A 72,089-nucleotide genomic window follows, 5' to 3' on the forward strand; every position below is an offset into this window, starting at 1 on the left:
CGGTAGTACCCACCAACATTGCTGAAGCCTCTTTGAAATTCATGGAATTTATTATGTAGTTGATCAGGATTTGTAGAATAGAATGTCTACATTCCCAAGTTTGGTTTAGACTCCCTTGTCATTACACCCATTTATCAAGCATCTGCAAAACAACATGCATGGAGAGCTAGTTGTACTAGACCAGGCAAGTGCTGTTGGATCTACACAGAAAGTGCATGGAGAGCCGGTTGTACTAGACCGGGCAAGTGTTGTTAGATCTACATAGAAAGTGCATATAGAAATGAGATGCTGCCAACAACTATGCTAGAGATTCAAAGAATCAATCATTGTATGATAAATTCACATATGAAGGTTATGGTCATTAATGATTTATTATCATTTGACTTTATGGAGACAACCTCCCCACAGTTTTCTCAGGTTTTGATCTCTGTTGTGGAGCAGCTGTATAGCTTAGGAGCGCTTGATGAGGAGGGGCTTCTTGAAAAGTTAGGGAGGAAGATGGAAGAGTTCGGTTTGGAGCCCCCTTTACCGAAAATGCTATTATCTAGTGTGGACCTCAGTTGCAGTGACAAGATATTGACCATTATATCAATGCTCCAAGCACAAAACATATTTCATCGACCTTGTGAGAAGCAGACAACATAGGTTGATAAAAAAAAGAGCAAAGTTCTTTCAACCAGAGGGTGATCACTTAACACTTTTAGCTGTATACGAGCCATGGAGAGGTAAAAACTTTTTTGGTCCATGGTGTTTTGAGAACTTTGTTCAGTCATGCTCTTGACGTAGGGCTCAGGTTGTGTGAAAGCAACTTCCTATAGTAATGGACACGCATATAAAGAATCTCTTAGTGCCTCTTAATCTCTATACTTCTTACAATAATGGACATGTATGTATAGTTACATCAAATGCACAACACCAGTTGTGTATGGTTGGAGTTTAACAAGGCTTTAACAACTATTGAAATGATGCCATCTAGTGATTATCTTCCAGTTGGATGGGTTTTTTGGGTGCTTGATAGAAGTGGAAGAATGTGAGGCTTGGGAGATTGGCTTTTGATTGTATCCTTTAGGACAGATAATACAACTACTTCTGCCTACATCTATATGGCTTATATTTATGCAACAGCTGGGTTGCAAGAGGATGCACGAGAGATTGAAGTCATGTGGTCTCATGGAATGCACCAATTGCAGGGTATGCTACCATGCCAGTAGTGCATATCTATTGGACTGTTTTGAACAAATGCATTGGAAGGGCGTGTCTCCAAACCCATGTAGCTTTTTTTGCATGCTCAATGCATGCAGTCACTCAGATCTATTGGATGCTCATTGAATGAGGGCCAAACGTATATTATGTAGATGAGTGCCAAATTTGGTGTCACACCAGATGCACAATACTACTGTTGTATGGTTGATCGCTTTGGTCGAGCAAGGGAGTTTAACGAGGGTTTGCACTTATTGAAATGATTCCATCTAGTGATTATCTTCTAATGTGGATGGCTTTGTTGGGTGCTTGTTAGAAGTGGAAGAATGTGAGGCTTGGGAGACTGGCTTTTGATTGTCTCCTTCAGATAGATAAAACAGCTACTTCAGCCTACATCTATATGGCTAATATTTATGCAGTAGTTGGGATGTAAGAAGATGCATGGGAGATTGAAGTCTTGTGGTCTCTTGGAATGCTCTAATTGCAGGGTATGCAACCTCATGCCGGTAGTGTAGATGTGTTGGACTATTTTTAACAGATGCAATGTAAGGGCGTGTCTCCAAACCCAAGTGCCTTTCTTTGCATACTCAACGCATGCAGTCACTCAGATTTACAATGATTGGCACATGGACAAAGACAAAGAAAGGACAAGGATAGACACAAAGGCAGAGACAAGGATAGGGACAGGGGGAGGTACAGTGAGAGGGACAAGTGCACGGATAGGGATAGAGATGTAGACAAGAATACCGAATGGAATGATCAAAAACATGACCACCATGATACTTATGATAGGACTACTAAAGATTATCATAGGAACCATGACATAAATAATGAGTATTGGGATGGTGATAGAAGCTAGAAGAATGGAGAGAGTAGAGTTTTTTGTTGTGTATTGTGGCAGGGTTTCTACGGTCATGGATAATGGTTGTTTTGTACATCTCTCTAGCTTTCATGAATGCAAATAGGGTATTGTCCATGTTTCTCAAATTTCTTGGATGTAGACCAGGGCAAGATCTCCTCTCCATGAAAAGGAAAAATTTGGATGAAGAGTCAAGTCCTGTCATCTCCAATCATATATTCTACTTATTGTAGTTATTGTAGACCTACTTACTATAGTTGTTGTGGTATAAGATGTTATCATATAATCTAGTAAATGTATTTTACTTGCTATAGCTGTTGTTGGTCTCCATGCATTTAGCCACCCACAAGATTCCACCTCAAATTTTACCTATTGGCTTTTGCTGAGAGCTAAGCAAGGAATCTAGTAAAGCAAAGAAATAGTAGGTGGTATTGTGATCATGAGACAAATTAGGATGGTGATGGTGATGAGGAGGAGTAAGTTTTGTGAACTTGCTTGCAATAGAAACCAAATGTTTCCAAGTAGTTTTGCCCATCCTTCTATGATAGGTAACCCAAGTTTTCTTTTTAATGCATTGTTGCATGATACATCCTTCAAATTTACCTTGAATAAGCATAAGTTTCCTTGAAGATGTCAGTTTCGTGCTACATCCTTGAAGATTTCTTTAGCATAGAGGACCCTTATTTAATAGTGTAGATGGAAGAACTCCACAAACTTGGTGCCGTCATTCGAGATTCCAACCATTATTATCATTATTAAGACATCCTTTTACACAATCCCACTTCACCAATGTGGCTCACTTATGTTCAGTGGTTTGTTAATAAAAGAAATATGTTTAACAGTTTGTCAGTTGCAAGATACTCCGAATAGGGGTATGCCAAGGAGGTGCTAGACTATTTTAGATGATGTAATTTGTAGGCATGTCTATAGATCCTCCCACATATGTTCTTTGATTAAATCTTGTAGCACCTTAGTAGCTGTCGAAACATGCCATGACAGCAAAGGTAAGGGAAATTCTAGACAATGATTTTTGTGGATACTATGTTGATAGACATGTATAAAAAATATGGCTTGATAGGAAAAGCTTCTGGAGTGTTTGACAAGATGCCTTCCCAAGGTGTGGTGGCATGGACAACAATGATTAAGATCTATGGTGAAAACCAAGATGATGAAATGTTCAGACATTTCTTTGAGCACATGCCACAACAAAGTGTTAAGGTAGATTCCATTACATACTTGTGTGTTTGTTGCATGCGTCCATGCTAGCTTAGTCCCCTTGGATGAAGTACTTCAAGCTAATGCATAAAGGCCACAGCATGGCACCTACTCTAGATCACTTTGCTTGTATGGTTGGCCTTTTGGCAACATCTAGGTAACTTACTGAGGCATGGAAAGCTGTTGTAGCCATGGAGTAATTGTTTAGCCACTAATTTTAGGGTTTATAGTAATCCATGGTTAAGACTTCTTAAAGCAGTCCCAAAAGCACATCTGTGCTATTTTATTATTATTAAATGGCTTGTTTTTGGTAGTAGATTACATCTCAAATACTCTATAAATAGGAGTCTATTTATACAATATTTATTTATTTTAGCTAGCTATCATTCATCCCTCTAATACCCACTACTAGCCTCAGTCCTTTGGGAGTACATTGCCAGTTAGTGGAGTTTTGTTGAAGTACTATCCTATTGTCCACAACTATTACAGTGCCAGGTGACCTCATTACTAGCCTCGTTACCAGCTATCCTACCGATATTCCTAGTATACAATTGTTGCTTGGTTCGTTTGGGACACTCTTGAGCTTTTGCATGCCTATTTAATTGTAGTTAATTCATGGTCTACCTACCACCTCTAGCACTCTCAACGTTTGCAATTACTACATCAGCTTGGAGCTATTGTACGTGCTTGCTATCAAGACACACTGCCCTACTAGTCGCCTGCTTGTTGGAGGACATATGGCTATTCACGTCATCAAACATCCATTCAAAAATTTGTAGGATGAATATATATATCATTCTCAATTGAACAAACACACTATGTAGGGTGAATATTAAACATTGAACTCTCGTGTCTTGAGGACCAAGGCAAAGAGTATGAGTTGAAGAGTGTGTCATACTTTGATGGATCCCAAAACGCAGCAAAAAATCTCCAGAGATGTCATGCAGAAGTAAACACAGCTCAAGAAGGTTAGATAAATGTCTCATGGAACATTTGAGGCTAAAAACAATGAACATAGCAGTGGCTCATGAGTTGATAGCCTGGCAATGATGCAAAGGAGTAAAATGTAGCAGATCAGGTGATGTGGCAGATAGGCGTTGATGCAACTAGTTTGTAATCAATTCTACGATAAAACTAGTATTTTGTATTTACTACATAAGGGTCTCTTAAATTCTTGTATTAAAAAAATAAACTTACAAAAATGGATTCATAAATTATGGTAAAAAACATAGAAGTGTCAAACAAATATCACAAAAAAGGTCACATAGGGATATATAAAACATGCCATGAACGCACGTGATATATAGGATTTGTATAGAGTGACCCTGGAGCCCCAAGATGAACACCAAGGAAATAGGGTTTCTACTGCAAGAAATCTATCTTGTCATCATCAACAAGATTTTTTATTAGGTTTTGTATGATCACAATGAAGAAAAGAACACCAGGCACAACAAATCTTCATGCAGCATCATGTAGATCTCCCACGAATTTTATAAAATCAACCATATTCTTCATAATCTCCATCAAAAGAACAATAAAACACCAAAGAAAGACACCACTTTTGCTTGGAAATACATCACATAGTATTCTTCTTTATTTTCTTCATAGTCCTACTCTCTTCTCTCTCATGTAGATACATTGTTTTCATGCATAAAATTGACTATCTCTCACTTTTCTCTCTCTCAATGATACTCTCTCAAATGTACATATGATTTGTGCCTCTGCATCCTTGTGTGTACAGATGACAGTCTTCTCCCCTCCGACAAACCTTCTACATCGAGATCTTGGTATCCTATTGCCAATTCCTTCTATTTTGGGTCTATCTATAACCAAACACAAGTTTTCTTTTGTGGGTGATTGTAGAAGAGGAAGATTCTTTTCCGTTTTCAAGCTCAAATGACTCAAATGGGGATCATCATTCTCGATACTCCTTTGGGCGGAGGCGTGATGATTATCATGAGTCATAAAAATCATAAAAACCAAAACAAAACCAATTCAATCTTTTATAAACCTCTTCACACAACTTCAATCATCTCTCAAAACATTCATTCAACCATCTCTACTACCAAAACAGAAACAAAACAGAAGAGAACAAAAGAAAATCAGACCTTACAGAACCAAACATCCTCATCAAAAACCATCAAAAACCCTTCAAACTTATCCAAACCTTTCCAAACACTTCAAAATATCTTCAAATTCAAATTATCAGTCATAAAAAACAACCATTTATCATAAAAAACAACAAAAAATCAGCCCAAAAACCAACATATTTCACACTCAACATATCCCCACACTTAGACAAGGAAGCATCCTCGCGACCTCAGGAAAAAATGAATAAAAGCTCTAATCTCTTTGCTAAAAAATCTTCAATCAGCACAGTGTACCAGCTATGATCACGACCCCAACATCAGCTTCATAAAACCTATATAATATGTTTCAGCTTCCAAGTCTTCAACTGCAACTTCATCCAGCTAATAAGCAACATCATCAATCTTCACAGCTCCATCTTCATCAGCTCCTCATCTACAAAGAAAAACAACCATACCCAATACAAAAAATACCATACACAAATATAATCTGAATGGCACAACTCCTCAAAAATGTTGACAAGAAAGAAGTAATTTCCATTAAAAATAAGAGAGTGGATACAATCAAGAAAACCCTCCTACTAAGTAGGATGAAGGTATTTCTTCTTAAACTGTAGACTAATTTTAAGACGGTCCAAGGCTTTGTTTTCATCCAAAAGTACTAAGGTACATTTTGGAGGAATTGTAGGCAACACATCCTTTCCAATAAAATGATGAATCTAGTAGGGAAGGCATGTGCAAAATAATATAAGAGATCCATTTGAGCAACTGCTGCATCCTCATTTGGATTAATCAACATCTGGGGGATACCCTTGCGAGTATTCAAGTGTGACTGATGATGCATGAATGCAAGATACCAACAAAAGTGAGCAGCAAGACAAACTATGGTATCTCTAGAAGTACCATGTACTCTAGCAAAGTAGAGGTAAGAATTGGAACACGTTGCAGAAGTATCCTAGGACCCTGGAATGAGAGGCCAATTAAACACTGGACCTGTCATTCACTGAATCATGTAATGTCCACTGTCTTCTACGAAGGATGTCACCATCATACCCTGGGGTATCCAGCACTGTTTGGGGAAGAAGGTTAATGTAATCTGTCGGAGAGGGTAATGGAATGAAAGGAGAGCATTGTAATGGAAGATAGGACAGATCATAAAAAGAGGGTAATTGAAGGGATAAAGAAGGTGGAAAAGATGGAGAATACATCAAAAATGTATGAAGGGATTCTGTTGGAAAAACTGAAGGAACAAGAGGAACAGTAGGTGGAATGTTAGAAGGAGTAGGAGATAATGTAGGATCAGCAATGAAAGGACATGTAGTGAACACTGGAATGTGAGGAAATCCTGAAGGGGTAAATGATAAGAGAGGAATATTATCAGGACTAGATGAAAGAAGAGAAACATATAAAGGGAAACGATAAGACATTAGGGAATAAGATAAAAGATCAGCAAGATCTAAAGGATAAATAGAACTTCAAAAATTTAAATCCTGAAAGAAAGACTTTGTAAATAATGGGTTATCAGCAAATGAAGCTCAACAACTGAGATTGAAGAGGCTGGATATCTGATTTATAAAAGACACTTCTGAGGCGGCGAGGTTCCAAAGCAACATCCTCCAAAGGTGGATGCCAAGCATATCCCTTGCACCAAGACGTGTGCTCATGATAAGTTCGTAAACTCTCTGCTAACAGAAGCTCAATTGAATGTACATACATCACTGCCTGTAAGATGACATATCCCACATAAACGTTTAAATATTCCTCATCAGGGATTTGTAGATAGCCTGTAAGATACATGAAAGAGAGTAACTCGACCTCATGGGAAATCAAGTCATCCACAAATCTATCAAAAACAGCTCATAAGAGATCCGCAGGCCAGAGATTGGACCATCCATCCTCTGGAGGCTCTAAATCCACATTGCTCAAAGAGATATACAAGCCAAACCTCTGTTGATGATATTTCACCCAAAAGGATGGAGGGGGTGACACCAATTCAGTATAATGGACAAAATCATTCTGCACACAATCCATCCGATGCTGAAGGCGATCAACCTTAGTTGAGAACCAATCACAGAGCTTAGCCTTATGTTGCAACTGGTTAAGCTCCTCTTGGGAAGACACAACAGAAGATACATGAGCAGGAGGGGAAATAGAAAGAACATCCACCTTCTGATTAAGTTCTTCAATGAGTTTTTGTTGGGACTCTACAGTGTCCTGAGATTGCTGGAACTAACCCTCATTAGTAGCAAGCTTACTAGCCAAAAGTGACCATCTCTGCAAGGGCAGAATTCTTCTCAAGCATCAAAGATGCATTCTCCTCATCTAGTTTAACAACCTGAGCTTCTAGCTCTTGAATAGTGACCTTTTGTGAATCCATTAAGGCTGTGGTAGTAGTCATCTGATTTTGGATATCACTAAGGGTAGCCCTTTCTGAAGACAGATCCTCCAGTTCCTTACTCAATTGACTAGTGAGGGAATCCACCTTGTCTTGCATGGAAGTGTAAACACTGGTGTACATTGTCTAAAGACAGGAAGTAAGGGAAGTTTCCAAAGTAGACTGGACATTGGAAACCATCTGTGGAAGCATGGGTCCAGCTAAAATGGTTTGTAATGATGAAGGGATCTGTGAATCTAATTTTTCTTTTTTTTGAGCTACAAATAGATTGGTATAGGAAAGGAATGAAGGAAGGGCACTGCCAGACACAGCAGGAGTGGATGTTTGCACTAGTGGATCTTGGACAGAAGGATTGGAAGGTCCCTTTGTGCGAAGGCGTTTCTTTCTAGAAAAAATAACATGTGACTCCTCATCTTCTGAATTAAGCTACATGGGCCGAGGAGAAGAAGCTGATATTGTAGGCTGCACTGGTAAAGGAACTGGATCTGGCACTGGAACACCACCAGGAGGAGGTGCAAAAGTAAGGATCCTTTGCAGGAAGGCATCATAAGAAACAATACTATTTTGACCCTTCCTGACATGCTGGAAATGCTGATCCATCTTAGATAATAGGAAACTTGCCCAGTTGAATTTAGCTCCCTCTAGAATCTTCACAGAAGCTGTGAATAATTCTTTTGACAGGTATTTGAATGTAGCCTTTCCTGACATGAACTGGTCCTGTAGGGACTGGCATAACTGCTTCCAAGCTAGAGAAGAAATGTGGGCAATAGACACCCCTATGCTATTAATGAGCTGGTTAAGGAGTAAGGGGGTGGAAGTTTCCTTCTTCATCAGTGTGACTATCTCCTCAGCCGTCAGTAGAGTTGATTATCACTGGGCACAAAGGAAGCAGATAAGGGCAAACATAATGCTTCACTGATATTGGCTACTGATAAACAAAATGTCCGATTGTAAGCAAGGCCAGACTGGTTTTTGTAAGAAGCGAGGAAAGAATAACACAGCTTCTCATCCACAGGTGGTAAAGTGAGAGCCACAAATGGGCGAAGGCCAGCTCGTCGAATACAATCTGCCTCTAATAGAAGAGAATAGTTATGGACTGCAAGAGGAACATATTGGACCACAATGGGAGGCATAGAAAGAGGTTCCATTCAGACTATGGTAAAAAAACCCCACACACAAAACCAAGAAAACAAAAAGAAAACCTACAAAACCCAAAAACAAAACCAAGACTAAGACCATCCACATGAAACCGACTAATTGACACAACTGACTGGACCATAACAACCCCCAGGCAAACCACATCCTAGAAAAAAAATTGGCATGACCTCTACACATATGCGACCGAAAAATTCATGCTATGCAGAAATACATGCACCCTGTAACCCTGTATCAGGTAAAAAAATAAAATAAAACTACATTCCGTAGCCCAGACAAAGACTCAAAAAAAAATCATGATGCAATCAAATATTCTGACTAAAAACGAGAATAAATACCATGTTAACCAATGTCAGATTACTACTCCCACTCCCACATAACATTCACGTCCTACAGTGCGGCGGAGTGTGTGAGTGAAACTAACGACTCATTTTTTATTATATAAACAATTAAGTATAGTTCATTATTAAATTAACCCGTTAATGCATGGTGAGTCGACATCGTAACCCAGCCCCACCCAGATTTTGACACAACTAGACTGTCTGACTGGGTCTCTACTAATGCAGTTCCTTGTTATAATTAGATGATGTATGGCACTTGCATGCATGCATGCGTGACTTCGGGGGTTGATTTTAATTACAAGTTAATGTGTCTGAAATGCGTGTGCGTGTGTATTTGTGAATTGATTTTAATTTACAACTTATGTGGGTTAGGGTGCAAAGGTGCACGTGTAACGGCGGGGGTTATTTTTACAATTAACGTCCGATTCATTTTATTTACAATTTATGAGGTGCAGTCTGTTAATTATGTGTGTGCAACGTTCGGTTGATTTTATTTACAATTAATGTGTGTTATTGTGCAAGTGAGAGGGGAAAAAAGGAAGAAACCTGGTAATGTGTGGGTCTGCTTTCAAAGTCTCAAATCACAACCTCCAAAAGTGAAATTCCCAGTCCACAAAAATCCACAAAACGATCAAATAGTCGACTACCAAGAGTCGTCCTGTTGGATAGAAAAACAAAAACGAGCTAACACCGTGACCATGACAAAGAACAATGAAACGGATGACCAAAAGAAAAGAAGAAAAAAAATGTATGTCTTGGATTTATTTGGATGTGTTGATTGGTAGGGTTTTTATGTTTTTAATTTGTGGTGTTTGGTTAAGTTGAAATGTATGTTTTGTTTTTTTGTTTTTTTGTTTCTCGGTTTATGGTGTTGGTTGTTTGTGTATTATTTTAATCAATAATTTAAAAAAAAAAATAAGGGTTTGTTTTGTTTTATTTGGTTAATTTATTATTATTTTTTATTGTGTATGGTTTGATATTTGTTTTTGTTTTTATTTGGGGTTTGTGGTGTTTTTTGTTTGTTTGTGTGTGTGTGTTTGTTTATGTTTTTTTAAAAAAAACCAAGAACCCAATTTTTCCCACTATGAGGACGGAGACCCATATTGTTTCAATGTGATGGAAATGTTCATTTGATGTTGGGGGGTTTCAATTTTTTTTGTTTATAATAAATACATTGTCATGAGATGTTTCCAAAAAGAAATAAGTTCCCAACATTATGTGAATATTTTTTTATTCAAAGAAAATATCCAAGTAAGGAAAGAGGGCAAATGTGATTTTTTGTTTTTTTTTTTGGAATTGTTTTCTAATTTTTTTGTATTTTTTTGGATTTTTTTATCAATTTTCATCAGTTTAGAAAGAATTTCAGCCAATTTGGAATTTTTAGGAATTTTTTTAATAGGATTTTTCCGGGAAGAAAAATGATTAAACTGTGGGAAAAGGTTTCAGCAATTTTCAGCAAATTTTCAGAATTTGTTTTGAATTTTTTATGATTTTGTTCAAATTTTAAATGTGTTTAATGGATTTTGTGATTAAAAAATGATTTTCGAGATTTCAAAAATGAATTCCCGGACATGTGTGAACAACTGCGTGTGAACGAAGGAGCACGCACCACCACACGGATAAGTCCAAATGCGCGTCTCGTGCGTGAACAGTTGCAAAGAGACGCGATTACGCGTTCACGCACGTGAATGGCCGTTGATACAGAGTCGCAATAATAAACAAAAAGTCACAGCACGGGGTTGCTGTGTGGGAACCACGGGGTTGAGGTGGTTTTTTGATTTGTTGTTCTATGCATTTGGCTCGCTGTGGGAGGGGGTGAACAAGGGCTAGGATGGGGGAGGGGGGCTTAGGAAGGGGGTAGGGGAAAGGGGCTTAGGGGCAAGGGTTGGTTGGGGGAACCGGGGGTAGGGTGGGAACCAGGGGGTTAGTTGGAGGGGGGTTGGGGCTGGTTAAGGGGGGAAGGTGGGTGGCCGGCGGTGGGAGGGAGGGGAAGGAGGTGGGAGAGAAGGAGATGGAGAAGGAGGAAGGGGAGATGGAGAAGAAGAAGGCAAAAGAAGGGGCGGCGAGGGCGGAGTCCGCTGGCGTTGGGTAGGCGGGGGGTCGGAGCCAGGCCGGGCAGCGACGCGGCACCAGGGCGGGCGGCGACGCAACAGAATCAGCGGCGGAGGCGACTGCGGCGGGCGGCCTGAACGGAGGCAGGCAGGCGAGCGCTGGGAGGGAGGCACCGAGGGGGGAGAAGGGGGCTGAAAGGAGGAAGGAATGGAGGCAGGAGGGAGCAGGAGGAGACGGGGAAGTAGGGGAGGAGGGAGGTGGCCAAAAGGAGGAGGGGATGGAGGCGGGAGAAGAAGAGAGGGAGGAAGAAGGGAGGGGGAGGAAGGTGGAGGCGCAGGTGGGGGTGATGGGGGGGAAGATGGTTGGGGAGGAGGGTGAAGGGAGAGGGGGAGGAAGGTGTCGGGGAGAGAGAAAGAAGAAAAAGAAGAAGAGAGAGAGAGAGAGAGAGAGGGTGGTTTGGAAGGGGAGGGGTGGATAACGGACGTGGGAGGGGGGGTATATGTTTTTGAATTAATAATTAATTAATTAATTAAGAAATTAAGGGATAAAAGAAAGGCGTGCCCCCTCCCGCGCGCATGCGCGGGGCGGGGTTAAAAAAATTTGCAGTGGCGGGATCAGAACGGCGCCAAGACGTCCGCACGGAGTGCGCTTACGTGACCAGGTGTGGCAAGACGCGTAAAACCGAAAATGCAAGCGTTCACGCGCGAGACGAGTCGCACGAGACACGTCAAAATAAAGAAAAATTAATATCTCACAAGCCGATCGTCGAAACGAAATGGTGTAAAAACAAAAAATGTACAAGACGGCAGGGAGAAGATAGGGGAAAAGGTCAACGGGGGTCTCCGGGGGAATAAAGGGCGTGCACATGCAAAAAAACACGAAAAACGGCCTCGAAAACACATGCGGGGATTAATTTCGGGAAATCCGTGCATCCGAATAAAGTGCGAGAAGAAGGAAAAATGTGCAAAAGAACACGCCCAACAACCCTATCACGTCAAAACACCGTTCCGACTGAGATAAGACACATTCACATGGGAAAAATGTAAAAGGACACACGCAAATATGGTCGGAAATTAAGAACAGAAGATCGGTTCACCGAAACAGAGGGTAGCAAAAACAACAAATGTGCGGGGGAAGGGGTTGCATAGGGCTGTCATGTTAAATCACCGTTCTGAAGTAAGCAAAACGCGTTCACATGGAAAACAGTCCAATTTATGCAAAATACTTCAAAAATTAATAACTTCAGAATCGTCTATCGGAACAAGGGTTGGTAAAAAGGAAAATTGAACAGTTCAAAGGGATGAAAAGGGCTGTAAGGGAAGATAGGGATTCCACTGAATGTAGGGTGCGTGCACATGGAAACACATCAAAATAAAGGAGAAAGAGAAATGGAGGAGGAACAACCCCAAGAGAGGGGTGATAGTGGAGGGCTGGGTGGGGAAGGGACCCCAAGAGGGTAAAAGAATGTCATGGCATACATGCATGATCAAAGTGAGGCATATTCACGGTGGTATGTCACATAGACGTGCAAGGACGCGTTCCCACACGTAAAACATTAATGGCAAGGGAAATGCATCATGATAACCTACGATTCGACAACAACCGACTGGACGTTGACAGACTGAACGCTAACGTTCCCACACTTAACACCTTAACATACACGTGCAATTAGGAGATAGGGTTAGGAAAACTTGGCCCGTGTGGCAGATAGTTGAAATCGATTGTCGGTGTCGCGCACTGTGTCTCAGGCAGCAGCAAGAGGTACCAGAGCTCGCTCTGCAAAACAGACACGTCCAACATGGCAGGGACCAAGTAACAGCACCCAGGGAGGTAGCTAATGGATGAATCTCGTCGAGTCGGTGTCGCTGACGAAGGATAGTCACTCAGCTTACAGCACTCAAATGGGATGAGAGAACAATCACTCGCCCCATTACGGACATCACTCAATGAATAATGATTGAAACCCATATCTCACACCCGGTTTAGGAATTGACAAGGGGGATGGTGCAGAGGAGTACGCTAGCGTGCACAATTGATGGTACATTAGTGCGTCCAACCCGGCTGGCATAGGTGCAGGCAAGAAGGAAGGCCAGGGAGCCTTATAGTGCAGTGTACAAAATAGGGTGACGTGTCCTGTGATGACGGCAGAGACCCACCCCATGGGTGCATAGGGAAAATAGAACATACTTTGCGCCAAGGGTCGTAACGTCCCTCAATCCTCACCTCTCGGTAATTGATTGAAGAAACTCCAGTCACACTCAGCCCACCCTCTGTCTCACACTCTGTTGAAAGATACAGAGGGTAGCCATGTTCTGAAACCCATTGATGTAATCCTCACGATCGCTTGTGCAGAGGTTGTATGTCTTGTGTGTATCTGATGGTGCAACAGTGCATCATGCCCTGTGCCGGCATACCGTGCGAGAAGGAAGGCCAGGGAGCCTTATAGTGCAGTGTAGAAGAACAAATCGTGCTTTGTGCATTGAGAGGCCCTTCCCGTGCGTGCAAACTCCATTCGCATATCGTACCTCTCATTTGATTTGAAGGGAAAAGACTGGTCACTCACCCCACCCTTTGTCTCACACTCGTTTGATAGTTACAGAGGGCAACCCATACTCACTTCCCCATCTGGCTAGGATGAAAGCTTGCGTCACTCGATTGTTTGTCGATGAAGATCGCGTCATCAGTTGTTGAAGAGGCATACCCAGGGAGGTAGCCATCAGATCGAACATTGTGTTAGATAGGAACATGGCATCTGCTAGAGAACTGTCAAATGCTATGTAGAAAGGCACAGGACACAGCATACCAAGGGAGGCAGCTTCGGAACCGGATCCTGGGGATGTCAACTGATGAATCCACTTTCTGGACTGCTAGGTGTTGCCACCTTTTCCACAACCACCTTCCCGCCCAAGGGTGTTGACAACCTTTTCTTGGAATGAGGCCTGCTATGACACGGAATTTCTTCCTTTTCTCCCATAACAGTTTTTTTTCTTTTCTTGTTTTTTTTCTTTTTTCTTGTTTTTTTTTTCCTCCTATTCCTGAGGGTGTCTCCACCTTTTCTCGAAGAATAGGTCGGCATGACAGGGACCTAAGTCCTTTTCTCCCATGACTGATATGTATATTTTTTTTCTTTTTCGAATTAAGCAAGGGAATGGTAGAAATACCATTTGTAAGAACCATCCTCACCACTGCCGCTGGTGGAAAATAGAGGATAAGAGATCAGGGGTGGGAGGTAGGGCTGAGGGGACAGAGGGTTGCGTCCACCTTATCAGGAGTGGCTGAAGAACGGCTATCAGAAGTAGCATCATAAGTGTTACAGTGCCACGCCAATGGGGGAAAGGATCAGGTGACAGTGATTGTCAAGATCCCCAAGGAGGGAAGTACTTCTTCAGGCGATAGCCATTAATCAGGAAGGGATCATCGGAGGCATCAATGGTCTGCACTTGGACAGAGCCATTAGGGTTGACAGAAAGTACCTTATATGGACCCATCCACCGCTGTTGAAGCTTGCCAGAAAACTTGCCAAATCTCGAATCATAGTCTAGAACAAAATCACCTTCTTTGAACTCCTTGTGCTTGATGAAGCTGTCATGGTAGGCCTTACGTCGAGCTTGCGTGGCTTCCATGCACTGTAGAGCCATCCTACGAGTTTCGTCCAAACATTCCAAGTGCAGGAGACGACGTTGCAGTGAATCATCGTCCCCCAAACGCTCTTTGATAGCCACTTGCAAAGAGGGCAATTCCAGTTCAACAGGGAAAAGAGCTTCTGTACCATACACTAGCTGGAAGGGTGTCTGTCCTGTTGCTACTTTATGGGAGGTTCTGTATGCCCAGAGAGCCTCTATAAGTCGATCATCCCAATCACAACGATGCGTGGCAATCGTCCTTGTCACGATCGAGCAGAGGATGCGATTGGTGACTTCGACTTGGCCGTTGGCTCTGGGGTAGTAAGGAATGGACTTGCGATGGTGGATCTTATACAGCTCTGTTAACTCTTCCATGAATTTATTAATGAAATGAGTGCCTCTCTCACTTACGAGCTCTAGGGGACTTCCAAAACGGGTGATGATATTCTCGTACAAGAACAAGGCCATGCTGTTACCATCGTCCCGCTTTAGGGCTTTAGTTTCACATCACTTTGTGACATAATCCGTACATACCAAGATGTATCTGTTCTGTTTTTTTCTAGTGGGAGGACTGATTGGGCCGACAAAGTCGATGCCCCACTTCTCGAACGGCTTCAAAGGAAGGATAGGTTGCAGTGGCATAGCGCTGGTCTTGGTGGGTTTCCCAATCCTCTGACAGGCATCACATCGCTTGCAGTAGTCATAGGCATCCTTATGAATGGTCGGCCCCACCAGTAACCTGCCAGCAAAGCCTTCTTGGCTGTAGCTTCTCTTGCAAAGTGGCCTCCACACGGCTCCTCATGGCAAGCCTTCAAAACAATCCCAATCTCATCTCCTGCAACACATCTTTTGAGCACTTCATCTTTGCCTTTCTTGTACAGTGCACCGCCTAACACGGTGTAGGGGGCTGATTCTAACATAAGCTTCTTCCTTTCCCGACTAGAAATGCCAGGAGGGTACTGTTGGGTTGCCAGCAGATTGGCAATGTCTGCATACTAGGGGGTTACAATTTCCAACAGGAATAAGGAAGCATCAGGGAGGTCTAGATCATCCTGCTCCTCGTCTGCTGTCTGCGGGATACGCGACAGATGATCAGCCAAAACATGGGAACGACCAGGTTTGGTAATTACCTCAAAGTCAAACTCCTGGAATAAAAGGAGCCATCTCATTATTCATCCTTTCACGTCTGCTTTGTTCATCAGGAAGGACATGGCCTCATGATCCACATAAAATTTAAAGTGGGTAGACAATAGGTAATGGAGAAAAACTTCTCTAGGGCAAACACCATTGCCAAGCACTCCAGCTCGGTCACTGTATAGTTCCGCTCTCTATCAATGACTTTTTGGCTTGTGTAATAGATGGGCTGCTCTAGCTTCGAGGATCCTCTCTGGCATAGGACCGCACCTAAGCCTTCAATTGATGCATCAGTGTGTACATGAAACTCCTTCGTCCAATCAAGAGGTTGCAAGATGGGTGCCTCAATCAGACACTGCTTCAGAGTATTGAAGGCTTTGTCACATTCTTCCATCCAAATAAACTCTACATCTTTTCTCAGAAGTCTGTGTAAGGAGGTTGCCTTTGTTGCAAAATGGGCTATGAATCTTCTGTAGTAACCCACATGGCCTAGGAATCCCCTCAACTGTTTGAGGTTGGTGGGTGCTGTCAGAGTTGCGATCTTGTCGATCTTTGCAGGGTCTGTTGATATCCCTTGTGCAGAGACAATGTGGCCCAACAGAAATCCAGAAGAGACTCCAAAGTTGCATTTTTCGGGGTTGAGGGAGATCCCATACTCCCGGCATCGGTCAAAGCATTGTTCCAAATGTCCCCAGTGTTTAAGAATCAGAATGTAAACACAGAAGTCATCCAGATATACCTCAATAAAGTCATGCAGATGATTTCGGAATGCGGCCATCATGGCCCTCTAGAAGGTAGTAGGGGCATTGCAGAGCCCAAACAGCATCACTTGGTAAGTGTAGTTCCCCTATTCTATGGTGAAGGTTGTTTTAGATTGGTCCTCTTCTGCTATTTGGACCTGGTTATATCTGCTGAATCCATCTAAGAGGGAATACAGCTCATGGCCTGCCACTGTGTCCAACAACTAGTCTGTAAAAGGGATAGGAAAGTGATCCTTCTTCGTCTTGGAATTCAACTTGCAGAAATCAACACATATACGAAGCTTGCCATTCTTCTTGGGTACAACCACGATGGGTGAGACCCATTCACTGTTGGCCATTGGATAGATGAACTCCGCTTCCAAAAGCTTCAGCAGCTCTACTTTCACCAGTGTAGAATAATTCGGGTTCATTCACCTCTGTCGTTGCCGTACTGTCTTGGCATCAGGCTCCAAGTCAATATGATGCTGACATATTGTGGGATCAATCCCCTTTAGGTCTTTGTAGGAACATGCAAACACATCCAAATTCTCTTTCAACAAGTTGTACAAGGTTGACAACTCCTCTTCTGATAGGTTGCTACCCACCTTCAAGTGGCGTTCAGTGCCATCTGCATCCACAAAGGTTAACTGCCTTTCACCTTCTACTTCACGGATGAAGGTTCCACGGACTGCTTCTGGGTACAGATCCGACTCCTTCAAGGGGGTGGTGTCCTCTTCTGATGTCCCACTAGACCCAACATCTTCTTTCAGTAAGGACTTAGGTTGCTCCTTGAAATGCTGAAATGGGATCAGCGCTGTCTCGGTTTTGATTTGAATGTTAATTACCTTAGAGTTTGAGGACTCCTCTTCAAAGGATGCATCCAGGAATGTTACATAACAGGGGCTCTGGGAATTCTGTTGTGGCCTTGGGACTGGTATTTGTTGACAAGGAGCATCATCATCATCCTTTCTTGACAAGTGTGGATGGGTGCAATAAGAACCACTGATAAAAGACAGCTTATTTTGCTTGATCCACTTCTTATATAGGATTTTCCCATGGAAAGATCCATTTACCAATCCAAAGGGTACCATTGCCATTCTGTCCCACAGCATGGAGTCTTCTGCTTCTGAAGCTTCTAGAACTCCCCCCCATCTATGCCTTCTGTGGGTGGAGTGATTTCTTCTGTCTTGCTTTCAAAGTCTCCTTCTTCAAATTCATCATCATCCTCTTCAGACTCCGGCTCTGCCTCTGAGGCACTCTGTAAGAGAAGAACAGGTCCTCTGCTTCATCTTCTGCCTCTGTCTCTGGCTCTTCTATGGCCATGTAACAGGGAGAGCAGTACATCCATGCTTCTATCTCACTGTCAGAAGTGATTTCGGAAATCGTTCTTGGTTTAGGCAAGAAGTATTCACCCATTGATAATGGCTTTGCATCTTTTGGGAGTTGGCTTACAGTACCCACTGTTAGGGAATGTGCCTCTATTTTCTTGGGAAGGATTTGTTTGACAGCATCTTCTTCTGTTGATGTTCCATCTATAGCCTCATTGGAGGAGTCAGAAGATAATTCCAAGGAGGTGGATCCATGTCCTTTTTGAGCACCATATAGCTTTAGCACCACTTTATTGGGTCCTCTACCCAAGGTCAAGGTTCCTTTGAACCAATCCATCCTTGATCTGGTTTCAAAAAGCCATGGTCTGCCCAGTAACAGGGGGTAGGATGTACCATAAGGGTTTGGCTTTACCACCAGATAGGTTAGCCAATAATCTTTTCTAGCCATTGTAGTATTCACATATGGGAGAATGCCCAAAGGCTTGATTCTACTTTGATCCGCCAGTCTGATGAGCCATTGAGTTGGTTGCATACCTTGTAGGCCTAGATCCTTCATTGTCACATCCATCATAATGTTCACTAATGAGCCACCATCAATCAATGCATTTGCAATAAAGCAGCCTTCTATCCACACGCCAGTCTCTGGGATACCAGGATCTAGGAAGGCGTTAGCCACATCCACTTCTTTTACAGGATTTGGAGCTTTGTTGGACTTTGTTGCTATTGAGGGAGCAATCCTAAAGCCATGTCTCCTTGTCAGTATACTTTTGAACCTTTTTTAGCAACTGGGAGACAACATCAACAATTGTCGGAATGTGAGGTTTGGTTTAAAGGTATCTAGATCTTTGACCAAATTGTATTCCTTAATAGGATCCACTGGCTTCTCTAACCGATTAGGGAATGGGGCGACACCCATTTTCATTTTCCTTTTTTCTTCCAACAGGGGCATCATGGGGACTTCTTCTGCCACTTGTGGCACTTTCTCCTCTTCTATCTCCTGGACCTCTGGTCCTGTCTCTGGAACTGTCTCTGTGACTCTCTGTGGCACTCTAGTACTCTGTACGGCACTATCAGGCTCTGTTCTATTCTGTTCTTCTGTTGGAAGATTGAACTTCACTGTTCTGGCAGGAGGATTATTTTCTTTCTGGATAGGTGGTTCATTCTTCTTTGCACGCGTGATGGCAGCAACTTCCAATTCCACTAAATTGGAGGTAGGCTCTTGGGCCTTGGACGGATTATCAGTAGCACTGTTTTTCACTGGGCTGGGCTTCTTCTTCTCCTCTCCCTCTCTCTTCCTCTTACCTCAAGAGGGGGTCTCTCTCTCTATCCCATGGTAGAAAAAGGGCTTTCTCTGTAACGTGTCCCCTTGTCCACATGTAGGACACGTCTTAGCAGCCCATCAGGAAGAGAGTCTGAAAAGCGTCGTCCGGCACTCCCAAGGAATGTCATAGGGTTTGCGATCTAGTTCTTCCCGAGTCTGCCATGAAGCGGAAGTATTCCGGTCATTCTCACTTAGGACCGACCTGAATCAGGGTTTTCCTAATGGTCAAGTTCTTAGAAGGTAGCTAGTGTCGAGCCTTAGACGCTACTTTACGCAAAAACGTCAAGGTCGAAGCGCATTTATACTGCACTTGGTTCAAGAAGAATGGGAAACGAGAGGGATGCGAAACTCGACCTCTCTGCCCGTAAGGGATAGTCCCATTTTGTTCCCCTAAAACAGTATAAATTGGGACTCTACCTTTCTAGATTCTAAGTCATTGTTACCTTGCTGTCAATTCCTTTGAGAAAAGTTCCCGGCCAACTGGGACCACCCCTCTGTAGGACGGACCTAGGGTCACATCCACTGCACTTTCCTCAAGTTGCTTTAGTTATCTAATTACATACCACATTTAGTTTGACAAGCAAAAACAACTTCCTTAATTAACCAATTAATCACTGGTTCCTTCACGTAACTTAGACACTGACATAGAAAAACAATGTCAAGCAAGTTCCTTTTCAACATTTGATCTTTATTTATCAGTCTTTGGAATACATCATATAATCCGCCCGAAGGCTATTCTAGCAATCCTCAGGGATCGCTATTCCAAGTTTCGCCCGTTGACTAGTATGCGGGCCTCCAGATCACATCTCGAGTCACATCAGTCTCTTGTGCAGGATCCAGAGACAAGGGATTTACGGGCGGCCAGAGCCTCCCCTGGCACCCAAGTGTCCTCCTCCTCCAAGTAGCACCCACAGAGAGACCTCTCGCGGCGGGTTCAGTCCACGTACCCGGCACGGCTAACAACCCCCTTGGATAGGGTCAGGCAGATAGTCGGAGGTAACTGGTACTGCCTCTCCCTCCAGGCTTTCAACTTGAAGCATTAGTTATTTTTTCGGCATTAGTTCCTTGATCAAAGAAGTACAAACAGTGCTCTTAAGTGTACAAACACAAGCACTCTAGTGGTCGTCTATATGGCCAACTGCTAAGGTGCGATTCCTTCTCCTCGAATGCTTCCAGTATTCGATCCTGGATCAATCACGACATGGAAAGATCCCAAGCGTTTCATAAGTTAAGGTTCTTGTTTACCCTCTTTCCTTGGGTTAGGGTCTATACCCTGTTGACCCAAATTTGTCAGTACCTTAGGTTTCCATATATTATGTCAATAAATCCTGGACAACCCTGTTGTCCTCACTTGATTGGTCAATTGCTTACTAGGCAATTCATAATTACCCTAACTTGCCAAATCAGCCCCAAGGAAGGGTGATGTAGCAAGATGACTATTCATCCTCTTCAAAATTAGACTTGTACTTAGAACTTGCCAAACTTGTTCTAACTAGTGGCAATACTATTTTTTGATTTAGACACAAAACCATGCGACGTTGCAACTTTTTGCACAAGATAGGTGTCACACCTAACTTGTGGGATTATTTCACCCATCACACGGTATTCCTTGGTGAAGAATACCTTTGGTCGAGATGTAGGGCTTGGGAGTCCTCTTGATCCAATCCAACCCCTAACCCTACTGGACTGATAACACTTTGGCCTTAGGGTTCCTAAATTCATACGGAGGTCTAGTATTTGGTCAATTAATCCTTAGGGTGAGAACCCTAGATCATTCTTGCATGGGTGTTTAGATAACCCTAGCATTTTGTGAATGTGGGTAGGACCTTTGCGATTTGGAAGTAATAAGTCGGCAATCCCAAGTGCGATACTAGGCAGAATTTTATCATAACTTAACCCTATCTAGCACATTGAGGTGTTCGTGGTACTAACTATTTACGCCTTTATGAATCCCATGTGAGTTACAAAATTACAAGTGGATTACTTAGTTGATCTAATTGTCTTACGATAAGAGGTGATCTTTCCTTAGAGATGCAAAGACTTTCCCTAAAAGATGTAAATAACTGCAAGATATAACATTCCATGAAATTATGCGATTTCAAGGCCATAGACATTTTCCTTCTATGCAGCTATAAGATATACAATGATCTTTACTTTTCCTTGCCCTAAACTATAATGATTGACAATTCAGAGCTAACTCTTATAAACCTTACGAAATCAAAGCTTTAATATTTTTAATGAAGATGCATTCAAGCTTTGATAAAAGAACTCCATGCATGAGCGAATGCCATGAGTCCTTCGTTAATTTAATCCTTCCTTTTATCACTTAACCCAACCTAAAATGTAGCTTTCTTCACATGTAATTTTCCATGCATTGCGACTATTTAGACATCATTCAATGGGCGTCTAAGATTTTTATACACGAGTCACAACTAGGAAATTATTAGCTAAGTGCATTATGTGTTATATGAGCTTTTCTTTTTGTGGGGCAACAAGGATGCCTTTAGACAAATCCACCTTTTAACTTATGCAATATGCGTTCAAGAATGCAACTACCTTGACCATGCAAGTACTCGTCATGCAACTTAACTTGGTTATTCAATGAGAGTATATAAATTTTCCAATGTATTCAAACTTACCTACGAGAATTAAACACATGCTTAATGTATCCTTTTCATGCGAGACTATTATTGGAACCTGGGCATTAAGAATCGGGGCATTGTCCACTCGCGTACTCGGGGTGGAAGCTCCTGCGTGTGCTCCTCTCGCCTTTTGCTTAGGAGTCATTGGTGTAGTGGACTTGGATTCCGCGAACTCTCCTTGCCTTTTCTCTGATTTCCAAGCCTGCCTATTAGACCGAGATTTCTCCCCCGCAAAGAAACTAGGGGCCTTGCAGTCACGTTCATTATCAACAAGGCCTAAATTAATCATTACAACAACTTGCCATAAGTAGTGAATATGGCATCAATTTGGAGTAGCCAATCCTCTTTAAGAGGAATTGAATTTCCTGGCCAAATGAACATCCATGATGTTGAATGGTCGACAAACAATCAAAGGTTGGAGACTAGAAGGAGGGTCAGGTTTAGTAGAGCTGATTGGGAGGTGAGTCTAAGCAACCTCCTTTGGAGCAACTTCGGGTGCAGCTAGCTCAACTTGGTTGAACTAGTGGTATGGGTTGGAAGGGATGTTAGTAGCTAGCCTTAGGGCTTGGAATTTCAAGCACACTACTTTTAGTCATTATGACAGTGTTAATAGAAGTTTTATGCACATCACTTTGCTTCACATCAAGGGATGAAGAGTCATTCTATGTGGTACTAGAAGCAAAGGAAAGATGAGGTGTTGTGCCATTCAGTCTTGGGTTAAACTAGTCAAAGAAATTGGGATTTTACTATAACCAAGCATGGCCATCAAGAAGTTGTGGGCCATATGTGAAGTAGAAAATATATCTAATGACATCAATCATCATGTTGCTTAGTCCCTCGAAGGGTTCACTATATATATATTCTCTATATAACATGCATTCATGGCTTATTTATAAATATCCTAACCTCTGAATTTTTCTTGAATAAAACACAACCCTTTTCTATTCAATCTGTACCCCTTTATATGATACCCTTCTGTATGTAAAAAATGTATAAAAATGGTGTTTTAAAAACCCCTTATTTTGAACTCATGTTATATATACATATATTCATGAGTGACCGCCCGAGCTTTGTCCCAATCAGCTTGTAATGTGCAGCTCTTCCTCTAAAAGGATTTTGTCACATAAGGGATCTATTTCTACAAGTTTAGAAATGTTGACACCACGGATAGTAGCAAGCACTCTCAAAGATGTAGGTGCTACATATGTCAGATCATGTATGGAAGTCTAGAGCGCCTTTCTTTGCTCGACAATAGTAATTAGATGATTGCCATACCTTGCATCTAAAACTTGACTAGAATACCATTTCCTTTCAAAATCACTTTGTTCTTCTGCTTTCTTGGCTAATGCTTTAATGTCTTCCTTACTTTCCATGCACTGCTTGGGGTGGAACATAGGAATCAAATGATGCTTCTCTTGCTCTACCTTGGCCATTTTCTTCATGACTTCTCCCATGACTATTGGATAACACCAACAAATTTGTTATTTCTGTGACCATGCTAGAGGCCTTTCTAAGAGTGTCTTATCCTCAGCAATTTGAATTCAATGTTTTTTTGTTGCCCCATATTTACTAAAGTCTCCATGAGAGATATCTTAATTGGATTTGAATGCATTGGAGCTTCTGGCCTAGAAGAACAAGATTTGTGAATAATGGGATTCATTGTGCTCTTTAGGCTAGAGTTAGTATTCTCTAGTGAGACTAAAGTATGAGAGGCTTGGTATTTAGTTGAACTTTGATAGGTTTGGTCATACTCAAAGGCTGTGATTATGTGGACTTCATCTCAAAATTCAAAGTAGTAACCTCTAAGGTAGTGGATGGTCAATTGTGTCAATTAAAGATGATGAAAGACTAGGATCCTTAGACTCATGGGATGTAGTCTTGGTCTTCAAATGTTCATATTTGTTCTTGACAACACTCTCAAAGGGAGGTTGTTGATCCTATATGATGCCAGGAGGCATATTCCACAGTGGATTCCGTGAGGTTTTACGGTGGATTCCGTAAACTTAGATGACCGGGGCTCATACACAAAGAGGATTCTTTGTGCGAGAAGTTGATGGGGACGCCTGTCCTTTTCGGGCGTTTCATTAATTTAGTGTGTACATGGGTGATTCCATAGCGGGTGATTCCGCAAAATGCATATTAAATTAATAAACGTTTATGAGTTTAGAGTGCGCACTCGTAATAAATTAAGGTTAGGATTTATTTCTAACTAGTTGATTTATTTATGTAGCTGAAGACTGCTAGGTATTCACTTTTGTCGGTTTAATTGTATTATTTTACTAACGATTGTGAATGCTTCAGTTGATGTGTAGAGATAGCAGCAGTGGCGGAGGAAAGCATTGGAGTTTAGCAAGTATTCGACCTTTGGATTATATTTTGATAGGCGCCACGCCTATATTTTGTTATGTCTATTGAGACATCGATTATTGATTATTATTTTGTATGTGCCTATGTGCACGGATATGTTATTTCTATTTTGGACATTGAGATTGGGCGTGCCAGACTCTATGGGCACCGCCCATTAGCTTTACTTTCCTATTTTTTATAGAAAGCAAACTCAAAAGCTAAAAGCTTGTTATATTTTTGTAAATTGGGCTATTATTGAGCATGAAGATGGAAATATACATAAAATACATGCTTTGTGAAGCGCTCACACAAGGCATGGGGGGAGATTGAACCCAATTGGTCTCTTGCTTCTTGTCGTTCATGCTTTTACATTGTTTTTTGTGCAAAAAGGTAGAGTTCATTGTTCTTGGGGACCTTCCGGGATTCACTACGTGAGCATTCTGTGACCGATCTGCGCACCAGTGGTATCAGAGCGGAGCTGAGATCAAGAGCTTCCAATTGCTACCAATCTCGGGCGAAGGCGGAGCTCCAGGAACGATCGGGCTCTACAGTCAATCTCGTCGTGAACCGTCGATACAGGCAGACTTCTGGTGATCAAGAACCCCTATTTCTACTGTCAGATCGCGAAGGACCAGGCTGTGTAGGCGGAGGACCACGCATCCATCTCTTTCCTCAAGTCGTCAAGAAATAGTGAGCAAACTCCATAATCCATCTTTTTCAAAGCTTAATTGTTAAGATTATAAGCTTAAAAAGAAGCTTATTGCTTCAAATCTTCAATCGTGAGGTCTTTGAGGACCTCCGATTTTTCCGCGTGGCGGAAAAAAACGGCCCCCCCACGAAATCATGCGACGTTTGATCATTAAGCTTTTTAAGCTTAATCTCTTAAGTCTAAGCAAAATCACTCTAGTCACACAGGGCAACAAAGTCACCAAACTCCGGGTCCTGCGCATCAAAAGTCAAGTTCTGCAAGTCAAGTGGAATCAAGTCCTGCAAGTTCATCAAGTCGGCCTTAGTTCTGCAAGTCTGCAACTCTGTAAGTCGGCTAAGTCTGCAACTCTGCAAGTCAGACCAGTCAACTGGAGTCAGAACTGACTAGTGCTTAAAACTCCTAGAAGGGCTGTTCCTACGCAAAAACTCTGAACTGGAAAGTTGTTCGTGGCAAAGTGTTCTACCTATCTACAGGTCCGCTGAAGTATTTTCAGCAAACGAAGACGGAAATATTGCAGATTTTCTAAAAATTGAGAAAGAAATACCCAAAAATACATAGCCTTGTAACCCCGAATTTGAGCTACGCTCATCCCGCTAACCTGATTTTGAGTGAAAAAGGTTTATTGAGTTTTACAGGATGACGACCCCACATATGGATGATCCTATGACTGAAGACGACTTACCTGAGCCTACCATGGAACAAAAGCTGGATCTAATCATGTTACAATTGGAAAAAGAGCGAAGGGCTAGGCAAGCATTGCAAGCGCAATTAACAAAATTACAAAGAGCGTCCACCGACAAAGAAGAATCTCAAGCTGAAGATTTGATTCAACGTACCATCGACGCCACTCTTGAAGCACAAACCATTCGCAAGGAATCCAAGATAAGTAAACGAAGTTTCAAATTTCGCAATTTCAATGGCATACGAGAAGGAAAAACTGTTTTATCATTCATTAGCCAGTTTGATGACTATTTCCATGAGGAAACCTATCCAGAAAAAGATAAAATCAAGTGTGTTACTAATCATCTGATAGATAGAGCATCACTTTGGTGGACTGTAGTACGCAAGAGCATAGAATGTCGTGCTACTTGGGAAGATTTCAAGAAGAAGTTCATGCAGAATTTCCTTCCACCGCAATTTCATGAGAAGGCTATCAAGCAATGGGATTTACTTCAACAACGGGATCGTGAACCTATTCCACAGTATACAGAGCGTTTTTGGAATGCACTCCTACAGCTACGCATGCTTGAAGACGTACCAGAGACGACACATAAGCGGAAGTATATGTCTGGACTTCTTGGATATTACTATGCTGAAGTGAACATGTTCAAGCCTGCTACCCTTGAAGACGCCATCTCACTAGCTCACGACACTGAAGATAAGTTACGCGGAAGAGACAGATGACCACAGCAATTCCAAGCCAATGGTAACTATGGATCTAAACAATTCAATTCCAATTTTAGAAGGTTTAATCCAGGTCGATTCTCATCACCATCTTTCCGCAAGAATTGGGCTAAACCACCTGCATTACCATCCAATGTCAATCCAAATCCTAAGCCTATTCCACAAGCAAATCCAAATGTACCCAGACTTCCAGCCATTGCAAATAATGTAACCAAAGCCAAGCCAATAGTATGCTATAAGTGTCACCAACCAAGGCATCTCGCAGCAAATTGTCATTCAAAGAAGCCACCAGCACATATCAACTATCTTGGAGCCATGGACGAAGACGAGCATGAGGATATGCCTGATTTCACTGAAGATGAGGATGATACTACTACTACTTCCGACACTTTACCAGGTATGCCTACTCCACATTCATTGTTGACTATGAAATGTATGGTGCATGGAAAGGAAAGAACTATCTTGCATGATGACGGTAGTACTCATGACTTTATTTTAGCAAAATTGGTAAAGGAATTGAAATTACAGACTGTACCTACGTATTATCGCATAAAAGCTGCATTTTTAGGCACTAGGTACAATGGCACACAAGAAGTACAAGATTTAGAGATTCAAATTGGTTCATATATTGAAAGAAGAAATTTCTTAGTTGTCCCATTACAGTCAAGCGATATTATTTTAGGAATGCCTTGGAGACACCAGCATAATCCAAATATAGATTATTCCACGCACACAATGAATATTAATTTTCAAGGAAAATCTATTACATTATATGGTATGCATGCATCTAATATTTTTCCACTGCTTTCGCATACTCAAGCAAAACGTGCATTACGCAAGAGTACTAAATCATATCTCATTTGGGTGAATGAATTGCAAGTAAAGGAAAATCATATGCACCCTAGGCATAAGGAATTTCTTGCATATTTTAAGGACGGTTTTGCAGAAGACCTACCACCAGGTTTACCACCTTCACAACCAGAAGACCATAAGATTGATTTAATCCCTGGCACACAACCACCTTGCAAAGCACCCTATAGGCACAATCAAATAGAGCAAAAAGAAATCCAGAGTCAAGTTGAAGAATTACTAAATAGAGGCTTAATTCGACCTAGCAGTTCTCCATTTGGTGCACCTGTACTCTTAGTCAAGAAAAAGAATAATACTTATCGTATGTGTATTGACTACCGAGCATTAAATAAGATCACTGTAAAGAATAGGTATCCTATACCTAGAGTTGATGACCTTATGGACAAACTGCAAGGATCTTCTATATTTAGTAAAATTGACCTTAAGTCTGGATATCATCAGGTGAGGCTAGATAGATCCGACATATTTAAGACTGCATTCAGAACACAGTTTGGCCATTACGAATTCTTAGTCATGCCATTCGGATTGACTAATGCACCTGCTACTTTCAGTAGAATGATGAACCGTATCTTTCTGAAATATCAATATTGTGTGATTGTTTTCTTTGATGATATTTTGGTGTTTAGTCAAAGTGAAAAAGAGCATTATGAGCATTTATCATTAGTTTTTCAATTACTGAAAGAAAATCAATTGTTTGCAAATCCTGAAAAGAGTGAATTCTTTAAGACAGAAATAGAATATTTAGGTCATATTGTATCAAAAGAAGGAATTAAAGTTGATCCTAAGAAAATTGATGCAATATTGCATTGGCCTGTTCCTAAAAATGTGCATGAGTTACGCTCATTCCTTGGTCTTGCTAGTTTCTATAGGAAGTTTGTACGTAATTTTTCATTACTTGCTTTACCATTAACCAAACTTCTTAAGAAAGGAATTGTTTATCAATGGACTGAAACTCAGCAGAAATCCTTTGACTTACTGAAACATGCATTAGCCAATGCCCCTGTTCTACAGTTGCCTGACTTTAATAGACCATTCTTTCTAGTTGTGACCGATGCTAGCGGATCAGGAATAGGAGCCGTACTAATGCAAGATAATCATCCAATAGCATATTCTAGTTCTAAGCTGAAACCCTCTGAGCTGAAATATTCCACTTATGACAAAGAACTATTAGCAGTTGTACAAGCATTAAAACAGTGGAAACACTATTTACTGGGTTCAAAATTCATGATAAAGACCGATCAGCAAAGCATTAGACATCTACTTAGCCAACCCCAAATTTCTGACCGTCGTATCAAATGGGCTTCCTTCATTCAAAGCTTTCATCCTATCATTCAATACCAACCTGGAAAAGAAAATGTAGTTGCTGATGCATTGAGTAGAAGACCTGCAATTCATAATATTTCTGCCATATCTTTTGATTCTTTGATTGCTATGAAAGATACATATCACCAGGATATTACTTTTCATTCTGATTGGCAAAAAATAGTTCAAAATAATTTCATTCTTGTTGATTCATTATCATATAATGATGGATTTATGTTTTTTGAAAAGAGACTGTGTGTTACTATTCCATTCCGATCTTTTGTTTTGAATGAAATTCATTGTCCCCCATATCAAGGTCATAGAGGTATCATATCTACATTATGCATGTTAACTGAAGATTTTTATTGGCCGCATATGGATGCAGATGTATCTAATTTCATTTCTGAATGTTTGATTTATCAAAGAATAAAGAGACATCATAGTAAACAGTATGGATTACTAATGCCTTTGTCTATTCCATCTAAACCTTGGGAACATATATCTATGGATTTCATTACTGGTTTACCAAATACTAAATCTAACCATGACATGATTTGGACAATTGTAGATAGATTTAGTAAGCAAGCATATTTCATTCCATGTAAGAAAACTTTAACAACATCACAAGCAGCACAGTTATTTTTGAAAACAGTTTTTACTAACCATGGATTGCCAAAAGTGATTATTTCAGACCATGATTCTAGATTTTGTAACAATTTTTGGATTATACTGTTTGCAAATCTAGGCACAAAGATTGATTTCTCATCTGCATTTCATCCAGAAACAAATGGACAAACAGAAGCCACAAATAGCACCATCCTAGATCTTTTACGTGCATATACTATCTCTAAACCTCAGACATGGGACACTCATTTGCATTTATTACAGTTTGCATACAACAATACACCGCACACATATACAAAGAAAGCACATTTTGAAGTCATTTATGGATATAGATTATCTACACATGTTGCATCTTTGTCTAATAGAATTCAGAGTGCTGATGATATTGCTACTATGCATAATAGTATTTTTGATGAGGTTAAGGATATGATTACTAAAGCCCAACAATCATATACCAAACAAGCCAACAAGAAAAGACAAGCCATGAATTTCAAAGTTGATGATTATGTTTGGCTTAGAATAGAAAAACGTAGACTGCAAAGTGTAGATAGACATCCAGTTGTCAAATTAGCTCCTAGATTCTATGGACCATTTAGAATCATTCATAAGATTAATGATAATGCATTCAAATTAGAATTACCATCTCATTGGAAAATTCACAATACATTTCACATTAGTTTATTGAGACCATTTAGAGGCCAATTACCTATCCACCCTGTTTATGAAAACCCACCTTTATTAGAGGAAGAGACTGAAATACTTGAACCAGAAGCCATCATAGACACTGACTACATGACCACTAGAACTGGCCGAAGGTATTCTAGATATCTAGTAAAATTTAAGAACCATCCTGTAGAGGAAGCACAATGGATGCACGCTAGAGACTTAAATGCTTTCCCCACTCTGTTAGCTCCACATTGAGCTAATAGCAATTGAGGTCAATTGCTATCCCACCCCGGGGGTATGATGCCAGGAGGCATATTCCACGGTGGATTCCGTAAACTTAGATGACCGGGGCTCATACACAAAGAGGATTCTTTGTGCGAGAAGTTGATGGGGACGCCTGTCCTTTTCGGGCGTTTCATTAATTTAGTGTGTACATGGGTGATTCCATAGCGGGTGATTCCGCAAAATGCATATTAAATTAATAAATGTTTATGAGTTTAGAGTGCGCACTCGTAATAAATTAAGGTTAGGATTTATTTCTAACCAGTTGATTTATTTATGTAGCTGAAGACTGCTAGGTATTCACTTTTGTCGGTTTAATTGTATTATTTTACTAAGGATTGTGAATGCTTCAGTTGATGTGTAGAGATAGCAGCAGTGGCGGAGGAAAGCATTGGAGTTTAGCGAGTATTCGACCTTTGGATTATATTTTGATAAGCGCCACGCCTATATTTTGTTATGTCTATTGAGACATCGATTATTGATTATTATTTTGTACGTGCCTATGTGCGCGGATATGTTATTTCTATTTTGGACATTGAGATTGGGCGTGCTAGACTCTATGGGCACCGTATGATGCCAGGAGGCATATTCCACGGTGGATTCCGTGAGGTTTTACGGTGGATTCCGTAAACTTAGATGATCGGGGCTCATACACAAAGAGGATTCTTTGTGCGAGAAGTTGATGGGGACGCCTATCCTTTTCGGGCGTTTCATTAATTTAGTGTGTACATGGGTGATTCCATAGCAGGTGATTCCGCAAAATGCATATTAAATTAATAAACGTTTATGAGTTTAGAGTGCGCACTCGTAATAAATTAAGGTTAGGATTTATTTCTAACCAGTTGATTTATTTATGTAGCTGAAGACTGCTAGGTATTCACTTTTGTCGGTTTAATTGTATTATTTTACTAACGATTGTGAATGCTTCAGTTGATGTGTAGAGATAGCAGCAGTGGCGGAGGAAAGCATTGGAGTTTAGCAAGTATTCGACCTTTGGATTATATTTTGATAGGCGCCACGCCTATATTTTGTTATGTCTATTGAGACATCGATTATTGATTATTATTTTGTATGTGCCTATGTGCACGGATATGTTATTTCTATTTTGGACATTGAGATTGGGCGTGCCAGACTCTATGGGCACCGTCCATTAGCTTTACTTTCCTATTTTTTATAGAAAGCAAACTCAAAAGCTAAAAGCTTGTCATATTTTTGTAAATTGGGCTATTATTGAGCATGAAGATGGAAATATACATAAAATACATGCTTTGTGAAGCGCTCACACAAGGCATGGGGGGAGATTGAACCCAATTGGTCTCTTGCTTCTTGTCGTTCATGCTTTTACATTGTTTTTTGTGCAAAAAGGTAGAGTTCATTGTTCTTGGGGACCTTCCGGGATTCACTACGTGAGCATTCTGCGACCGATCTGCGCACCACTATAATGTTTTCTTAGCTATCCTTTTATGAATGTGTTTTAGTGTAGTGAGTAGCTAAACTAGACTGATGTTGTTGAATGTTTCGATTTGGCTTGGGTGATAAAGGTTCTTGATTGTTGGGAGACATTAGTTGTTTTGAAGGACTAGCAACTTCCCTCGATTGGTGCTTGTCAACACTGGAGGGATCTATATTTACCTTACTTGGACTTGCTATTTCAACACGAGTAGCATCACTAGGTAGTGACTACTTTGTGTCCTTTTTTTTGACTCAGTGGTCAATCACTGCTAGTTTCTCTTGTGGATTAGCAACTACTTCAAGCTATTGCCCTTTTAGAATTGTGGATATGGGCATCTTAAGAACTATTTGCTTAGTCACTAGCTTGTTACTGTGTCTCTTTGCAAGTATCTTGGTCCTTGACCTAGAGCTACCTTTAGGTCTCTTTCTATTTCTCTTGGATTTTGATGGACCTTGGGTAGTGGTCAATGGAGGTGGCCTTGTGGATGGTTTTGGCAACCAAATTGAACAATTTCCGACATAAAACCCTTGATTAAGTAGCAATGCTTTGGGAACCCATCCCGTCTTTGTGCTACCTATCCAGTAATACTTCCAATTATATACCCTAGATCTTCTATTCCTTCTAGATACATTTCTCTTTCTAATAGCTTGAGAAGTTTTTGCGGTGATTCTAGCCACCTTCGGATTTACTTTGCTGCCTAGGAGGATTTACACTAAATGGTTCTCTCATTTGCATGTGGCTTGAGTAGCTCATTTAGAACTCTTTGGCTATCCTCACTAGGTTTTTAATTTTCTCTAAAGTAGTTTTCTTGAACTTCCTTGGAGAAGAGAAATGTTCATTTTGCTAAAAATAGTGAGAATTTGGACCATTGGTAAGTTCAAATGCATTCTGTGTGCTTCATAGTCCACAATAAATCTTGTCACACACTTGAAAGTACTTCTAAGTAGAACCTCTATACACATATCTTCCCGAATTGGAAGCACATAAAAAACAATGGGAAGGCTCTTAGTCTCTATAGTTTGAAGAATCTTGCATCATCCTAGGAGAGAAGAAGGTGATCCTCCATAAGGTTTAATGATTATATTTGTTGGGACTAGTTCAGGTTGACCAATCATAGTCCATACATCAGAAGTTAGGATCTTGTAATTAGAACCTTAATCAATGAGAGTATCAATAAGAGCTCTCACTTGGTAGTTATTTTGACCAAAAGATATACGGGAGGTTTTAGCTCTTCATATTCTAGGTCAATGGTGATGGCTTTGACCTTTTGGATATTAGCACTATAGACTCTGTGAGGGTACTACTAGACACCTTGCATGCTAGACACTCGTACATATGAGTGATGCCACAGTCAATGGATCTAAGGTCAATGTTTGTGTATCCAATCTACTACTAGCTGTGGCCTAGGCTCTTGAGTTGCTAGCTTAGTCATATTGTGATAGATGCATGGGAAGGTCTCTCTTTAGTGTTGACTATGAAGATTTTAGGACTTATAGGCCCTCTGGTCTAGTCCACTATTAGGATTTGAAAAGCTAAATAATAATATTCTTGTAAATTAAAGTTCTTGTGTGGTTTCTTGTGTGTATTTATATTCCTTTGAATCTCCAAAATGATGTGAATTCAACTTGGTACTCTTGATATCTTAGTCAATAACTTCTCTCTCATTGGTCCCTTCTTGTAGTGATTGGACTTTAGCTCTTGGTGATATCTTGGATGATTTCCCCCCTTGACTTGTTGTGTGTTCTATACCAAGCTGTGAAAATGATTGTTTTGGTTTTACACTGATCCTAAATGTCCCTAGGTGATGTTGGCCTAATGTAAGTTTGCCTAGTCACTATGATCCTAATGTCCCTAAGTGATGGTAGCGCAAGTCATGAGAGTAGTGCAAGTGGCGTGAGTGTAAAGTGACCTAGGTGGGGCATGTGGGTGGTGCAAGTTGTGAGGTGGTACAACTAGGTTGTGCAAGCTAAGTGATGCAATGTAGATAGTGAAAGGTAGGCCATGCAAGCTTGGTGCAAGGATGGTGCAAGTGCAAAGAGACCTAGGTGGTGCAAGTAGGTGATGCAAGTCCTAGGTTTGTGGGTGGTGCTAGTTATAAGATGGTGCAACTAGGTTGTACAAGCTAAGTGATGCAAGGTATGTAGTGCAAAGTAGGACATGCAAGCTTAGTGCAGGCCCTAGGTGGTGTAAGGATGGTGCAAGTGTGAGTTCTAGGTGAGATGATGCAAGATGTGATATGATGCAAACCCTAGGTGATGCATGTCCTAGGTGGGTGGTGTAGGTCGTGAGGGTAGTGCAAGTGATGAGTGGATTAATGTGATGTATATATGGCTTGTGAATTTTGAATGTGAGTGAACTATGATGTGAGTGAACTACGAGGAGGTGAGTGAACTTTGGTTGGGATTTGGGGATGTGAGTGTGAGTGTGATTGAACTAATGTGAGTTTGATGATTGTTAGTGTGAGTATGTATGTGTGAGTGATTATATCAGGGTTTATGGATGTGAGTGTGAGTGTGAGTGAATGGTGGTGTGAGTAAACTATAAATGTGAGTTAACTTATAGTGTGAGTATGAACTATGATAATGACAATCTTTTAGTGCAAAGGAACTCTAAATTTAGGTACAAAAGATCCTAACTCTCCAATGGCAACAAGTAACAACCAACCAAACAATGAACAATGGTAATGTATTTGATGCTTGCATTGTGCGTTTTGAGTTTTTTTTAAGCTTTGATTACTTCCCTGCCTTCAATGCACATACAACCAAATAACTATGATAGGCATGAATCCACACATTCAATCCACAACAGTGTGACACAAATTGTTCATGTAAGAGAAGTTTGCGTTTTGAGTTTTTTCTTTGCCTTATGTGTTTTTTGTTTTTTGAGTTTTGCTCATTCTTCTTCCTTCATGCTCACAATGTCAATCATCCATAATAAAAAAGTTGCATCTACAAAATTGATACAAAGATTGGTCAAGTAAGAAGAGTTGAGTTTTGTGTTTTTCATTTTTTAATTGTTTTCACTTGAATATACACATAACCCAACAAGTGTAACAAAGATGATGTTATATCTTCAATCCACAAAAATGTCATATAGTTTGTTTAAGTAAGAAAAGTTTGAGTTCTATGTTTTGAGTTTTGTCTTTTGTATTTTTGTGTTGCTTTCACCTCAATACACACACAACCAAATAAGCATGATGTATCTTCAAACCACAAAATTGCCACATGGTTTGTTAAAGCAAGAAAAGATTGAGTTTTAATTTTTACTTTTTTTTCTTTTTGTGTTTTTTTAGTTTTATTATGTTTTTGAGTTTGAGTTTTGTATTTTTTTCCTATCCTAACAATTCCTATTGCTTCAATCTTAATCCAATGAATTGATTCCTTTCGATTTAGCTTTAATAACCTAGCCGAATGGGTTTTAGAAAGTTAGCCACAAATGTGAGTAATTGGCACCCCATCGATCCCATCCATGCCCGTGCACAAACCTCCTATTCCATCATATAGTTAGCGATTGCATTGTTCTTGGTCCCGGTAAAATGGAACCAAAATGTTGACCCAAATGCACCGATAGTTGACATACTTCTATTGTTTTAGAAGCTGCAACTCACTTCAGTGACAATCTCTCATGTTTTCTCTCAACACTCTGCTCTAGCTAACCATACATTCCTGTCTCTATCCTAAGAAAGCAAGAACACAAGACTAGCTTTAAGATGTAGGAAACTCACCAAGTTACCTTCCTGCATTATAGTCCAAAAACTTGAAGGCTTGAAGATGGTTCCATGATCACAATCAATAGTATCCAATGTCGTCACTCCTTCAAATCTACCACCAAGCACACTAACAAGTCGAGAAGCTATTAGAGAAGCAAAAGAAGATGACAAAGAGCTTCACCTTCCCTTAATCCCTTGCTCAACACACCTCTCACTCACTCTCTCTGATTCACTCTCAATGCAATGGAAGCAAGATGATAGAATGGAAGAATAGAATAGGAAGCTTCAATAGTTGCACTGATAGAGCTTCCACAGCATGGATGTACCAAAAAGGGCAAATACAAATGAGACCTCCTACCCTTATATAAACATAAATTAGGGTTAGGGTTAGGTCACCTCTCTAGGATGGTGTAAAATTTTAGGGTTAGGGTTTATGCCCCACTTTGCATTTCACGGTTTACACCCTTGTGAATTAGGGTTTACGCCCCTTTTGCATTTTAGAGTTTCCACATGAATTAGGGTTTACGTCCTCTTTTGGGTGTCCTACCTCCTATAATGGGATCTAGGTTGGTCCATCCTCATAGCATTCTTATACCTTAGTCTAAATAGACCAATCCTACCCTAATCTAATCACAAATACATGTGTGCAATCCATGCAATAATTGTGGGTACAACAAATACAAATGCAGGTAATATATACAATATGCACTAGCTCTCACAAAATAATACATCCATGATAATCTTGTGCCCATGAGTACAATAATAATACACAAGTGCCCAAAATAATACAATGAAGCTTCACAAAATTATAATCCTTCCAAAAAATAGTAGCCAAAACTTGCACTTTAACTTTGCTTTGACCTTCTTTGACTTTAGCCATTAGAAAATATTGTTAACAATACCCTATAAATGTCATGTTGTAGAGGAATAAAAGCTTCTTTGCCCTATTTAAGGTCTAAAAATTGTGTCTAAGATACTATAGCACCCAAAGGAACTAAGTAGTACCTTGTGGGACATGTAATCCTCCTATAAGAGCTCAAGATTACCCTACAATACCTATATAACACTTGCAAATTACTTGTAATTCCTTGTGTCACTTGCGACCTATTACCAACTATCTATGGTCACTTGTAGATTCCCTATAAAGACCTAAAAATATCCTGTTTCTTCTTCCAAGATCTTATCTTCAATGCTCAACATATTGTACCTATCTGAGGGATAAAACAAAGGGCAAGGGCTCCTTACATGGACTTTGAACCACTGGGGGGTGTGAAAGCTCCTTCTCGAATTAGATTATGCACCCTTTCAAGATATTTGATAGCAAGGGCCGCTCGTATCTCCTTTGTTTTGTTATCTCCCATCATATTCACCTTTTTCTATGGTGGGAATATCAACATGGCAAAAGTATTTGAGTCTAGAAAACATAGATGAAATGCAGTGACCCAAAAGAAAGCTTTCGGCTTTAATGATATGCAATCAAATTTGAATGGAATCAAAGGACCAAGGAGAGGGATTACCTTAGAAAATCAATGATTCACTAATTGCTAACTTGCCCTTTACAATTTCTTGGGATTCATGAATGCTTCAAACATAAGAAATCAAAGATTATACAATCCATGAGTAAAGATTTCAATGGAAGATTGAATATGGGAAATTGCCATTATGGATTATTCTATGAATCCCAAAATTTAGTGAAGATGCAAGAATGGAAATTAGGGCTATGATTGATCTAATGTCTCTCTCAACAATTGAAGAATTTCTTGAACAAGTGAAATAGAGAGATTGAAAAGAGCAATCAAGTAAACTAGCTCTTTAGTGAAAGATTGAAGCTTAAAGGAACCAAATAAATCCAATCCTTAGTTATGAAGCTTCAATGGAAGCTCCCAAATCCTTTTGAAGCTCAATATCACACAATGACTAGCCACAATTAATGAAAATGCTCAAATATGAAAAATTGAATAATTATGTCTCCCCAAATTCGACCCCATAATAGCTTCTTGACAAATTATCTTCAATGCTTTGAATCTTGGCACAAGCTTGAAGTACCAAGGATGTATGACCTTAGGACAAAGATATGGATGATTCCTCCCAACATTGAAAGCTTGGAGCAATGGTGGCTACCCTTGCTATGTAGTAGGACTTTAGAGAGAAAAAATGCCAAGATAAGAGAAAGATTGCTCCAATGTTACTTTAAGAGATTGTCTAGAAGTAGATTATTAATTAGAAAGAAATGTAGTACTCAAATTTGACCATGATTTGATGATATTTTTTGTTCAAGGATATTTTTTAAGTGCAAAATGCATTGGTAGACAGGCTATCCATGTGGCTTCTTATTCCATCAATATCGTGCTCAATGAGTTGCTAGAAGTCCTTTAACAATCCATTGTTGCAAATTATTGATGACCAAGATATGAAATGAAGATTTCTTCATGGAGGTTCCATGAAAGCTTGAAAATAAGAAAAATAAGAATGTTTCTCCAAAAAGTAATTGTAATTAAAACTTCTTCTAACTCATGTGAGTCCTTTCTAGAATACCTCTAAATTTTGCTTGGAAGTTGGTGACAACTTGCCATTTTATTCCTTTCACCTCTAGATCTATCCATAGATCTTGGATAAGACTTTAATAAAGACTATTCGCTATTTGTGGAGGTCCTACTAGTCATTGCCAAGGTGTGTCAAAGCTTGTACCATTGTATCAAATGTAAAATAGATTCTCTAAAAGATAATAAGTGAAAATGGACATGCAAAGATTGAAGCTCTGATACCATTTGTCAAGTAGGGAACTAAGAGAGAAGAATGTAGAGAAGAAAGAGATAAGAGAGAGAAAGACTAGAGAAAGAGAGGGAAATATAGTAAGAGGAGAGAAAGAGTAGCCATGGATGGCCATGGGAGGAGTTGAGTTCAAGAGAATGAAGATAAAAGAGACTTGTATTGTTGTGAATGGTAAAAGATTAAGGCTCTTACATCTTATATACCAAAACAATGTAGTTGGTATTTTTCTTATTTTTCCCCAAGCAAAAATAATCATTTCTACTTTCTCTTTCCACTCCTTACACATGATCTATTTATAATCAAGAAGTCATTGAATAATCCCTTCCAAGCTCCTGCAAAACCCAGCTTCCAACAGGCAAAGTATATGCCTTGGGCTTTGCCCATAGCCATGAAATATTGCAAGAACCTCGCCTAAGTTCTGACACGCAAAAGGAATACATGAAAGACATCAACATCTTCATCCTCACCCTCACTCTCCATTGATCTTGCAGTAGAGCACAAAGAGCAGAGAATAAGAATCAAGAAAGAAGTTGTGCCAAGCGAGAGAGAGAAAAAAAAGGACCGTATGCATGGGTTGATAAAGGAAGAGAGAAGTTACAACTTCCTCAACCACCCATAATCACGGCTGTTCTTTCCTTCTTTCTTTTCTTTATTCAAAATGAGAACATTTACATGATTTTTGAACCTTAGGCTTAGGCTTTCAATTTTGTGTATACATGGCTATATCTTTGAGCTTTATAAACCAAAGGAAGAGAGGTTTTGTATGCATTGGCATTAAAATGTGTAGACCCACTAATGAGCCAATAGCATTTACAAAATATGACATTAAGCATTTTACAAAGATGTGTATGCCAAAAATTTTGGATAAAAGGAAATATTTTGTCGATGAAGAACCACATTCTTTTAGCCTTTTTGGTGATAAAATCGGAGGCTATCATTCCTCCCCCACTTAGCTTGTGAGCTCCCGCGAACACTTTGAAAAGACACTTTGCCTTGAAATAAGCACCATATGTTGATGAAGAAACTACAAACCTTCACTTCACTTCACTTCAAATTGGACCACCTCAATCGGTACCCGTCCAAAGACACCATATTCTTCACACTCCTCTTTAACTTTTTTCTTCACACCAACACTTGTAAAAATCTCCAAATTTCACTTCAAAAAGAGCAAGGCAAAATACCCTTAGCAAAATAACACAAGTATGCCCACAATCTTGAGCCAAGGAAGGAATGAGAAGCACCACATTGAAGCACATTGTCTACTAATCCATGGGAAATACCATGGATTAATTTTCCCGAAAAAAATCGATCTTGTAGTATACCCTCGCAGAAGATAAAACTTGAAGAGCTCCACCCGATACATGCAATAGTGTATATCTGCCTTTCATTAGTTGAGCTTTAATGTATTGCCTTTTAGTTTTATGGTGTATAGAAGGGGTGAAGGATCAGCAAAAGAAATCAAGGAGGAGGACGGAAGCAGCACGGCAAGATGTCATCTTTTCTTCTTCTTCTTCTTTTCATCACAAAAAATCTGTGTCTTCTTCTTCTTCTGTTTCACAAAAAACATGCATCCTTCTTTTTTTCTTCTTCTTTGCAAAAAATATCTGTGTCATCTTCGCCTTCTCAAATATCTGCATCATCTTCATTCAACCACTGCTTTACATTGTTGAAGCTTTCCTGATCTGTAACGTGATCTGTAATGTCATAAATAATAATAATTCCATGGGCTCCTCTGTAGTAGTTGCTGGTTATCGTCTCGAATCTTTCTTGCCCAGCAGTATCCCAAATCTGCATGACAGCGCCGATGAGCTCCACGTGTCCTCTTTTAATTCTTCCTCATCTTGTAACAGCAATAACTACACTGCCTTGTACCTCCATCCCCTTCCCCTCTCGATGTGCACATCTGCAACTAGTCTACCGATGTCGGGGGAACGCCGCTACCTGTGCTTCCGCTTCTTCCACTTCCTCCATTGCCATCCTTCTCATTGCATTTTTTATTTCACCTTCTTGTACCATCTTCCTTTTGTGAAATCTTTGCATACTCCACCATTGGGCAACATCGTGCTCCTCATCTCAGATCCAACAGGCTTCCATGGCAAGATTGAAGATCCGCACATGTTGTTCCGCACAAATCACAAGCTTGGCGCTTTGAACCTGTAGCATCTTCGTTCTCTGGCTTGTCACCCAATCAATACAGCAGCAACTGCCTTGAAATTCCAAACCCTTCTCTGCTTCCTTGCTTGAGTCCATGCCCCCTGGCTTTCTTTTCTTGCAGCGCTCATGGCTTAGTTGCTCCCGGCAGACGCACCAATGAATAATCCCTTCCAAGCTCCTGCAAAACCCAGCTTCCAACAGGCAAAGTATATGCCTTGGGCTTTGCCCATAGCCATGAAATATTGCAAGAACCTTGCCTAAGTTCTGACACGCAAAAGGAATACATGAAAGACATCCCCATCTTCATCCTCACCCTCACTCTCCATTGATCTTGCAGTAGAGCACAAAGAGCAGAGAATAAGAATCAAGAAAGAAGTTGTGCCAAGCGAGAGAGAGAAAAAAAGGACCGTATGCATGGGTTGATAAAGGAAGAGAGAAGTTACAACTTCCTCAACCACCCATAATCACGACTGTTCTTTCCTTCTTTCTTTTCTTTATTCAAAATGAGAACATTTACATGATTTTTGAACCTTAGGCTTAGGCTTTCAATTTTGTGTATACATGGCTATATCTTTGAGCTTTATAAACCAAAGGAAGAGAGGTTTTGTATGCATTGGCATTAAAATGTGTAGACCCACTAATGAGCCAATAGCATTTACAAAATATGACATTAAGCATTTTACAAAGATGTGTATGCCAAAAATTTTGGATAAAAGGAAATATTTTTTCGATGAAGAACCACATTCTTTTAGCCTTTTTGGTGATAAAATCGGAGGCTATCAGTCATGGGTGTCAATTGGTCTTTCTATTAATTAGAGTTAGTTATTTTCTACCATATATTTACAATGAATAAATTATGGGTGTCCCCTATTCTTGCCCTTGGTCAACATTAGTGATTGGGATAACTTGTGCTTTATGCTCTTTGCTGAAGAAGAAGAAGAAGAAGAAGAAGAAGAAGATAGGTTGACTATAATCCACAAAAGTTACACTACTCTCTTTGTCACCTATACTTTTTTGCATCTTTACAGTTTGGTTAAGGTGCTCACTTTTTCTTTCTTAGGAAACTTGATTTGCTCAACTGTAGCTTTTGACATTCAATGACTTTGAATGCATCTGTTGATGGAATCAGACTCTCTAACCCTAGCAAAGATTTGAGTACTATAAAAAAACTCAAGTTTAGAATGGATTTATGGGCAATTAAGAGTGCTTTCTTCATGCTATAATAAAACTGTCATATAGAGTTGAAGTGGTTTTTTATGCCCCATAATGGATAAATAGTGGTTTTGATGATTTTTAGTGCTTGATATCACTTCTTCGCATTAATACACATCATCTACTATAGACATTTGGATGCATATATGGATTTATGAGGCACTTTGGTCATGTACAATAGAGATCTTGATGCATATCATAGGATTTTTGAGTTGCAGTCTCAGATTGTGCGTTAGACAATTGTCCCAAGTGTGTTTGCGTGCCTAGGACTTGGGCATCTTATATGGTTGTATTGAGATATTTTTTCTACACCATGTATGGAATAGAATAATTGGATTGCACCTCTATCATTGTCTTAATACTCTTTCTTTCTCATGTTCGCTATTTCACTCTCTCTAAACCCTTTTGTCTCATACCCCTATGGTAGACCTTCTATCTTACATGCTCTAACATTGGTGAACCTGATGTGAAGGTTAGTGGAAAGGGTATTGAGATGGGTGATCCTTAAGGAGATTCAGAGAATGAGATGTGGGTGATGTATTGTAGCAAGTGGCTCAATATGTGACTTTGTTGCATTAGACATAACGACAATAATATCAACAATAATAGAAGCAATGGTAACAACAACAAAGAAGATAGTATTTTGAGAAGCTTGAGGCTATAGCTATAAATGTTGTGTAGTGATTGAATGGCAGAGTGTATCATCTTATATATATGTATATGCATCAAAAAATGGATTTTTATAGGTTCCTTGGTATGTGTGGAGCTCGTATTTTGTTGATCTTGCCATGTAGGCATTGAAAGAGCGACTTGTAGATTTGTATAGAAAGGATCCATATTGGACTATCTTTAAGAAATCACTTAGAGAAGAGTTTTTCCTTGAAGACACTATTTTGGTAACATGCAAATTTATCATGGATTGGGTAGATAGACCCAATAAAGGGCTTATAGTAGCTATAGTTTTGTAATGTGAATTTGAAAGTTGTTATGCACAATTGGATGTTATGACCAATAGTCATTAGATAGTAAAAAAAATAAATTATTCTTGATAGTTGCAAATTCAGACTTGTAAGAGAAATTGATTGACTATTTGGGAGATGAGACATTTGAGAGTCACATGGTTGAAAACTGATTGGGTACATGTAGTAATAAAAGCTGTAAATATGATTGTAAAGAAAGATAGAATGAAATTGTAGTTAGGTTTAGGGACTATGCATGCTATCTCTGTGAAAGCATCGAAAATTGTAGAAAATCCAACTGTTTTTATGGGCTGACCCACTATTTATGCATGCTAGTCCATCTACAAAACATGATGTAATGGACGATTTAGAGAATGTATTACAAGAACTTAGTATAAAGAAATTGCATGAAAAGATGGAGAAAAGGGGACATGTAGTAGACCAAATGCATATTAGAGAAGGATGGAAACACAGATATATATGGTGTGATAGTCTTCAGCATGAAAAGCATGATCATGTGGCTTATTGTGATGCAAAGGCTAAACATTTGGTCTTTTGGAAAGACACAAAGATTCATGCAAGAGAGATAGGTTGCCTCTTGAACCAAATTTTGGTAAAGGGGGTATGCAGAAGCAGCTTGAGGAATTCACAGCAACAATAGCATTTGCAGCCATAGAGATTGTTACATATGGATTGCAGATTGAAGAATCTCTTGGTTCTCTTGATACATGCATGGCTGCCATGAGATTTGAAGTCTCTTTAAAGTTTGATCTCATGCTTTGGATTATGCAGAGAAGGAAAAGAAAGCTATGGCTAAATTATTATGTGCTAGTCAAAATATATAAGTATGATGGGATGCTCTAATGGATTCATTTATAGCCTATGCATATTTGGAAAAAGTGCAGAATATGGATGCTATTGTAGAAAAAAAGAGGAGAAGAGATGATGAGGGTGTAGGTACTTCAAAGCATACAACATGGAGTAAAATGGATTAGTAGAAGGCTACTACAAAAGCCATTCCTAAACACATAATGGAAGATGTAGTACAATATGAAAAGCTAAATGGAAAGAAGAAAGGCCAGCAACCAGAATATGAGTTACAGACAAACATTGATACTACTACATACATTAAAATGATACTTGAGGATTGTAATCTTGGTTTTGCAGGATTGAGTTTATGCTTGGTGAGGTATTTGGCATTGCTAAGTGAGAATTTCATGATGAGATAATTGATAGCATAAAAATAAAATGGCAATTTGTGGAAGAACCTAGTCAAGCATTGATGCATGTTAATGAGGAACTAGACTTGCAAGGCATTTATTGGGCTATCATAAAGCAGTCTAAAGTTGAAAATGGGGTAATTAAGGATAGAAAGAATGATGTATTGGCTAAAAATATAAGTGTGAGAAGCACTAATCATAAAGAAGTTATATAGTAGCAATCTTATGAAGATGAGGAAACCAATTTGTAATATTTCTGCAACGAAATATTGAAGACCCTAAATCTTATGCAAAAGCGATTCAAAGTAACCTCCCGCAACAGAAGAACCTTGGGCTAAGTGCTCCACCTGCGTGCATTAACAAACACTAGCCCCGCATCGGATATAGGAAGCCGTGGCTCAAAATACATAGTTCACTGCGGGAACACCCCTTCAAGGAAAAAAGGAAAAATGATTATTTGAAATTTTTTTAAAAAACTCCCTCCCCTTCAGCCGTTGCATGGCGGGGAGAGGGAGTATGAGCTGGAGTTGTGAAGTAGCATGGGGAGGAGGGCATGCACCTTGCCACTTGTGTGGCCACCCCCCACCTTCCTCCCATATAAACCCCCGCTCCCAAGCTTGGGAGGGGATCGTGCTGCCCGCCGTGAGGAGCTGCCCGCCGCCGCCAGTCTGTTGCCGCCGTCACAGGGTACTGCTGCTGCCCCCATCGCCTCCATCATCATCATCATCATCTCCCTCATTGTCATCCTCTCTACGTCATCTCCTTGTTTCTTCCAGAAGGTTGGAAGCTTCTATTGAAGCTTTTCTATGCCGCCGTTCACCCGTGCCTCCCGGATTTTTGACGGTGTTCCCCAAGGCATATTTCCCCTGCCGCAAGGGAGATCCTGGACTGAAGGCAATTTTAGAAATCGAAAAAGGGGACCAAGGGAGAGTTGTTGAAATGAAATTTACTGCATCAATGGCTCCTAAGCAAAAGTCGAGAGGAGCGCACGTAGGAGCTTCCACCCAAAGTACGAGAGTGGACAACGCCCCGATAATGAATGCCCAGGTTCCGAAAATAGACTTGCATGGAAAAGTTGCATTAAGCATGTTTTAATTCACGTAGGGAAACTTAAATGCATCGTAAATTTTATGTACTCGTTTGATTTACAAAGCGTAGTTGCATGACGAGTACTTGCATTTGCTTGCACTTCCATGGTCAAGGGTAGTTGCATTTTTTGAACGTATAATGCATAAGATTAAAAGATGGATTTGTACAAAGGCATCCTTGTTGCATCACACAAAGGACAGGGCATATAATACATAATGCCCTTATGTTATAATTTCGTAGTTGTGACTCATGTATAAGATAATCGTAGATGGCCATTAAATGTTGTTCAAATAGTTGCAATGCATGGAAAGGATTTATGAACTTTGCAAATTGCATGCGATGATAGTTACATTTTAGGTTGGGTTAAGTGCTAAAGTAAGGATTAAATCTATGATGGATTCATGGCATCTCATCATGAAAGAATGATACACCTGTGCATGGAGTTCTTTTATCAAAGTTTGAATTTGGGAAAGGATGCATCTTCATTAAAATACTAAAGCCTGAATTCAATACATAAAACATAGGGTTTATAAGAATAGCTCCGAATGTCAATCAACGTCGCATAAGGCAAGGAAAATGAAGATCACTTTAGATCCTATAGTTGCAAAAAGGCAAAAGGTCTATGGTCTTGAATTTGCATATTTGCATGGAATGATACATCTCATACATCTTGCAGTTACTCACATCTTTAGGGAAAGTATTTGCATCTCTAAGGGAAAGATCACCTTTAATCGTAAGAAAAATAGATCAATTAGGTAGATCACATGTAAACGTGTAACTCACTAGAGATTCATAAAGACCTGAATAGTTAGCATACGATGAACACCTCAATGTGTTGGGTTAGGTTAAGTTATGTTGAAATTCTGCCTAGTATCGCACTTAGGATGCCGACTTAATATTTTCGATCTCAAGGTCCTACCCACATTCTCGAAATGTTAGGATTATCTAATCGCCCATGCAAGAATAACCTTGGGTTCTCACCCTAATGATCAGTTGACCAAAAACTAGACCTCCGCAAGAATCTAGGGATGCTAAGGCCAAAACGTTTATCAAGTCTGGTAGGGTTAGGGTTTGGATTGGGTCAAGAGGACTCCAAAGCCCTACATCTTGACCAAAGGTATTCTTGATCAAGGAATACCGTGTGATGAGAAAAATAATCCCACAAGTTAGGTGGTGACACCTATCTCATGCTACAAGATGCAACATCATATGCTTTTGTGTCTAAATCACAAAATAACACTGCTACACCTTAGAACAAGTTTGACGAGTTCTAATTACAAGTCTAATTTTCTAGAAATTGAGTAGTCGTCCTGCTTCAACACTCTTCCTTGAAGATCGATTTGTGAAGCCAAGGTGGTAATGAATTGCCAAGAAAGCAATTGACGAACCAAGAAGAGCGACAAGGGTGCCCAGGATTTATTAACTATAATATAAGGAAACCTAAGGTAGTAACAATTTTGGTTAACTAGGTATAAACCCTAACCCAAGAAAAAAGGGTAATCGAGCAACTTAGCTTACAAAACCCTTGGGATCTTGCCAAGTTGTGATTGATCTAGGATCGAATGTTGGAAGCATTCGGGGAGAAGGAATCACACCCTAGCAATTGGTCGTACAAACGACCACTGGAATGCTTGTGATTGTACACTTAGGTGCACTGTTTGTACTTCCTTGCTCAAGGAACTAATTCAGGAAAAACAATTAATGCTTTAGGTTAAAATCCTAGAGGGAGAAGCAGTACCAGTTACCTCCGACTGTCTATCTGACCCTATCCAAGGGGATTGTTAGCCGCACTGGGTACGTGGGATGAACCCGCTGCGAGAGGTCTCTCCATGGGTGCTACTTGGAGCAGGAGGATGCTTGGGTGCTAGGGGAGGCTCTCGTCGTAAATTCCTTACCTCCGGATCCTGCACAAGAGCACGACGTGACTGGAGATGGGATCTCAAGGCCCGCATACTAGTCAATGGGCGGAACTTGGAATAGCCTTCGGGCAGGTTTATTTGATGTATTCCAAAGACTGATAAATAAAGATCAAATGTTGAAAAATGAACTTTCTTGACATTGTTTTTCGATATCAGTGCTTAAGTTACATGAAGAAACTAGTGAATAAATCGTTAATTAAGGAAGCTGTTTTGCTTGTCAAACTAAATGTGGTAGGTAATTAGATAACTAAAGCAACCCGAGCAAAGTGCAGTGGATGTGAACCTCGGTCCTTCCTACAGAAGGGTGGTCCCGGTTGGCCGGTAACTTTTCTCAAAGGAATTGAGAGCGAGGTAACAAGGACTTAGAGTCTATAGAGCTAGAGTCTCGATTTATGTTGTTTTAGGGGAACAAAATGGGACTATGCCTTACGTGCAGAGAGGTTGAGCTTCACATCTCTCTCATTTCCCATTCTCGTTGAACCAAGTGCAGTATAAATCCACCCTGATGTTTCTGTGCAAAGTAGTTGGTCTGGGGCTTAACACTAGCTATCTCCTAGGAACTTGACTATTAGGAAAACCCTGATTCAGGTCAGTCCTAAGTGGGAATGGCCAGGTGCTTCTGCTTCGTGGCAGACTCAGGAAGACCTAGATCACAAACCCCGTGACATTCCTTGTGAGTGTCGGGCGGTGCTTTCTAGACTCTCTTCCCGATGGGCTGCTATGACGTGTCCTACAAGTGGACAGGGGGACACGTTACAGTTGGTATCAAAGCCAACCAACGGGATCTAATATTTACAAGGAAACTTAATGAGGGGAAACAGAGCAATGTTTCCATTAATGTAATAATTTTGATTCCTAAATAAATGCATTCTTCATACAAACCTCCTCTTAGGAGGCCAAAAGGATAAAATAATGGCAAATTTTATTATTATTATTCCCCTTATCCCCCAGCCGACTGTCGTGCTGGAGGAGAGGGGAATAGCATGAGTGAATAAGCATCCTTTTTGGATGCCTGAGGGGGGGTGAACCTATGCAGGATGTCGTGGGGGAGGGGGGATCCCCTCCCCTCAACTATATAAGCTGTGGGAGGAGAGTAGGAGGTAGGGGGGCCATCAGACTATCGACGCTGCCATAGGGGAGGAGAAGGCTCTGAGAGAGGAAGTGCTGAAGGCCACGCTTGCTGCCGTGAAGGAGGGCCGTGTGGCTACTTGAGGAGGGAGGAGTTGCTTGGGCCGCTGATTCGAGGAGCTGCCGCATGTAGACCAAGCTGGTTGCTGCCGTGGAGGGGAGGAGTTCATGAAGCCGCCGCTGCCATCTGTCAGTTCGCCTGTCGCCATCTCCTATCCCAAATGCCATGTGCTTCATCTAGAAGCTTTAGAAGTTTCTAAGGGGGGCTCTTTAAGCCCCCTTTCCCCCCCCCCACACAAAAAAAAACTCCTCTTTAAGATCTTTCACACCCCTTTCCCCCCTTTCCTTTCCACCAAGAGCATTTTTAAACCACCCACCCCCCCGGATCCAAAAAACCCCTCTTTCCTGTGGACCCCCTCCAAGTTTTTTAAAAAATCCCATTAAGCCTTTCTTTTTTCCCCCTTGCGTTCTTACTCAAAGGATCATTTCAAACCTCGGGGTACCTTAGAACCCCCTTTCTATTGGCCTTCACAAGACACCCTCTTTCCCCCCCTTTCCATTTTACCCAAGGGGCCTGTGAAAAGCTCATTTAACCCGGGAGTTAAGGTTTTTTCCCCCCTTTGGGTTCCCCACAAGCATCCACTAGCCCGAGTTCGAAAACCCTTCCTGTGGGCCTTTGTTATTGCCTCTCTAGTGGGTTTAAAAGCCCATTTATTCCAAAAAGAAAAGGCCACATTTGCAATGGCTCCTAAGAAAGCACAAGGCACAGCTGCAGGAGGATCATCTCCTAACATCCATGTGGATATTTCACCACAAGTCCAGGTTCTTCTTCCTAAATTTGATTAACGTCATAATAGTTCAATTATGCATGGACCATTTGAGGAATTAGGATGCATGTTTTTGTTTTTTCGATTGAAAATACTTTGGCTAAATAGCTCACAATTGAGAGATTCATTTATTAGTATTTTTTTTCAATAAAACGAATAAAATAAGGTGAGCATAAGATTCCTATGCATTTCTAGCAAGTGGTTTTTATGCATTGCAAAGAAATGAAATTAGATTAATTAATGTCCATTTTTACAAAACGGAATTATGATAGTACACTTCGATTAAGCATGGAAGAAATAAACCGCATATCGCATTATTGAACATCTTTTTCGAAATGATTCTTAAAGGAAAGTTACTAGCAACCGTAGGAAATTGCTAGGGCTGCATGAAGAAGATTTAACTCTAGGCAAGTGGCCTAAAAACTCAAATCAACGAAAGGTTGTGTAAGTTTTGCATACGACAAATTCATTCAAAAATGAAAGTAGAAAAAGGCTGCATGTTTAAACATAAAATCCTAAAGCCTAGTAGCATGAATCTTGTTTGCATGTTATAGGATGATCAATTGGATTTATGCTATAACTTAACCTATGCTTTGATCTTAAACCGAAAAGTTAGGGTTTGTAAATCAACTTATACGTAGGCAATGAATCATGTGGTTGCGGAAATGGTAGCGTAATTATCTTCAAGAATAGACAAGTTAAATTGGTTTAAACCTAAAACACCTAAAAACCGCGAGAGACTCGTTTAGGAAGGGTTAATTCAATGCAACATATCCCGAAGAACTAACTAGGATTTAACATGTTCAAGATGTGACCTAGTCGCTCTTATTGCCAAAGCTTAGACTCCAATACCCTAAAGACTTGCTCACATTCACGGAATGTAGGGACAGTAGAACATACTTGTGAGAAATGATCTGGGGTTTTTTTCCTAAGAATCTCTCGCTAAAAAGATGAAACTCGGCTTGAACTTGGAACCCTAGGACCGACAATGTCGGCCTAATGCAATCAGGAACGAATTGTTATATCTAATCATGATTTCGTGATTTTAAGACTCCATTCGATGGGTAGAATAGTCCCATAGATTCGGTGCGACACTTGGTAACAAGTTGCAGAGTTGTATGATCTTGTGACTTGATCACAAGGGAATGGCCAAATCGTCAGAATAAGATTGGCAAACTCTTACGCAAGTTATCTTGCAAGAGGATGAATAATTGTCCTGATATAGTATCTTTCTTAGGTAAAGTGACCAAGATACGGGGATTTGGTTGGAAGCAAAAGACCAGTCAGTGAATTGGAATAACACATTTGCTACTAATAGAACTTAAGATTTTGATTAAGTCGGGTTAATAGGGTACGGCCCTATCCCAAGGATATAGGGTTAACAAACAAACCCTTGGGGATCTTGCCAAGTCGCAATTGATCCCGGATCGAGTGCTGGATGCATTTGGAAACAAGGATTCACTCCTTAGCAATTGGCCAAAAATTAACGACCAATGGAAATGATTGTGCTTGTAACAGTTTTAAGAGCACTATTTTGCTTTGTTGCTCAAAGAATTAAAGGATAAATGGATATCTAATGCTTTAGGTTGAAGGCTTGAAGGGAGAGGTAGCTTCAATTACCCCTGACTCCCTGCCTGACCCTAACCAAGGGGATTTTTTACCACACCGGGAAGGTGGACCGAACCCGCCGCGAGAGGTCTCTCCGTTGAGCGCTACTTGGAGCAAGAGGACGCTTGGGTGCCAGAGGGGATCATGAGACCCAACTTCGGATTGTCCTTGAGACAATGAGGTCACATAAGTTGTACGCTAAGATGAAGAAATGCACATTCTTCAAGCGTCAGATTGAATATCTGGGATTCATCGTATCAGCGGGAGGAATCTCAGTAGACCCAGCCAAAGTCAGAGATATGCTAGAATGGCCAATACCAACGACCATCAAGGAAATAAGCAATTTTCTTGGATTGACAGGATGGTATAGGGTCTTCACCAAAAACTATGCTTTGATTGCAGCACCTCTGACGGACTTACTGAAGAAGCAAACTTCCATTGCATGGTCAACTCCCAAACAAACTAGCTTTGATAGATTTAAGAAAAGTTTGGTATTAGCACCTATCCTAAAACTTCCAGACCTCAGTAAGGGGTTCAAGGTAGTAACTTATGCTAGCGCACTTGCCTTAGGATGTGTGCTCATACAGGAAGGTCATCCGGTAGCCTACTCGTCAAGGAAACTGAAGAGTCATGAGAAGAATTATGCTACCCATGATCTAGAATTGTTAGCTATCATCCATGCTCTAAAGCTTTGGAGACACTACCTGTTGGGTAACAAGTTTACACTAGTAACTGACCATAAGAGTCTCAAGTGGATCTTTATCCAGGACGAGCTCAACATGAGGCAACGTCGGTGGATTGAAGTGCTGGAGGAGTATGACTTTGAAATCAAGTACCGACCAGGAAAAGAGAATGTAGTTACTGATGCACTCAGTCCCAAGGCACTCCTTAATTCTCTAATCTTGCAAAATCCATCAACAACTAGATCTCTAGCCACAAAGGTATCCATGCCAAACAACCCAATACTTGAGTTAGCTAGAGAGGAAGCATGCCATGATCCAGCCTATCAAACGATGCTAAGGGAGATCTCTATCAAAGATCAGGACCAAAAGCTGCAGGCTAAGTATCATGAATTCTATATCAATAGTGGACTTGTCTACTATAGAACGAGGCTATGTATACCGGCAAGCCAGTCACTTAAGCACAAGATATTGTGGGAAGCTCATGATTCCCCTTTCTCAGGACATCCTAGCTATGCCAAGACTAGTTAGGAAGAGCTACCATTGGGAGAGGCTTAAAGGTGATGTGCTCAAATATGTCACTGAGTGTTTGTCTTGTCAACGTATCAAAGCCGAACATGTGAAAATGCCAGGGAAGTTGCAACCACTTGACATTCCCCAAATGAAATGGGAATTCATCAGTATGGACTTTGTTGTTGGCCTACCCCAAGTTCAGGGAGGATACAACTCCATCATTGTTGTGGTTAACATGCTAACTAAGGTTGCTCACCTTATTCCACTAAAGACAAACTATAAAGCCTTAGACAATGCGAGATTATTTATCAAGGAGATATTCAAGCTACATGGGCTACCCAGAAGAATCGTTAGTGATCGTGATTTTCTCTTCACATTACACTTCTGGAGAGCCATCTTTGAAGCCATTGGGACTCTACTCTATTTTAGTGCAGCTTCAGTAAACTCATGGTCAAACTGAGCGAGTCAATCAAGTCATCGAGGATATGCTTAGGACATACTGCTATCGTGAGCCAAAAAGGTGGATTCAATACTTGCCTTTGGTTGAATTTGCTTACAATGCTTCTTACCAACAAAGCATTCAGATGACCCCTTTCCAAGCATTGTATGGTCATGACTGTCGAAGTCCCCTAAACTTCTCAGATCCAACCTTGAGGGTTGAATCTTCAAGGCAGATTTTGGAAGAGATGAATGACCAAATAAAGTCAATAAGAAAGGACATCCTAGCCACCAAGGATAGACAGAAGGCATATGCGGATTTGAAGCGTCAAGATAGAATCTTCAAGGATTTGAAGCATCAAGATAGAATCTTCGAGGAAGGAGACATGGTCTTCATTCGCGTATGTCCAAAGAAGAGTTCTCTATCCTTAGCAGATTGCAAGAAGCTAAGTCCAAGGTATTGTGGACCATACAAGATCCTCAAGTGCCTAGGACCTAATGCCTATAGACTGCAACTCCCAGAGAACCTAAAGGTGCATAATGTATTCCATATCAACCTATTGAAGAAGTATGTATCTAATCCGAACCATGTACTTGATGACCAACAAGTTTTAATGCCTAGTCAAGGAGTCCTTGAACTAAGGCCTGACAGGATCTTAGATGTTAGGGAGAGACAACTGAGATCCAGAACCTTGAGAGAATGCCTCTTCCAGTGGAAAGATTATCCTAAGGAGGATGCCACGTGGATAGATGAAAGCACCCTCAACCATCAATATCCCCAGTTTATCTCGAGATGAGGACATCTCGATTCCTCCAAGAAAGAGAGTAATAATTACGATTCCTAAATAAATGCATTCTTCATATGAACCTCCTCTTAGAAGGCCAAAAGGATAAAATAATGGCAAATTTTATTATTATTATTCCCCTTATCCCCCAGCCGACTGTCGTGCTGGAGGAGAGGGGAATAGCATGAGTGAATAAGCATCCTTGTTGGATGCATGAGGGGGGTGAACCCATGCAAGATGCCGCATGGGGGAGAGGGGATCCCCTCCCCTTAGCTATATAAGCTATGGGAGGAGAGTAGGAGGTAGGGGGGAGGTCAGACTATCAACATTGTGGTAGGGGAGGAGAAGGATGTGAGAGAGGAAGCACTAAAGGCCACACTTGCTGCCATGAAGGAGGGCCGTGTGGCTACTGTGAGAAGGGAGGAGTCGCTTGCGCTACTGATTCGAGGAGTTGCCGCCTGTAGACCAAGCTGGTCTCGGTGCGGTGGACAGGAGGAGTTCGTGAAGCCACCACGTGCTTCATCTAGAAGCTTTAGAAGCTTCTAAGGGGGGGGCTCTTTAAGCCCCATTCCCCCTCCCCCCCCCACACACAAAAAAACTCCTCTTCAAGATCTTTCACACCCCTTTTCCCCCTTTCCTTTCCACCAAGAGAATTTTTAAACCACCCATCCCCCCGGGATCCAAAAAACCCCTCTTTCCCGTGGATCCCCTCCAAGTTTTTTAAAAAAAGCCCATTAGGCCTTTCTTTTTCCCCCCTCGCGTTCTTACTCAAAGGATCATTTCAAACCTCGGGGTACCTTAGAACCCCCTTTCTATTGGCCTTCACAAGACACCCTCTTTCCCCCGTTTTCCATTTCACCCAAGGAGCCTCTGAAAAGCTCATTTAACTCGGGAGTTAAGGCTTTTTCCCCCCTTTGGGTTCCCCACAAGCATCCACTAGCCCGAGCTCGAAAACCCTTCCCGTGGGCCTTTATTATTGCCTCTCTAGTGGGTTTAAAAGCCCATTTATTCCAAAACGAAAAGGCCGCATTTGCCATGTCTCTTAAGAAAGCACAAGGTGCAACCGCAGGAGGATCGTCTCCTAACATCCATGTGGACATTTCACCACAAGTCTAGGTTCTTCTTCCTAAATTTGATTAACGTCGTAACATTTCAATTATGCATGGACCATTTGAGGAATTAGGATGCATGTTTTTTTTTTCGATTGAAAATACTTTGGCTAAATAGCTCACAATTGAGGGATTCGGTTATTAGTATTTTTTTTTCAATAAAACAAATAAAATAAGGTGAGCATAAGATTCCTATGCATTTCTAGCAAGTGGTTTTTATGCATTGTAAAGAAATGAAATTAGATTAATTAATGTCTATTTTAACAAAACGGACTTATGATAGTACACTTCGATTAAGCATGAAAGAAATAAACCGCATATCACATTATTGAACATCTTTTTTGAAATGATTCTTTAAGGAAAGTTACTAGCAACCGTAGGAAATTGCTAGGGCTACATGAAGAAGATTTAACTCTAGGCAAGTGGCGTAAAAACTCAAATCAACGAAAGGTTGTGTAAGTTTTGCATACGACAAATTCATTCGAAAATGAAAGTAGAAAAAGGCTGCATGTTTAAACATAAAATCCTAAAGCCTAGTAGCATGAATCTTGTTTGCATGTTATAGGATGATCAATTGGAATTATGCTATAACTTAACCTATGCTTTGATCTTAAACCGAAAAGTTAGGGTTTGTAAATCAACTTATACGTAGGCAATGAATCATGTGGTTGCGGAAATGGTAGCGTAATTATCTTCAAGAATAGACAAGTTAAATTGGTTTAAACCTAAAACACCTAAAAACCGCGAGAGACTCGTTTAGGAAGGGTTAATTTAATGCAACATATCCCGAAGAACTAACTAGGATTTAACACGTTCAGGATGTGACCTAGTTGCTCTTATTGCCAAAGCTTAGACTCCAATACCCTAAAGACTTGCTCACATTCACGGAATGTAGGGACAGTAGAACATACTTGCGAGAAATGATCTGGGGTTTTTTCGCTAAGAATCTCTCGCTAAAAAGATGAAACTCGGCTTGAACTTGGAACCCTAGGACTGACAATGTCGGCCTAATGCAATCAGGAACGGATTGTTATATCTAATCATGATTTCGTGATTTTAAGACTCCATTCGATGGGTGGAATAGTCCCATAGATTCAGTGCGACACTTGGTAACAAGTTGCAGAGTCATATGATCTTGTGACTTGATCACAAGGGAATGTCCAATTCCTCAGAATGAGATTGGCAGATTCTTACGCAAGTTATCTTGCAAGAGGATGAATAATCGTCTTGATATAGTACCTTTCTTGGGTAAAGTGACCAAGATACGAGGATTAGATATTTGCTTGGAAGCAAAAGACCAGTCAATGAATTGGAATAAAACATTCGCTACTAATAGAACTTAAGATTTTGATTAAGTTGTGTTAATAGGGTATGGCCCTAACCCAAGGATATAGGGTTAACAAACAAACCCTTGGGGATCTTGCCAAGTCGCAATTGATCCCGGATCGAGCGTTGGATGCATTCGGAAAGAAGGATTCACTCCTTAGCAGTTGGCCAAAAATTAACAACCAATGGAAATGATTGTGCTTGTAACAGTTTTAAGAGCAATGTTTTGCTTTGTTGCTCAAAGAATTAAAGGATAAATGGATATCTAATGCTTTAGGTTGAAGGCCTGAAGGGAGAGCCTGTCAAGATTGTGGGAGAGAAGGAAGGAGTCTCACTTGTAGCTTTCTTGCTTGCACAATGGGGGAATACACACAAAGGTGGAGGCTGAAAATAGTTTTCCTCTTCTTAGTTATGTAAGCCAAAAAGAACTCAAGTACATAGAAATAGAAGAACCCTATATATGGGTCTCAAACCAAACTCTACTAACTAAGGTGGCATACTAACTGAGCCACGAACTAGAGTAGATAAGGATAGCTGTCATCTAGCTATTATTCATGGGCGGTGTACCAACCGCATCTGCAACTGACAAGTCGGTGACATAAATGCACAACGGTCACCCTGGCATATCACGAGTGGAGCTCGATATCTCAACACTCCCCCTTGAGCTCAATCCCAATTCCTACACACCAAGCAGGTCTCTGAACTTGCTCAGCTTCTCTATGCCCAATGCGTTTGTGAATATGTCAGCTACTTGATCCTCTGTGCTGACATAAACTAGATCAATAAGACCTAGTAAAACCCTCTCCCGCACATAATGATAATGCATCTCAATGTGCTTTGTTCTAGCATGATAGACTGGGTTATTTGCCAAGTGTATACTACTCATGTTGTCACAATAAATGACAACTGGCCCATCTGAGGCTGATGCATATCATAAAGTAGCTTATGCAACCAAGCTACCTCACATGCAGTCATTGTCGCGCCCCTGTACTCAGCCTCTGTGCTTGACAAGGCAACTGTAGGTTGTTTCTTGCTACTCCAAGTGACTGCAGCACTCCCAAAAGAGAACACATATCCATTGGTAGATCATCTATCAGAAATACTACCAGCCTAATCAGCATCAGTGTATCCATACAACTCTATTTGAACCCCAGTCTCATAAAGTAGTCCATACTGCAATGTGGACTTCACATACCTGAGTATGCGTCTAGCCGCATCCAAATGCGGTTTCCTTGGAGCCTGCATAAACTAACTTACCAATCCAATAGCATAGCTCAAATCTGGCCTGGTAATAGTCATATAAATCAAACTTCCTACAATGCGTCTGTACATAGTAGGGTCTTCTAGAAGCTCACCTGCATCTGCGCTCAGCTTCACATTCTGCTCCAAAGGAACTGAAATAGGCTTACAGCCTGTCATCCCATATTTGGATAGCATGTCCAATCCATACTGCCTCTACAAGAGTCGTATCCCACTTGGTGATCTAATCACCTCAATGCCCAAGAAATAACGCAGCTCTCCCAAATCCTTCATCTCAAACTTCTGCTTCAATAGCATTTTCACATGAAGATATCTTCATCACTGTCACCTGTCATAATCAAATCATCAACAAAATGACAAGTAGCATAATATCTTTCTCTGTTTTTCTCACATAAAGTGAGAAATCTGCCTTGGAAATCTGAAAGCCAATAGTGACAAGATACTGTCCTATCTTGTTAGACCATGCTCTAGGTGCTTGCTTCAAGCTATACAAGGCTTTTTTCAACCTGCAAACAAACTCAGGATGAACAGCATGCACATAACTTGGTGGCTGCTCCATATAGACCTCTTCTTGCAAATCACCATGCAAGAAGGCATTCTTTACATCCATCTGATGTAAAGATCATCCCTTTGATGCAGTATAGCAATGACTGCTCTTACGGTTTCCATCCTTGCAACCGGACTAAATGTTTCTTCATAATCAATGCCATATGTTTGTGCATACCCCTTGACTACTAATCTTGCCTTGTATCTATTCATAGAACCATCTGCATTATGTTTCACCTTATAAACCCACTTACAACCAATTGCATTCTTATCTTTAGGAAAAGGTACCAATTCCCATGTAGCATTTTCTTCCAAGGCATCCATTTCTTCATCCATGGCTTTCTCCCATTTTTCTTTTCCCATGGCTTGCTCAAAAGAAGTGGGTTTTGGTTCCTGTATCACTTTGACCATATAGGCATAGTAAATGGCTATAAATCCATCATATTTCAGCCTATCCATAGGATATCTAGCTCTGGTAGACCTGCACAAAGTAGGTTCACTCCTAGATGCTCTCAAAACATCCATGGTCTTCCTTACTCCAGGTGTAACAATAGAAGGAATACCCAACTCATCATCAATGCTCTGTTCTAAGCCACTGGATTCACCATCCACATAAGAGTGACCTGCATTCACATCAAACATGGGCTGATCTACCTTCTCTTCTCCTTTTCGTGATACCCACATACCACTATCTGCATTGCTTTGAGAAGATTCTCCTGATCTCAATCTACCTGTCCATGGCGAAGAATGTGAACCACTGCTAGAGGACCCTCCAGGTCCACTAATATCTTGTGACTGCTGCTGTGAATTCTATGCAGCATTACCATATTGTGCATCTACATTATCAATCACATTTACTGGTTTATATCAACTACTCATCTCATCAAAAACATCATCTCTGCTCACTGTAAACTTACGAGTAGAAGGGTTATAGCATCTATACCCTTTTTGCTGAAGAGAGTAGCCAATAAAGATACACTTCTCAGCTTTTGGATCCAACTTGGATCTCAACTCATCTGGCACATGAACATAGGCAATGCAACCAAAAATTTTCAAATGAGAAATATCTGGTTTCCTACCAGTATACCTCTCCTCTGGAGTCATGCCATGTATTGCTGCAGTGGGAGTCCTATTCATTATGTAGACTGCTATAGCAATTGCCTCAGCCCAATAAAAATCTGGCAGGTCTTTTTAATTGAGCATAGCACGAGATACCTCTCCAATATGCTTGTTTTTTCTTTTTGCAATTCCATTTTGCTGTGGGATATGTTTACATGAATATTGCTGCTTTATACCATGCTCCTGCAAGAACCTTGCAAACTCATTTGAGAGGTACTCTCCCCCTCCATCTGACCTTAGGCATTTTATTTGCAGGCCTGTCTCTTTTTCAACCATAGCTTTAAGAGTTTTGAAATGCCCAAAAACTTCACTTTTCTTTTTCATAAAATACACCCAAACTTTTCTGCTATAGTCATCAATAAAAGTTACAAAATAATGACAGCCTCTAAGAGATGCAGCTTTAGTAGTCCACACATCAGAGTGGATTAATTCCAATGGCTTCTTACTCTCTTGAACATGTCTAGGAAATGGTTTCCTTGCCTCTTTTCCAAACTGACAGGCTTCACATACCTTATGCATTTCTGCAACCTTGAATTTAGGCAATCCTGCAACAATATTTTGGGCCTGCATTGATTTACGTCGATGTACATTAACATGACCAATGCGTTTATGCCAGATATCAATATCTGCAACTACACCAGTCCCATGTGCGAACATTACTGCACTCAATTCAAGCATGTCTGCATCCAATGTAAACATTCTACCCTTCTTCTTTCCTTTTGCTATCAAGCGACCTTCATTTTTCATATCCTCAACAAAGCATCCATGAGGATTAAATCTAACCTGCAAGCCCTGCTCAACCATTTGACCAACAGAAACCAGGTTCTTGGTGATATTCGGGACATGAAATACATCCGATAGGTATTTCTTTTTCCCATCCTGCATAGACAAAGGAATTTCTCCAATCTGCATAATAGGATGTGCAGTATCATCACCAGTCTCCATGAATCCTGGTTTTTCCATTTTCCTTGCATCCTGCATCCATTCTACATGACCTGTCATGTGGTTTGACGCACCTGAGTCAACATACCATACTTCGTTGCTTTCTTCTGCACTTGTCACAGAATTGTTCATGTGCTGCACCATAAACAAATGCTCATTTCTGTCATCACCCTGTCTAGTAGAAGATGCATAATTCCCTTGTTGCAATTTTCCATTCATGATGTCATTCTGCTTTTTATAGCAGTCTTTAGCCATATGACCCATTTTACCACAGTAGTAGCATTCAACATTGCTGTTTGCATTTTGGCCTCTTTGCCATCCACCACGACCTCTTTGGCTCCCCCTGCCTCTAGAGTTACCACGTCCTCCTCCATAGGACTGGTTTTCTTGAGTTTGCTGCATATTCTAATTTCTACCACGGCCTCCAGATCGGCCTCCTCTACCTCTGCCTCTACCTCTTCCAGCATTTGAGTAGAAGACAGTTTCTTTTGGAGTTCCTCCTGAAGAAGATGCACCACCATTTCTCTGCTCCTCAGAAATTAGAAGAGAAATCAACTCCTCAAAATCAGAAAATCTTTTAGAGACAGAAATGGATGTTCGAAACTGTGCATAATCCTTTCCTAGACCATTCAAGGTCATGGAAACTAAATCATCATCTTCCACTGGTGACCCAATGGAAGCAAGTGCATCTGCAATCTTCTTCACCTTCATGTGGTAGTCATTGATGCTCATACCTTCTCTTTGCACATTGTGCAACTCTTGCTTGAGCTGCATTTTCCTGGCTTGCGTATTTGTGCTATATATTTTTGACAAAGTATCCCATGCCTCCTTTGGCGTACTTGCATCCTCAATATGCACAATCATAGAGTCTGAAATATTGATAGATAGCCAGTACATAACTTTTCTAGCTCTCTCATGCCATCCTTTAAATGCCTGCATTTTTTGTTGATTAGGAACATCAGGAAGAATTGGTTCTTCTTCATTTCCTGCAACGAATTCCCAATATTATTTTTCCATAAGGAAATTCTTCATTCTAAACTTCCATGCTTGGAAGTTGTTCTTGTTAAGCTTTTCAGTAACAATCTGTGAAAGAGAATCAAACGCCATTACAGAACACTGCAAAAAATTCTATCACTGCAAAGAACACAGCTTCAACCTCACAAGAGCAAATCTGCAAAATTGACGAAAGTGGTATTTGACCACACAGTTACTTCCTAGTGACGATTTTGCATCAACAGGCAACAAGGATGATTCTGTAACTCCCAATGTCTCTGCGCACATGCGTACGATGCAATTTCTACAGTAACTTTTCACCGACCTGTAGAACAGTGGTCACACAGTATAAAACATGGCCTTTTCCTGAGTGTGTACAGAAAACTTTCGCTTAAAAAACAGGCCCCGAAATGGCCCCAAATTAAAAAAAAAACAGAGCAACCAAGAGCTAAACCCCTCTTCCGCAACATATACTGCCCTCTTCCTACATCGCGAAGGGCATCTCAATCTGAGACAATGCACTCTTGCACTTTTCGACTGTGCTACCTGTAGAGACTTGCTCCCAAAACAGAAAAATGAAAGCAACACTGGTCCTCCTACCAGAACACCACGAACTTGGTTTGCTTTCTTGAGCTCCTTACCACAAACAAGGCTCTAATACCATGTCAAGATTGTGGGAGAGAAGGAAGGAGTCTCACTTGTAGCTTTCTTGCTTGCACAATGGGGGAATACACACAAAGGTGGAGGCTGAAAACAATTTTCGTCTTTTTAGTTATGTAACCCAAAAAGAACTCAAGTACATAGAAATAGAAGAACCCTATATATGGGTCTCAAACCAAACTCAATTAACTAAGGTGGCATACTAACTAAGCCACGAACTAGAGTAGATAAGGATAGTTGTCATCTAGCTATTATTCATGGGCGGTGTACCAACTGCATCTGCAACTGACAAGTCGGTGACATAAATGCACAACGGTCACCCTAGCATATCATGGGTGGAGCTCGATATCTCAACAGAGGCAGCTTCAGTTACCCCCGACTGCCTGCTTGACCCTAACCAAGGGGGTTGTTAACTGTGCCGAGAAGGTGAACCGAACCCGCTACGAGAGGTTTCTCCGTTGAGCGCTACCTGGAGCAGGAGGACGCTTGGGTGCCAGAGGGGGCTATAGCGTGTCCCCTAGTATCATTCAGGACACGCCTTAGCAGTCCATCGGAAAGGATGTCTAGAAAACTCCGCCCGGCACTCCCATGGAATGTACGGGTTTAGCGATCTAGGTCTTCCCGCGTCTGCCACGTAGCGGAAGTATCCTGGCCGTTTCCCACTTAGGATCGATTGGAATTAGGGTTTTCATGTTTGGTCATTAGCTAACAGCAACTAGCGTCAGACCCGAGCGAACTACTTTACGCAGAAACGCCAGGTCCGAAGCGGATTCACGCTGCAGTTGGTTCAAGGAGAATGGGAAACGAGAGGGATGCAAAGCTCAACCTCTCTGCCATAAGGCCTAGTCCCATTCCGTTCCCCTAAAACAACGTAAATTGGGTAAGACGTAACTCTGGGTCATCGTTCTCGTTATTCGTTTTGATGATGATGTTCATTTTGCTATTCTTCGAGATTTTTGAGAAAAGTTCCCAGCTAACCGGGACCACCCAACCGTAGGACGGACCCATGGCCCATCCTCCGCACTTTCCTCGGTTTGTTTTAGTTATGTAATTATCTAACACATTAATTTGACATATAACAATCAGCTTCTTTAATTAACCCTGTTAAGCACTGGTTCCTTCACGTAATCTTATCACGTGACATAGAAAAACAATATCAAGCAAGTTCTTTTAACATTTCATCATTTTATCATTGAAATACAAGGAGTTCCGCCCGTAGGCTTGTCCATAATCCGCCCGAAGGCTATCCAGTAATCCCCAGGGATCACTATTCCTGTCAACTAGTATGCGGGCCTCGAGATCCAATCCCGAGTCACGTTAACCTCTTGTGCAGGACCCGGAAGGTGAGGGATTTATGGCCAGAGCCCCCCTGGCACCCAAGCGTCCTCCTGCTCCAAGTAGAACTCAACGGAGAGACCTCTCGTGGCGGGTTCGGTCCACGTTCCCAGCACGGTCAACAACCCCCTTGGTTAGGGTTAGGCAGGTAGTCGGGGGTAACTGAAACTGACTCTTCCTTCAGGCCTTTAACTTGAAGTATAGGTACTCATTTAATTTGTAATTCATAATTCAAACAGAGCCCTAAAATCTCTAGCAAGCACAAACATTTCCATTAAACAACCCAGTTGTTTGGCAAACTGCTAAGGAAGTGTTCTTTCCTTTTTGAGTGTATCAGCACTCGTTCCCAAGGTGTCTTGTAAATTGGCAAGATCTTTTACATTCCGGTGTAGGGCATACCCAACTTGGTTAACCCTAAAGTTCCTTAGATATGCTAGTTTCCGTTTTACAACTTTCCTTATTTAGAAGGATATCCAAAAATACGTCTTTTTGCAAGATAACTTGGCAGGTAGTTGGGGGTAACTAAAACTGCCTCTTCCTTCAGGCCTTTAACCTGAAGTATAGGTACTCATTTAATTTGTAATTCATAATTCAAACAGAGCCCTAAAATCTCTAGCAAGCACAAACATTTCCATTAAACAACCCAGTTGTTTGGCAAACTGCTAAGGAAGTGTTCTTTCCTTTTTGAGTGTACCAACACTCGTTCCCAAGGTGTCTTGTAAATTGGCAAGATCTTTTACATTCCGGTGTAGGGCATACCCAACTTGGTTAACCCTAAAGTTCCTTAGATATGCTAGTTTCCGTTTTATAACTTTTCTTATTTAGAAGGATATCCAAAAATACGTCTTTTTGCAAGATAACTTGCGTAGGGATTTGCCATCCTTGATGAGGGTTTTTACCCTTTCTCCTTGTGAATCAATCACAAGACTAAATGATTTCGTACTTGTTGCGCAAGTCCTGCAATGGAATAATCTGTTTAGATCCTTTAAGCTGACGTATGTCAGGCCTAGGGTTTCTTCTTTTAAGAACCTTAGGGACGAACCCTAGTTCCTTATCTTTACGAGTTTATTGTCCCTACAGTAAGGAAAGTAGTCAAGTGTTTAGGGTATGAATGTTTCTATGTTTAGATTGGTTCAGTTATCTTTTGGAAGGTAATATTAATAGTCTTGTCACGGTTTTTCTATCCTTGTGACAATTTACTTTCCAGTCAATACAGTTTAATTTAACTTCCGTTTTCCTTAAAGATGAACTCATGCCAAATAACAACAATTTCCTTGCTAAGATGTGCAACTAGCAAAGATAACTCCCTAGTAATTTGAGCATCGAAAGAAACCTTTCATGAATTTAACCATTTACCATGATTCGTTGCGAAAGGAATAAGACTAATGGTGCAAGATATAATTTCTACACCTTAGGATTTAACTAAAATATACTACTATAGTAAATGGATAATCTTGCTCGTAATTTATAATGCTTGATGCAATTTGAAGAAAACTAAGTTCTTTACATTGTCATTCATAAGTTAAACTCCTTCGTTACAAATAACTCGAACAAATATATCCTATCCTTAACAATTTTTATTTGCATGATCGACTTAAAACCGAATTAAAGCCAAGAAGAAAAACCTGGTTTTGGGGTGAGATATCCACATGGATACCGGGAGATGACCCTCCTGCAGCTACACCTTGGACTTTCTTCGGCGGCATCGTAGTTCGAATGTGAGATAGCCTTTTTCTCTTTCTTCTGGAATTCCATCGTCTCTTTGGATCAAAAAAGTTTATGGGTGAGTGTGGTTTTCACTCCCTCTACCTTCCCTCCCTATCTTTTCTCTCACGGCTACTTTTCCCTTACGGGATATCATACGAGGCCATGATGATGAATTGGATTTTTAGGTTCAGGGGGGGAAAAATAATAAGGGGGATACGGGGGATTAAGAGGAAAGCTTAGGGAGTTGTGGGGAAAAAAAAAAGAAAAGAGTTATGAGGGGGTTGAAAAAGGGTTAAAAGGGTTATAAGGGGGTGATAAGGCTTAGGGGAATAAGACATGGGGCGGGGGGGGGGGTAGGTTCCCAAAGTCAAGGGAGGGGCTTAAGGGAAAAAAAGGGAATTTAAAATCCTAGGGGGGTGTGTGGTTCCAAAAACCATGGGAAGGGCTAAGGGAATTTTTGAAACCCGGGGTGTGGGGGGGGGGGGGAAACCAGGGCCTTATAGGGATTAAAACCGGGGGGGGAGGGGAACAAGAAAAGGGGCATGAAAGGGGGCTTAGGAAGCCCCCTTGGAAGCTTCCAGGAGCTTCAAAGGAAAAGGGCACGTGGGGGGGGGGAAAGATGACTCCCCAGGCGGCGATTCGACGGTCAAGAGGCAGCTATGGCAGACTGTAGTGGTAGTTCAGAGCAGCTGCGGCGTGTCTCATCTTCCAACGGCAGCAAGCCTTGGATTTTCCCTCTCTCCTTCACAACCACCCTCTCACTCCACTTCACGGCTGCCCAGCGACAGAGTATCCACCCCTCTCTTTCTTCCTCCTCAGACTCCTCAGAATCCTCAGACTCCTGGCCTGCAGTGTTCTCGTCCTCATTTAAATAGTGGAGGGGAGGGGGATCTTCCCTCCCCTGCGCGTCATCATGCATGCTCCCCCTCCCTCCTCCCGAGCTCCACCAAGGAGCTTAATGGCTCCTTCTATTTCCCTCCCCCTCCAGCTCGTCAGTCGGGTGGAGGGATAGGGGGGAAATTTTTTAAAAAAATTATTTATCCAACATCATATTCGTTGGAGGCAGTTCACGCGGAATATTACAGGGGCTCTGGCCGTAAATCCCTTGCCTTCCGAGCCCTGCACAAGAGGCCAACGTGACTCGGGATTGGATCTCGAGGCCCGCATACTAGTCTACGGGCGGAATCTTGGATTAGTAATCCCCGTGGTTTGCTGGATAGCCTTCGGGTGGATTATGAATAAGCCTATGGGCTAGACTTAATGTATTTCAAAGATAAATATGATAACCTATTGAAAAGAAACTTATTTAACATTGCTTTTCTATGTGAAGTGTTATGATTACGTGAAGGAACCAGTGCCTAACGATCTAATTAAGGAAGCTGATTGATACATGTCCAACTAAATGTGTTAGGTAATTAAATAACTAAAAACACCTAAGGAAAGTGCAGAGGATGTGGCCATAGGTCCGTCCTATGGATGGGTGGTCCTGGTTGGCCGGGAGCTTTTCTCTATCATGATGGACAATGAGAAGATCGTTTCAAAAGGATACGAATAGAAAAAGGGCACTGACCTAGAGTCTAAGTTATAAATGATCCCGATTTATGCTATTTTAGGGGAACGGAATGGGACTATACCTTATGGCAGAGAGGTTGAACTTTGCATCCCTCTCGTTTTCCATTCTCCTTGAACCAAGTGCAGCGTGAATCCACTTTGGACCTAGTGTTTCTGTGTAAATTAGTTTGCTCGGGTTCGACACTAGTTTCCGTTAGGAAATGACTAATAGGAAAAACCCTAATTTAGGTCGGTCCTAAGTGGGAATGGCCAGAATACTTCCGCTACATGGCAGAAGTGGAAAGTCCTAGATCGCAAACCCCGTAACATTCCATGGGAGTGCAAGCCGGAGCTTTCTAGACATCCTTTCCGATGGACTGCTAAGACGTGTCCTAAAGATAACAGGTGGACACGTTACAATTAAGAACATTTTCTTACTTACTTATCGATGCTGGCATACAGAGTCGTGAAGCATGGAACAAATTCTTGGTGTTTCAGGTTATGTTTATGACTACAGTGCGTGCTTTGGATTATCGAAGGAGGCTAGACATGATGAATATTCTAGACTGTATCTACAATCCTTCACTCATGTACGTGGAATGGAGATGGATAGGTGAATCAGGAATATATTACATAGTGGCCCACCGACTTTCGTACCTTCAGACCAACTTGAAGAGAATCAAGTGGATGGAGAATTTAAAGATCGTGAAGCTATTCATCTTTGTCAAGGCTCACGCAAACACAACCCTACATGTCGACACAGTCGGAAGATCAAGCAGAACAAGTATGTGTACGAGGAAGTGACTCGAATAATCCCCAGCGATAGAATCAAGGTGCTGGGACGTTATGAGAAGAACGGTGATCAAAGGAAGGGATACCCCAAGCTTCCTATGACCTATCGATTCCTGAAAATCCATGACCCCACTCCATATTACTCAGTCCATGTGGCCGAATGTAACACAATCCTATTTTCCCCAAACTGATGTATCAGCTTGTTCTACCTTCCCAAAATAAATGTACTTGAAAGGGCTATGCCTACATGAATGAATAAGATTTTTTTTATCAATGTCTGTCATGGCTGTAAGTGTTGGTAAAGGAGTTAAGTGATTAGGTCACTTGGCTAAAAGCTAAACTGGGCATATTAATGTCATGTGAGAAATGTTTAGCAAGTTTTAACGTAAAGAATCTTATTGCCCAGGCGCAACCTCAAGTGCAGATTCCTAGTTCGACCCCTGCACTAAGTACGGCTGTAATTCAAGAGAAGAAGTTCCTTCTCAAACAAATCAAGCCACTTGAATTCGATGGTAAGGGAAGGATCGTCCAAACTGACGCCGAGGTCTGGATCAAATCCATGGAGGATTATTTCGAGGCAGCAGGAACTACACCCGCTAACCAAGCTATGCTCGCCAAACTGAAGCTTACCGATGAAGCAAGACTTTGGTGGAAACAATGGTGCAGAGACCAAGGGATCTCGGAAGGGTCAGTTACTTGGGAGAAGCTTAAAAAAGTTGTGCAAGGGAGATATTTTCCACCTGCCTACCGCACACAGAAGATGAACGAATTCTCTGAACTGAAGCAGCTTGGTCTATCCCTTGATGTGTATTATTCAAAGTTCGTCTCTCTCTTAAAGTATGCACCTCAAATGAATATGACACAACAGGTGTCAAAGTTTTGTGCTGGGTTAAACCCACCCATAGACACCCGCTTGGAATCAATGCGTCTAATGGATCTACAAGACGCGCTCATTCAAGCTGCACCAATAATATAGGAGGTGCAGACCAAGCCAAGGAATAATAGGACTTGGTCTTACAAGGATCAAAACAAGGGAATGTCGAGGTCTCACGCTAAGAGAGCACACGGCCAAAACCAGGGACAAAGGAAGAAAGCTAGCGCGAACACTGCCAACAACTTCACTCCTATATAAGGTAATGGCCGCAATCTCCGTTGCTTCCATTGCAATGAGCCTGGTCACTTTAAAAGGCAGTGTCCCAAGCTTAGCAGAGGTCAACATCAAGGGCCATTCCAAGGAGCCACCCATGGCCAAGGAGCCACCTTCAGGGCCAGAGGGAGAAGCTCCAATGTTGCCAATAAGGAACTGGGTGATGAAGAAGATCCATCCATGGAAGCTGACATTGAGAGGGCAACGGCTCATGCCGCTCTTCACAAGAAAGGCCCGAATCGCCAATTCTCAATGATTCAAACTCCTTAGAATTATCAAGGTAAAAGCTTAAAAACCTTGATTGATTGTGGCAGTACACATTCCTTTATTTCACCAGTCTGTGCAAAAAGATTAGGAATAGCGATAAAAGATGCACCTACCTTACTTGTGGAATTAGCAAATGGTCGTGAGGTCTCTTGTACTAGGCAAACTGCTAAGGTGAAATTTCTATTGGGTGGAAAGTCGACTTCGGTCAGATTCAGGATAATGAACCTAGGTGTCCATGAATGTTTGCTCGGTATGGATTGGCTAATACCCAATGATGCCCACATTCATTGTGGAAAGGGCCAAGTCTCCTTTCGAAATTCTGAAGGGGAACTAGTTACAAATCAAGGAGAGGCTGCTAAGCCAAAAATTCAGCTGGCAAAAGCAGCACGGATAATAAAAGGAGTTAGGAAGGGGCTACCAGTCTATTTGATTAAACTAAATAAGCTAGATCAGAATCAGGAATCTTAGTAAGAAGTTTGAAGTGATAACTGATCTTCGTAAGAAGTTTGAAGTGATCTTAGTAAGAAGTTTGAAGTGATAACTGATGCTAGCACACTTGCCTTACGATGTGTGCTCATGCAAGAAGGTTATCCCGTAGCATACTCTTCAAGGAAACTATAGAGCCATGAAAGGAATTATACTACCCACGATCTGGAGCTGTTGGCTGTCATCCATGCTCTCAAACTTTGGAGACACTACTTGTTGGGTAACAAATTTACCTTAGTGACAAATCACAAAATTCTTAAATGGATTTTCACCCAAAATGAGCTCAATATGAGGCAACGTCGATGGATTGAAGTACTGGAAGAATATGACTTTGAAATCAAATATCGGCCTGGAAAGGAGAATATAGTTGCCGATGCACTCAGTTGCAAGGCATTTCTGAATTCTCTAATTTTGCAAGATCCATCAACAACAAGATCTCTAGCCACAAAGGTATCCATGCCAAACAACCAAATTCTTGGGCTAGCTAGAGAAGAGGCATCCCATGACTCCCAACCTATCAGAAATTGCTAAGGGAGATCCCCATCAAAGATCAAGACCCGAAGAAGCTACAAAAAAAAATCAAGAATTATCTATCAATAGTGGACTTGTCTACTACAGGACAAGATTCTATATCTCGGCAAGCCAATCACTCAAGCAGAAGATACTTTGGGAAGCCCATGACTCCCCTTTCTTAGGACATCCTGGCTATGCCAAGACCCTTAATGCGGTCAAGAAGAGCTATTATTGGGATAGACTCAAAGGTGACGTTCTCAAATATGTCACGGAATGTTTGTCTTGCCAACGCATTAAGGCCGAACATGTCAAAATGCCAGGGAAATTGCAACCACTTGATATTCCCCAAATGAAATGGGAATTCATTAGTATGGACTTTGTTGTTGGCCTACCCCAAGTTCAGGGAGGATACAACTCTATTATGGTCGTGGTAGATATGCTCACCAAGTTTGCACATCTTATCCCTGTTAAGACAAACTATAAAGCCTCAGACATTGCAAGGTTATTCATCAGGGAAATATTCAAACTGCACGGGCTACCCAGAAGAATAATTAGTGATTGTGACTCTCTCTTCACCTCACACTTTTGGAGGGCTATCTTTGAGGCCATTGGGACTCAACTTTGTTTCAGTATAGCTTATCATCCCCAAACCGATGGTCAAATAGAACGAGTCAACCAAGTCATTGAAGATATGCTTAGGGCACATTGTTGTCGCGAACCCAAAAAGTGGATTCAATATTTGCCACTGGTTGAGTTTTCCTACAATGCTTCTTACCAACAAAGCATTCAGATGATCCCTTTTCAAGCATTGTATGGGCACAATTGTCGTACTCCTTTAAGCTTTTTAAATCCAACCTTGAGGGTTGAAGCTTCAAAGCAGATGCTGGAAGACATGGATAACCAAATCAAATCAATAAGACAGGAGATCCAAGCCGCCAAGGAAAGACAGAAGGCTTACGCAGACCTGAAACGGCAAGACAGATCCTTCGTTGAAGGTGATATGGTCTTTATTCGCGTACGTCCAAAGAAGAGTTTTCTATCCTTGGGTGAATGCAAAAAGCTAAGGTATTGTGGACCCTACAAGATTCTCAAGTGCCTAGGGCCTAATGCTTACAAAATTCAACTCCCTAAAAACCTAAAAGTTCATAATGTATTCCATATTAGCCTATTGAAAAAGTATGTGCCTAACCCTAGTCGCATGCTTGATGATCAACAAATTGTAATGCCCAGCCAAGGAGTCCTTGAGCTACGGCCTGACAGGATCTTAGATGTTAGGGAGAGGCATTTGAGATCCAAGACCTTGAGAGAATACCTCATCCAGTGGAAAGATTATCTTGAAGAAGATGCCACCTGGATGGATGAACGTACTCTCAACCAACAATACCCCTACATCTTCTCGAGATGAGGACATCTCGATTCCTCTAAGGGGGAGAGAATGTAATATTTGTGCAATGAAATATTGAAGACCCTAAATCTCGCAAAAAAGCGATTCAAAGTAACCTCTCGCAAAAACAGAAGAACCTTGGGCTAAGTGCTCCACCCACGTGCATTAACAAACACCAGCCTCGCATCCTGTACAGGAAGCCGTGGCTCAAAATCCGTAGTTCACCGCGGGAACACCCCTTCAAGGGAAAAAGGATAAAGGATTATTTGTAAAAATTTTTAAAAACTCCCTCTCCTTCAACCGTTGCATGGCGAGGAGAGGGAGTATGAGCTGGAGTTGTGGAGGGGCATGGGGAGGAGGGCGTGCACCCTACCACTTGTGTGGCCACCCCCCCACCTTCCTCCCATATAAACCCCCCCTCCCAAGCTTGGGAGGGGATTGTGATGCCCGCCGTCACCAGTCTGCTGCCGCCTCCGTCACCTCCATCATCATCATCATCATCATCATCATCATCTCCCTCATCATCATCCTCTCCAATCATCCTCTCCACGTCATCTCCTTGTTCCTTCCAGAAGGTTGGAAGCTTCTCTATGCCTTATTCACCCAAGCCTTCGGATTTTTGACCGTGTTCCCCAAGGCCTATTTCCCATGCCGCGAGGGAGATCTCGGACTGAAGGCAATTTCAAAAATCGAAAAAGGGGACCAAAGGAGAGTTGCTGAAACGAAATTTACTGCATCAATGGCTCCTAAGAAAAAGTCAAGAGGAGCGCACGCGGGAGCTTCCACCCAAAGTACGAGAGTGGACAATGCCCCGATAATGAATGCCCAGGTTCCGAAAATAGACCTGCATGGAAAAGTTGCATTAATCATGTTTTAATTCATGTAGGAAAACTTAAATGCATCGTAAAATTTATGTACTCCTTCGATTTTTAAAGCTTAGTTACATGACGAGTACTTGCATTTGCTTGCACTTCCATGGTCAAGGGTAGTTGCATTTTTTGAACGTATGATGCATAAGATTAAAAGATGGATTTGTGCAAACGCGTCCTTGTTGCATCACACAAAGGACATGGCATATAATACATAATGCACTTATGTAATAATTTCCTAGTTGTGACTCATGTATAAGATAATCGTAGACGGCCATTAAATGATGTCCGAATAGTTGCAATGCATGGAAAGGATCTATGAACTTTGCAAATTGCATGCGATGATAGTTACATGTTAGGTTGGGTTAAGTGCTAAAGGAAGAATTAAATCTATAATGGATTCATGGCATCTGATCATGAAAGAATGATACACCCGTGCATGGAGTTCTTTTATCAAAGTTTGAATTTGGGAAAGGATGCATCTTCATTAAAATACTAAAGTTTGAATTCAATACATAAAACATAGGGTTTATAAAAATAGTTCTGAATGTCAATCAACATCGCATAAGGCAAGGAAAAGAAAGATCACTATAGATCCTATAATTGCATAAAGGCAAAAGGTCTATGGTCTTGAATTTGCATATTCGCATGGAATGATACATCTCATACATCTTGCAGTTACTCACATCTTTAGGGAAAGTATTTGCATCTCTAAGGGAAAGATCACCTTTAATCATAAGACAATTAGATCAATTAGGTAGATCGCATGTAAACGTGTAACTCACTTGAGATTCATAAAGAAGTGAATAGTTAGCATACGATGAACACCTCAATGTGCTGGGTTAGGTTAAGTTATGTTAAAATTCTGCGTAGTATCGCACTTAGGATACCGACTTAATATTTTCGATCTCAAGGTCCCACCCACATTATCGAAATGTTAGGATTATCTAATCGCCCATGCAAGAATAACCTTGGGTTCTCACCCTAACGATCAGTTGACCAAATACTAGACCTCTGCAAGAATTTAGGGACGCTAAGGCCAAAACGTTTATCAAGTCTGGTAGGGTTAGGGTTTGGATTGGGTCAAGAGGATTCCGAAGCCCTACATCTTGACCAAAGGTATTCTTGATCAAGGAATACTATGTGATGAGAAAAATAATCCCACAAGTTAGGTGGTGATACCTATCTTGTGCTACAAGCTGCAACGTCATATGCTTTTGTGTTTAAATCACAAAATAGCACTGCTACACCTTAGAACAAGTTTGACGAGTTCTAATTACAAGTTTAATTTTCTAGAAACTGAGTAGTCATCCTGCTTCAAC

Source organism: Lygodium microphyllum, chromosome 6 (assembly GCF_053477565.2).
Source record: "Lygodium microphyllum isolate KBCC chromosome 6, Lygodium_microphyllum_v1.1.10, whole genome shotgun sequence".
Lineage (NCBI taxonomy): Eukaryota > Viridiplantae > Streptophyta > Polypodiopsida > Schizaeales > Lygodiaceae > Lygodium > Lygodium microphyllum.